The following is a 72,089-nucleotide window of genomic DNA, read 5'->3' as shown; positions in this document are numbered from 1 at the left end:
AATGTGGTTGAGAAAGCTGGCCCAGTGGTTACCTTTGGAGATAACAGCAAAGGTTTAACGGAGGGATATGGCTGTTTGCTAGCTGGAAATGTTATCATTGAAAATGTATATGTTGTGCAAGGACTTGAACACAATCTGCTTAGCATTAGTCAGTTCTGTGACAACGGCTACAATGTTTTATTCGACAAGCTGAAGTGTCAGATTTTGCACAAGAAAAGTGAAAAACCCTCCTTAATGGGAATCCAGAAAGGAAATATGTTCGTAGCTGACATGAACTCTGGAAGCAATCCTGAAGTCAATTGTTTCTATGCAAAGGCATCGTCAGATGAGAGTTGGCTATGGCACAAGAGACTTTCTCATCTAAATTTTAAAACAATGAATTCTCTTGTAAAAAGAGAATTGGTAAGAGGTCTGCCTCAGCTGGAATTCTCTCCAGAAGGACTATGTGAGGCTTGCCAGAAAGGAAAGTCAAAGAAAGCAAGTCACAGAGGCACTGACACATCTTCCATAACTGGTGTTCTGCAATTATTGCACATGGATTTATTTGGACCAGTTAATGTCCTTTCGATGTCAAAGAAGTGTTACTGTCTTGTGATAGTTGATGACTATTCCAAGTATACGTGGGTTTTATTTCTTCACTCTAAGGATGAAACACCACAAGTTGTGATTGATCATGTCAAGATGATTGAGTTAGATTCTAACGGCCCTATTAGAGCAATAAGGTCAGATAATGGAACAGAATTCAAGAATTCACTTCTCAATGAATTCTGTACAGACAAAGGGATTACCAGACAATTTTCAGCTCCTAGAACCCCTCAGCAAAATGGAGTGGTAAAAAGGAAGAATCGTACATTGATTGAAGCTGCAAGAACGATGTTAAGTGAATCAGGTCTTCCAATGTACTTTTGGGCTGAAGCTGTCAATACTGCATGTTATACTCAGAATCGAACTCTAATCAACAAAGACTTCATGAAAACTCCTTATGAGATTTTGAATGAACAGAAACCTTCTATCAAATACTTTCATGTATTTGGTGCCAGATGCTTCGTGCTCAAGGATGGAGATGATCGTCGTGGTAAGTTCGAGGCAAAGGCATATGAGGGTATTTTTGTTGGATATGGAAGAAGATCATACAGAGTGTATATCATTGATCAACACAAAGTAACTGAAAGTGTCAATGTTACATTTGATGACACTAAACTCCCTAGTATCCAAACTGAAGATCCTTCTGAGAAACTGAAGTTTGATGATATGTCAGATTCAGAATCAGAACATGGTCAAAAACCTGAGGTTGTTGCTGGTGAAGAACCTGTTAATCATGATGATACTCAAGGTAATAGTGATGGAAACTTTGACAACAATGGAGATACCACTGCTACTGACGGAGAATCTTCAAGTCAACATGGCAACAACTCAGGGGGAGATGCTGAAGGATCATCTAGTAGGACACAACATCACAATGAATTTCAAGGCGAATCATCAAGATCAAATCTTCCAAGACAGACTGTCTCGAATAAAGCTCACCCTTTTGAGTTGATTATTGGCGATCCAGATGTTGGAGTCAGAACTAGACGTGCTACTCAAAATGAGTGTCTGTTCTCAGGATTTCTTTCTGAGATGGAACCTAAGAAGATTGAAGAAGCACTAACTGATCCAGATTGAGTGATTTCTATGCAAGATGAGCTCAATCAGTTTGAAAGTCAACAAGTCTGGAAACTAGTACCTAGACCTACACACAAGAAAGCTGTTGGTACTAGGTGGGTATTCAGGAATAAACTAGATGAAGATGGTGTGGTTACAAGAAACAAGGAAAGACTGGTAGCAAAAGGGTATTCTCAAGCTGAAGGCATTGATTATGATGAAACATATGCTCCAGTGGCTAGACTTGAGGCCATCAGGATATTTCTGGCATTCGCAGCATTCTCAAACTTTAAAGTTTATCAAATGGATGTCAAGAGCGCCTTTCTGAATGGAAAGCTGGATGAAGAGGTATATGTAGAGCAACCTCCTGGTTTTGAAGATCCAAATCATTTGGATTTTGTCTTCTTTCTTTTCAAGGCTATCTATGGGCTAAAACAGTCTCCAAGAAAATGGTATGACACTCTCTCTGAATTTCTTATTGAAAATAGCTTTATTAGAGGTGTCATAGACAAAACTCTCTTTTCTAAAAAAACATAAGAATGATACTATATTAGTCCAAGTCTATGTGGATGATATAATATTTGGGTCTACTAATGATAATCTCTGTAAGAGATTTGCTAAGTTAATGCACAGCAAGTTTGAAATGAGCATGATGGGAGAGCTGAAGTTCTTTCTTGGATTACAAGTAAATCAAAGGTTAGATGGAACATTTATTTGTCAGTCCAAGTATCTCAAGGAACTCCTCAAAAAGTACAATCTAGAGGATTCTGCATCAGCAAGGACTCCATCAACTACAGCTGTCAAGCTTGGACCATGTGAAAACTCCATTACGGTAGATGTCACAAGCTACAGAGGTATGATTGGCTCGTTACTCTATCTTACTGCAAGTAGACCAGATATTATGTATGCTACATGCTTATGTGCAAGGTTCCAAGCGGATCCTAGAGATATTCATCTCGTTGCTGTTAAACGAATCTTAAGATATCTTAAGGGAACACCAAATCTAGGTATTTGGTACCCTAAAGAATCTGCCTTGTTGGATATACAGATTCAGATTACGCAGGAAGTGTTGTTGATAGGAAAAGCACCTCAGGAAGTTGTCAATTCCTGGGAAGCATGCTAGTCTCATGGTACAGCAAGAAACAGCAAACAGTTTCCAACTCAACGGCCGAGGCTGAATATATTGCTGCTGGAAGCTGCTGTGCTCAGATCTTGTGGATTAGGAACCAGCTACGGGACTATGGCTCTGTATTGAACAAAATTCCTATTTTATGTGACAATACAAGTGCAATAGCCATCACCAACAACCCTGTGCAGCACTCGAGGACAAAGCACATTGACATCAGGTATCATTTTATTAGAGAGCACGTCATGAATGGTACTGTTGAACTATTCTTTGTTCCAACAGAAGAACAAATAGCAGATATTTTCACTAAACCACTTGATGAATCCACATTTACCAGATTAGTTGGTAAATTGGGCATGTTGAATAGTTTTAGTGATTAATTTAGTTAATATCTGAGATCTGTTCTTGAATGAATTTACAAATGAATTTTTCATAAATGAAAAATTCATTTGCAAATTTGTTTTATCATTCTATCATATTTCCTGCTTATTTCTATGGAATTTTTATTATCTTATCTGTTTTATTTACTCGACTTGTTAACTTCAAATATCTCAGAATATTTTATTTTCTCTAAAAATATTTTTCTATGAATTTTATTTGCTAAAATTCAACAGAAATCTATTTTTGAAATAAAAATAATTAATTCCGAAATATTGTCTTTGTTTTTGTAAATATTTTCTGAATTTTTACTATTAATATAAGAATTTACTTCAGTTTTCCATATTTGTTAATATATTCTGTAAATAATATATATATTCTTTCTACTGGAATGACAATCGGCAAGACAATTAGAATTGTCTTGCTGAAAATCATTTCAGTACACATGTATATATAAATCTGTTAATACTTATTTTTTCTTATTCTAGAATGACAATCGGCAAGACAATTGAAATTGTCTTGCTGAAAGTCATTTTAGTAATAATGATTGGTTATTTTAAAATCAGATTAATTTTATAACTGGCAAGACAATCGGTATGACTATTGATTGTCATGCCAGTAATAAAATTAATATCAGAATTATATTGTTTTATTTTGTACTGGTATGACAATCGATATGACTATCAGATTGTCATACCAGTTATTTATTTTTATTTGTTTTGTTTTATTTGTTTTTTTTCTGTCTTTAAGCTGGTGTAACAATCGGTATGACAATCGGTATGACAATCCGATTGTCATACCAGTTATACTACTTAACATGTTTTTGTGTGTGTTTTTAGGTTCATCAGTTCATTTTCTTCAGTTTTTCAACAGTTTTTTTTCTCTCTTCTCTCTCTTCGATCAAAAACAATTTCAACTGCCTTTGATTCTCCTTTGCTCGAGTCTTTACTCATCAATCTAAATCATCACTCATGTGATATATACTTACATATATATACATACAGGAGTGCTGCCAAAAAATTTTCAAATTTTTTTTAATCATTGTGTTTGTTGATTTTGGATATTTTGATTTAAATTTTAATTTCTGTTTTGTGTCTTTTGGCTTTTCAAATCTGCGTTTGTGAGTTAAGAATTTTAACGAGATACATTTATGTCTAAATTTTTCGATTATAATTAATTTAATTCGAATTATTAAATTAATTTAATTAATTCGAATTTTCTTAATATTATTCTTAAAATTCTGAAAGTGTGTGTCTTATTATTATTTTAAATGGCTCTCAATTTCCAAATTGTCGCGCATAATCAGGTTGGTTATTTTAATCCGGAAAAATGTGATGTGGAAAAATTTAAGCCTTGGATTAGATTTTTAAATGACCATTCGATTGTTAGCTCTGCTATTAAATCAAATGTGATTTTAAATGTCGATCTGCTTAGACTGATTTGCACAACCTCTACTGTGGCCGATGATTCAAAATCTTTTTCATTCACCGTGGCAAACACACAGTATGTGGTTGATGAAACAGTAGTCAATCGGGCGTTAAATTTTCCATTGGACAATTTCTGTAATTTACCCTCTGAAAATGATATCACAAACTTTTTCCATGCTATTCACTATCAGGGGGTGATCAATTTAACCAAACTTTCAAAATCCAATTTGGTGTCTGAATGGGATATTTTCTTCGATACACTTTCTAAAGTGTTTGCCAACTGCACTAAATCCAACTTTCACAACATCACTTCCACTCTGCAGTATATTGGTCTTGCGGTTGTTTTCAATCAAATGATCAATTTTGGCAAACTACTTTTTCCCATTCTCTTGAGACGTCTCACTACTGCTTTACGTGATTATTCTACAAATCGTAGGGTATCATGTTACTATGCTCGTTTTCTCATGCTTATAGCAGATCATCTTCTCACACCTGAGCACAAAGCCCTTTTTGCTAACTCCGCAGTAACCGAACCCCCTCCGGTAAGCAAAAAGATTTACACCCGCCAAGACACAACCTTCAAATTCATGCAAGTTCCAGTACTTGTATCTGCTTTCACGGCCACCTATATTCCTTTACCTATTTTCAATCTTCCCGATCATGAACAGTAACCTCAACCTCCAGTGGTTCAAGCCACCCAGGCTCCTCCAACATCAGATGCTCTTCCATTACAGGTAGTAATTCCTCACCCTCACTCCACTCCTACTTCTGTTGAAAGACCCCCAGTGGTTGATAGGGCTGACCATGAAGTTGTAGAACCACAGCTTCAATCCCAGGTCATAGAGCCAAACACAGAGTCACATTCTATCTCAACCTCTCCCCCACTGTCTAAAATGTTACCCAGAAGATTAATAGGAAGTAGTGCATTGTTAAATGTGAGTGAACCCTCAGCTCTGCCTCCTCCAAAGAAAAGAAGAACTTATACTGAGGCATCTGAAAGCCCATCCTTGTCCTCCCAACAGGATATGGACTTTGAAATGGCCAATGAACAGTTACTAGAGACATTCTCTCAACAGGATGAATCTATTGAAATTCGCCATAGGGCCATGGCATCTTGTACTGAGTCAAGCACAATTCCATTACTCACAATGGAACCATACATACCCACAGATGATACTCAGGACACAGAGCGAGGAGCGCACATAGAGTCTGTTACAGTGCCTGCCATAGTTACGGCAGAAGAGCAGTCACATGCTTCTGAGGGAAAATCTGACTCTCAGCCACCCTTAATAGAGTCATTTTCTCCCCTCCCAGATCAAACACCTCTGGCTCCCTTAAGGGATTCTCCACTCGCAGATTTATCTGGAGAAAGTGGAGGGCAACTCGGTCAATCTATCCCTGAAGCAATTCAGACATCTATTTCACATAAATGATAGGTTTGACTGAGGATCGGGACTCGTGAATTCCCATTGCACCACCACTGACCTCTCTTGAAGAGGCTAGGGTGATTTTAACTGCAGGTACAGAAGAACAGCAACAGGAAGACTCCTCACGAGCAATTATATTGAGAAAAACACAAGCACGTGAGGTGAGTGAACCAAACACGAGTGAAATTCAGGTGAGAGCACACACAGACACAGATACTGTAAACCTGTTGGCTCAAATTGCTGCTCTAAAAGAAGAACTTGCTAAAAGCCAAGCTGAAGCTCAAGCATTCAAAGCATAAGTGGTTGAACGGTCTTCTTCTTCCACCTCTGTCAACAATCAGCTGGCACTCATAAGGAATGATATCTCAGATCTCAAGAACACTGTCACACCAAAGCTCAATTCCATTCAGGAAACTCCAACTTTATCATCTGATGACATTTCTAACTTCTGCTCTCTACATACAAGGATGACTTCTCTTGAAGATTTGGTGGAAATGAATCATTCACTGGATTCCTCTAGATTTCTGAAGATAGAGACAGGTATGGAACATCTGAATGAAGGGATGAAGCACCTGTACTACATGATCAAAAATTCTCACTGTCCCAATGAAGAACAAAGGACTTACTTTGAAGGGCCGTCTGGTGGAGGCTCAGGCTCGAGAGGTGATGGAGGTCATGGAGGATCTAAGGGAAAGTCAGTAGAGGATCCCTCAACTAAGGGGGAGAAGAAAGGGAGTAGTGGAAAGGGGAAAGAAAAAGATACCTCTGCCGGGGACAAAGGAAAGGCTGATGATGTCTATTACAGTGGAGAACAGGATGACTTTGATATTTTTGACATTCCCACTGAACCAGTCTTGGAAGATAAAGATGGTTTATTTGAAGCTGAAGAGGAAAGTGATTTTGGAGAATGGGAAGAGGAAGCTATAGTGGATCCTATCTTTGAGAAAGAGTTTCAGCAGCAGCAGTCAGAGATGAAAAGAAAAGAAGCTGAACTCAAAAAGGTCTCCCAGATCATTGACAATGAGGAAAGACATACAAAGAACAGAAACTCTTCAAAAGCAACGTCTTCATGACATTAAGGCTCAAGAAAGGAGAAGAGATGTCAGACTGAAGATTGGTGAAAAATGGGATGAAGCTAGAAGAGTACTTGATATGCCTCAGCTGAGCACTAACAATGATAGACAGTTCCTACATCTTCTTGACAAGCTGGAAATCTCAAATCCTAACAATGACATGTACATGAATGCTATCAAGACTGAAGTCTCAAGGATCACAGCTGCTTTTGATAGATCCCTAAATGAGATGAGCATTTTTGTATATTGTCAGAGTGAAGGATCTTTCAAGGTGTCACTTCATCTATTTGAGAATCGTTCTTTGTCAGAGAATTTGGGTTCTTCTCAACAAGGTAAAAAGAAGCTCATAATTGAATGAAGTTCTTCGAGAAAGGCTTAAAGAGTTTGCCAGCAGGGCTAGTCCTCAAGTGGTCAACAATCCTCATCAGGTGAGATTCTTTAAGTCTGATTGTCTTCAAATCTGTCAGCTAGATGCACAATCTCTTAAAGACTACTCAGCTAAGCATCTGGTCTGGATGGAACATCATTTAAGAACTGCTGGATACTCATCCATGTTGAAGACTCAAGCTGCTGATTTGATTCAAGCTTATTGTGAAAAGAATATTAAAAGGTACAATCACATCAAGAATAAGCTGAAGTCAGTTGGAGTTCAACCAGTCAGACCAACAAGCTTCACTTCAGAAAAGGATCGTGTCTTTGACAAAGAGTTGCTTCAAGATTTAGAAGAAGGTGAAGTCAGAAGAGAAGACAACTGAAATCAATTAGCTCAATACTCAATGTAATATGATTAGAGCTTTATGAATCAAGATAGTCTAATGTAGTTGTAAGTCATATGTCATAGACCTATTTGTATATTCGAGGATTCAACTCAACTCAAATAAGAATGTAATAAGTAAATAGTGGATCTACCATCAGAGAGATCTCGCAAAGTAATATATGTCAAAGGATTCAGAGACAAGGTTCATCTACAGACTTGAGGAATTAATTCACTGGAAGAAGTTCAAGAAATTGATCATGCCTCAGTGATATAAGTCAAGATCGTGGATTTAATCAAGTGACAGAGATCTCGTCAGAGTATCAATTAATTACAAGGAATTTAATCTGAAGAAAATCAAAGTGTCAGAGTCAAGACATGAAGAAACGTCACGGAAGTTAGTCACTCATGAACCAGACAGTACATCGAGTGTCAACGTTGAAGTGGTGGAATTGATTCATAATTTTCAGTGATTTTCAGAAGATTTGCAGAAGAATGGTTGCTGCTCAAGACTAGAATTAATTCTCTATTAATTAATTGAGTCATCTAATTTAATTAAGAAAATAAATTATATCTGCGAAGAATAATTTATTTATTAATTGAATTAATTGATTAATTAATTCTGAATTAATTCTAGGAATTTTAGGAATTTTCAGAAGTTTAATTGGATTAAATTTAAGCTTTAAATCAGCAAGACAATTGAAAATGAACTAGCATGACAATCAGGATTGTCATACCGATTGTCATGCTAGGCCATTTTAGATTGTCTCACCGAAAGTTACTCTAGGAGGGTGATTGTCTTGCTAGTTCATTCTGATTGTCTTGCTAGTTCATTCAGATTGTCTTGCTAGTTCATTCAATTGTCCTACCAAAAAGTCATACAAGCTTAAAGGATTGTCATTCCAATTCAATTAACTCAGCTGTTGATAAATAGAAGCAGAAGACTTTTCTTTAAAAACATAACTCAATCAGAAGACAAGAAAAAAGAGCAGCCGCCTCTGAAAAATATAACATCCTTCATCTGCTTTATTCAAGATCATAATTTCTAGATTGTAATGTTAAATCTAATCCACTAGAAATCTTTATCTTGTTCTTGTATATCAATCTAGCGGATTAAAATCCCTAGAACTTAATCTCAAATTGCGTTTAGCATTTGAATCTTTTTATTACAAAAATAGAAAAAGTTCATGTCGAATTTATTCTAGATTTGTGATAATTAATTTGAGATTAATACCTTGTAATCGATACAGTTGTTGTAACACATTTCAAGTTTAATAATATTTTTATTTAACTTGAATTTTGTTTCACATTTTTTATTCCGCATTTTATTCGATTATTTGGTAACGTTTGTATTCAACCCCCCTTCTACAAACACATTGGGACCCAACAATTGGTATCAGAGCCTTCTGATTAACGAACAAATCAAGATCCTAGACTTTTGTGATTTTTCAACTCCTTGAATTTTTATTTATTCAAAAATTCATAATGACTTCACATAAAGTTGGAACCGTTAAAATTCCACAATTTGATAAAGAGAATTATATCATGTGGAAGAAGAAGATGCTATTATTTTTACAAGTTGCAAATCCCAAATATTCAAACATGTTAAAGAAGGGTATAAAAACTCCGATGGTTATTGAACCGGAGGTAATAATAGATGGTGTGGTGACTACTGAAGCTAGAACCTATCCAAAAGAGCCTGAAGATTTTACTCCTGCTGAGAAGGAAGAAGCCTCCTTGGATGCCAGCCTTCAATTAATATTAATTGATTCCCTTGATCCCTTGATGAACAGACATGTGATGAACTGTAAAAATTCTAAACACATGTGGGAAACTATTGAGGTGATTAATGAAGGCACAGAGGAAGTTAGGGAGAACAAGTTGGAAATCCTAACCTCTGAATATGAACATTTCAAATCAAATCCAGGAGAAGGAATTACTGAAGTGTTTGAGAGGTACAATGCGTTGATCAACAACCTGAACATCAATGGAAAGTATTATTCAATCAGGGAGGTCAACAAAAAGTTCCTTTTAACACTGCCAGCTCATCTTGAACATAGAATCACTGCCATTAGAGAAGCTAGAGATCTGAGTGAGATTTCTTTGGACAGGCTCTATGGAGTGTTAAAAACCTATGAGTTGGAGCAGATTCAACAGAAGGAAGTCTACGGGAAGGATAGAATGGTCAGCACATCTACTGCACTTGTAGCTGAAGGTCAACAACAACAACAATCTCAACAGTTAGAAAGAATGGTACAGTTTTCCAAGGGTGAGGAAAATGAGTTAGTAGCAGAATATGATCCTCCTACTACAAATCAATCAAGTGATGATTTTTATTCCTTGGAAGAGCTGGAGCAATTGGAAGATGAATCAATGGCCCAAATTGTCAAGAGATTCTCCCATGTCAGATTCAGGAGGAATCCCAAGCTTAAGTACAAGTCCAACTACAACAAATTCCAGAAAGGTGGATCTTCATCCTCTAACACCAGCAGTGGTGGGTACAAAACAGGGATGGTTGATCGAAGCACCATTAGATGCTATAACTGCAATGAGTTGGGACACTTTGCCACAGAATGTAGGAAGCCAAAGCAAGTAAGAAAGAACTCTGAAAGGGCTTATCTGGCAAAGGGAAGAAGCTGGGATGATACTGACAGTGAAGATGAAGATGAAGGAAATCTTGCTCTTATGGCTATTGATGGAAAAGCTTCATCGTCAAGAATAGAGGTAAAACTTTCTGATGCTGAAATGGTTTATCATCTAAGAGGTAACTTAGATTGTGCACGTCGTGATAATGAACTGTTAAGTTTACAGATCACAGACCTTGAGAAAGAGGTCAATGAATTAAGACTTGTGCACATTAATCAAGACAAATTAAAAGAACATGTATCTTTTCTAGAGAATAGAGTTGACTGTTATAGAAAACTCGAAACTATTCTCAAAGACAAGATCACCGGTCTTGAGACTAAGGTTAGAGCCTACTTCAATTCTTGTTCGAAGGCTAAAGAGTTCTACAGTAAGCAAGCTGTTAATCAAACATCTGGAATAGGATATGATTACAATGCTGCTATTGGAGAATTAGGCATAAACTCCCCTCCTCATGTCTGTGCTAAAGGGAGGGAAGTACCACATGTGCTTAAGGGTGTTGATGAACCCCTCTATAAAGCATCAATTGCTGAACCATTTGATGCGACCTCTTCTGTTATTCAAGAAGAAATACGTGCTGAGGATCATGCTTATGAGAAGATTGTTTCCAAGTCAAGTGAGTCGAAAGTTCCAGTCAAAGTTGTGAAAGCAACTGAGACTAACTCAGACACACATGAGTTGGATAACAATAATGCCATGTCTACCATGCATAAATTGCCTGCTGTTAATCACTCTCATAAAGCATGTGGTGTTGCTAATTGTATGTCTTGTGCTTTTAATATGATGTATGCTTATTTTAATGGTAAGCATGTGTCTAATGATAAGACTACTCCTCGTCAGCATGTGAATAACAAGAAGCATGATAGGTCTAAGACTGCTAGTCCTTCTAAGGCTAGAAAGGAGACATTTGTGCCTAAGCTTAAACAGAAATTTGTTAACGCTGTTTACAAGGTCAAATGTTCAGTCATTGAGAAAGTTGAGGCAATTAAAATTAAAAATGTTGTTTTGCCTGACAAAGGACAGTTCTACAAGTATGCCGGGCCCAACCAAGTTTGGGTTCCGAAGAAGGTCTAATCCATTTGAAGTGCAGGGTAGTATACAGGTGTAACCGGTAGTGTGGATTCTTGACAGTGGATCATCAAGACATATGACCGGAGATAGAGCCCTGCTATCAAATGTGGATTGAGAAAGCTGGCCCCCTGATTGCCTTTGGAGATAACAGCAAAGGTGTATCTGAGGGATATGGCTGTTTGTAAGCTGGATATGTTATCAGTTAAATTTTTGCATATTGTGCTAGGTTATTATCAGGAAGCAGTATCCAACATATAGCACCAGTGACGAGACTTGGGAATATTACGACATATCAAGCACCTGCTGCACATTACACTTGGAATTGAACTCTAGTAAGATGTGTACAAGTGTACTCCTGTTTGGTTGGTATGAACTAGTATACTGCTCAAGCAATCGTCAAGGATATGGTATGGCACTCTAACTGCAGTTACAATTTTATATGAATAAGTAGAGTCGTCATATTTATAACTCTCTTATCACTAAGCACAATCATATTGTTTTATATGTGCAGTGGTATATTGATTATGCAACATAACAATTAGTATATAAAGTACTTGACAAGTATCGGTCAATGATATCTTGTTAACATTATGTTGCAGATATTTGTAAGCTTTTGACATGAATGAGAATTACTTAGACTTTACCCTAAGTGATCAATGTTTTATCAAAAACTCATTCATTTTGAAAAACAAAAATTAAACTTCTTTCTACATTAGTGATTTCTTATTTCATGTAAAATCTTTTGAAATCACTATTGTAAATCATTTTCTCTCTATTACCATATGTTCTGTGTTACAGGTTCAGTCTCCAATGACTTTCTTTCATTGACAGTCATGAGGTTGAAAACCCACAACGTCTATCCCAGACTGTAAAGACTAACACAAAAAAAAAACAGAACCAACCAACACTCTCTTACCACTAAATATAGTATGAATGAGCGTGAGGGAGATAGTGCCTAGTGCACCACATAAGGAAGGTTCTGTAGTCAACCCAGTGGCTCTGTCTCATACATAGATGAGTAGTATTTAAACCGAGACAACTGCTAGCCCCCATACATCTTCTCAAAAAGATGTAATGGCTGAAAAGGCACAAAAACAGTTACTAGATTCATTCTCTCAACAGGGTGAGTCTATTGAATTTTGCCTGTCGGCCAAGGTATCCGATGTAGTGTCACCACTTCAAACATAAACAATTCTTGATGCACAAGGAGAGGTTACACACACAAAGGATGAGTTGACGGAAACAAGAGTTTCGACCATTTTAAGGTCAGATTCGATTGTTCAAGGTTCGTTAGTGGACCAATTGCCTTTACAGGTGTTAGGAGAGGATACTGATCCAAAAGCCATATGTCAGTGGTCAGTGTCTACCTCCCCAGGCTTAAATCCCCTGGATGCATCTGCGGATAGTGGATCTGACATAGGTGCAGATCGGCAACTTGTTGACAATGATTCAGATATTACCTGATGAGTCACAAGGAAATGTCTTCACAGACATTAGAAGGGAACCTTGATCTTTATGCTAAATTCGTTGGATCATTGTTTACCTTCCCAGAATTCAAATCTGGAACCCTAAAAGGGAAACTAGCAACTTGTAGATTATGACTCAGATTCATCTGACGAGTTTAACAAGGATGGGGATTTGTGAACTCCCATTGCACCACCTGTGACCTCCTTAAAGGATGGCTAAGGTGATTTTCCTTGCAGGTACAGCTGATTTTTGGAGCTATGAGAAGAGTGATACACTTGTGAGAATGAGTGTAAACACGAGTGGAGAGAAGATTGAAACACATGTGAGGTACACTAAAACACAATCACACACTCACAGTGAGGAAGAAAGAGAAACTACTTGTTATTTCTTTTCCAACCAAGTGAAATATGAGAACTCCTTCAGACGACGGCATACATTCCTTCTTTAAGGGGGAGATAGAAGCTTAAGTAATAGTTTGGAGGATTCCTCAACTAAGGGGGAGAAATAGCAGGGAGTAAGAAAAAGATCCTACTTGTACACTACACCACACCATTGTTGTTTCTAACTACGGATCCTATTGTACGGGAGAGGTGGTAAACACAAGGTGATTTTCTGATAAGGGAAGAAGCTGTTAGGGGAGTACCATTGGTTTTTATCTGCGGATCCTATTGTACGGGAGAGGTGGTAAAACGAAGGTGATCTTCTTTAATCAGTTGATTCTCATAGGGGGAGAAGCAAGAGATATGGGCTTCTCAACAGGAAATGTGGTTGTACAAATGAAGATGGAACTACTTGAAGATATGTTCAGTCTAGAGGAACATCTACTTGGAATCTGGAAAATGTTAAATGTCATCCAGAACTTTTCTACTATTTACTTTGCATGTATGTTTATATCTTTTTCTTATTTGTTAGTTGAGTTATCCTCTAGGTATTTGTGTGTTATTGTCTAACAAACAAATAGGGGGAGATTGTAAGTCATATGTCATAGACCTATTTGTATATTCGAGGATTCAACTCAACTCAAATAAGAATGTAATAAGTAAATAGTGGATCTACCGTCAGAGAGATCTCGCAAAGTAATATCTGTCAAAGGATTCAGAGACAAGGTTCATCTACAGACTTGAGGAATTAATTCACTGGAAGAAGTTCAAGAAATTGATCATGCCTCAGTGATATAAGTCAAGATCGTGGATTTAATCAAGTGACAGAGATCTCGTCAGAGTATCAATTAATTACAAGGAATTTAATCTGAAGAAAATCAAAGTGTCAGAGTCAAGACATGAAGAAACGTCACGGAAGTTAGTCACTCATGAACCAGACAGTACATCGAGTGTCAACGTTGAAGTGGTGGAATTGATTCATAATTTTCAGTGATTTTCAGAAGATTTGCAGAAGAATGGTTGCTGCTCAAGACTAGAATTAATTCTCTATTAATTAATTGAGTCATCTAATTTAATTAAGAAAATAAATTATATCTGCGAAGAATAATTTATTTATTAATTGAATTAATTGATTAATTAATTCTGAATTAATTCTAGGAATTTTAGGAATTTTCAGAAGTTTAATTGGATTAAATTTAAGCTTTAAATCAGCAAGACAATTGAAAATGAACTAGCATGACAATCAGGATTGTCATACCGATTGTCATGCTAGGCCATTTTAGATTGTCTCACCGAAAGTTACTCTAGGAGGGTGATTGTCTTGCTAGTTCATTCTGATTGTCTTGCTAGTTCATTCAGATTGTCTTGCTAGTTCATTCAATTGTCCTACCGAAAGTCATACAAGCTTAAAGGATTGTCATTCCAATTCAATTAACTCAGCTGTTGATAAATAGAAGCAGAAGACTTTTCTTTAAAAACATAACTCAATCAGAAGACAAGAAAAAAGAGCAGCCGCCTCTGAAAAATATAACATCCTTCATCTGCTTTATTCAAGATCATAATTTCTAGATTGTAATGTTAAATCTAATCCACTAGAAATCTTTATCTTGTTCTTGTATATCAATCTAGCGGATTAAAATCCCTAGAACTTAATCTCAAATTGCGTTTAGCATTTGAATCTTTTTATTACAAAAATAGAAAAAGTTCATGTCGAATTTATTCTAGATTTGTGATAATTAATTTGAGATTAATACCTTGTAATCGATACAGTTGTTGTAACACATTTCAAGTTTAATAATATTTTTATTTAACTTGAATTTTGTTTCACATTTTTTATTCCGCATTTTATTCGATTATTTGGTAACGTTTGTATTCAACCCCCCTTCTACAAACACATTGGGACCCAACAGTAGTTATATGTTCAGGCTAGAGGAACATCTATCTTGTATTCACTTGTAAATTTCTTTTGGAATCTGGAAAATGTTAAATATAATCCAGAACTTTTCTGCTATTTACTTTGCATTTCTGTTTATATCTTTTTCTTATTTGTTAGTTGAGTTATCCTCTAGGTATTTGTTGTTATTGTCTAACAAGCAAATAGGGGGAGATTGAAAGGTATATGGCATAGCCTATTTGTATATTCGAGGATTTAACTCAACTCAAATAAGAATGTAATAAGTAAATAGTGGATCTATCGTCAGAGAGATCTCACAAAGTAACATCTGTCAAAGGGTTAAGGAACATTATTCATCTACAGACTTGAAGACTTAATTCACTGGAAGAAGCTCAAGAAATTGATCAAGCCTTAGTGATATAAATCAAGATTGTGGATTTAATCAAGTGACAGAGATCTCATCAGGGTATCAATTAATTACAAGGATTTAGTTTGAAGAAAATCAAGAGTATCAAGGTCAAGGCTTGAAGAAACGTCACGGAAGTTAGTCACTCATGAACCAGACAGTACATCGAGTGTCAACATTGAAGTGGTGGAATTGATTCATAATTGACAGTAATTTTCAGAAGATTTTCAGAAGAATGGTTGCTGCTCAAGATTAGTATTAATTCTCTATTAATTAATTAAGTCATATAATTTAATTAAGAAAATAAATTATATCTGCAAAGATTAATTTATTGATTAATTGAATTATTTGATTAATTAATTCAGAATTAATATTAAGGATTTTCAGAATTATTATTAGATTAAAATCTATTAATAATTCAGTAAGACAATTTGATTTAAACTACTATGACAATCGGTATGATAATTGATAGTCATACCGAAAGTCATGCTAGTTCATTCTGATTGTCTTGCTAGCTATTGGGATTGTCTTGCTAGTTCAAAAGGATAGTCTCACCGAAAGTCCTACCAGTTCAAATGGATTGTCATACCAGTTCATTTGATTGTCTTGCCGAAAGTCTTGCTGAGTAAACTAGATAGTTTTGTTTACTTAAACAACAAAACACAGCAGAAGTTATTCATGCAATTACTCAACACACAGAACACACAAGTCAAGAGAAAAAGAAGCAGAAAATAAAGGCAAAACATTTTCATTTTTCATCTGCTTTCTTCAAGATTAAATTTCTAGATTGTAAAGTTAAATCCAATCAACTAGAAATCTTTATCTTGTTCTTGTGTATCAATCTAGCGGATTAAAATCCCTAGAACTTAATCTCAAATCACATTTAGCATTTGATCTTTTAATTGCAAAAATAGAAAAAGTTCATGTCGAATTTATTCTAGATTTGTAATAATTGATTTGAGATTAATCCCTTGTAACCGATACCATAGTTGTAACACCTTTCAAGTTTAATAAAAGTTTATTTAACTTGAATTTTGTTTCATTTTTTTTTATTCCGCATTTTATTCGCTTAAACAGTATTGTTTGCATTCAACCCCCCTTCTACAAACAAATTGGGACCTAACAAAACATATTAGACATGACATCTCAAATATATCTAACAATGTCCCCCAACTTGTAAATTGTGCAAAACTATACAAGTTAATAGATTTGCTGATGTCAAAAACATTTAAGTTCAAATGCAATAAGAGTTTAATAAGACTATTAACTACAACTTACAGTCCTTGTAGCTTTACCAAATTCACTGGATCAATCTGAATCCATAATGATTCTTAACAAAATCTCTTACCAGCTTGTCTTCAGCTTTCCTCAGAAATTCAACTAACTGTGCTTTGACCTGCATCAGTTCTTCATCTTTATTATCACCAATTTGATAAATGGCTGTTCTGAGAGCTTGAATTGATGTTCTTTCAAGTCCATCACCAAGTCTGATAACTCTAGGATGTGAAGAGTTTTCATTATAACATAAGCATCTTCCTTTCAGAATAACTTCCACCTTAGCAGAATTCTTCAGCATAGGAATTTCTCTTCCATCATCTTCAGTAATCATTCGTATATACTGAGAAGTCTTTACACCAGAGATTCTAAATAGATCTCTTATAGCCTTCAAAATGTATTTTGACCATCTTCTTATAACATCAGATTTTACTTTCAGAAGATAGTGAATATGTTGAAGTTCTCTGACAGACTTCTTTAGCACATCAGTATCAGCTAGTCTGTAAGTTAATCCATCATAGAGAAATAAAATCAATTTCTCCTTTAGATTTTCCTTATTATGAGAATCTATCATAATTTGAGCAGACAACACTTTGTCAAGGTGCTTTTGTTTGATTTATTCATATGGTATGTCTGTCAACATGAAAGGATCTCTTAGAGTAACTTCTACTCCTGTTTGTATCTTTTCTTTATCAGAACCTAATCCAACTTTATCTCTAGGTTGCTTGGATATCAATACAAATATTGCAAGTTGATTCATCAAGAGATTGGATTTTGGTTCAACTGAAGTATCTTTCTTCCATAACAGCTTCTTCTTATCAGCAATTGTCATTTTTTCCAAATTAACTTGATCAGAATTTGTTGTTTCTTCTGTAACTTGTTGTTCTTTATTCTGAACAACTTGAGCAGTGTCAGAGGTTGTTTTAGATTCTTCAATTACCTTTCTTCTCTTTAGAATTTGAACAGTTTCATCTTCTATCAAATCATCATCATGCACTGTAGTTTGATAGACTGGAATGGAAGAACTAATCTTTTTCTCAATCTTTAAAGGTTCACCAACCTTTTCTTTTCCTTTTGATTTAGGATCAATCTCAGTTTGTGATCTAGTCTTGGACTTTGAAGTCTTAGAATTTGACTTTCCCTGATCACATTGCCTTTTTACTTAGGCCTTGGAGGTTTCTTTGCATCAGAAGCTTTAAACTTAAGATTTATCTTCTCAGCAGCAAATCTAGCTTCTTCCTCCTTGAGAGTTTCCAAATTTATTCCTGGATTTTGTTTCAGAAATAATCTTCTAGCTATCTCCTCATCAAGTATCTGGATTTTAGGATTTTTGTAATAAACAGTAGTCTGCTTCCCCTTTAGCTTTAGAGTTTGTAAAAACTTCTGAGAGTCTTTAGATCCTGACTAAATCAGAATATCAGAACTTGACATCAAACTTTGTTTATCAGAACTTGACTTCAGACTTTTAACATTCACAACATCAGAACTTCACTTGTTCTGTGTAGAAGATATTCCTTGAACTTTTCCTTGACCTCTACTCTTATCAGAGTTTCCTTGGTCATCACTTTTATCATCCTTTTTCTTCAGTATTTCAGTAGTTGAGCATATGGACTTAACTACCATCTCCCCCTTTTTGGCATCATAGAGAAGGAAGAGAGAAAGAAGAAGTTCAACTGAAGATTGGATTTCTTCCAATTGAGCTTTCTGAGAAACTTGGTTAGCCAGGACCTCATCAATTTGGGCATGTTGCTTTTCTTGAATCTTCTCAATGGCTTCAATTTTCTCAAGAGTAGGTCTGATATATCTATTCTTGTAACGCCCTCCAGACCCGGGGTATAAGTCTGGGGGTTACGAGCTAATCACCAAACCTGTACAAGCTTATTAATAAATAATAAAGAAATGAAACTAAACCCCTTAACCACTACCAGGACCTTTTTAGGTTGAAGTATGAAAACAAGAACCACTAACTACTTTTACTACAAACCAACATTTAAAATCACACAAACTTTCTTTATTACAAATCATTGTCTAATTCATTTTAAACCAAGTTCAGCTTTTATTCAAACACACACTATCTATCAACACTCCACCTGCTCAGGCAACTCAAAGCTTTCTTCCTGGATTGGGATCAACACCTTGGGTATAAGAGGATCCCGAGGCTTGACCCACTTCTTTACCACTCGTGTCCTGACGGGTTTCATATTCCTTCTTAACTGAAAACAATAAGGTGAATAACAACAAAAAGAAGTGAGCCAAAATTGCTCAACAAGTCTACAAAATATACACAATGTTTACGCAATATAACTGAATCCGTAACCCAAGTATATCTGCAAAGATATAACCTCATGAGAATAGAAAGAAGGCCATTACTAGCGAATGCAAACGAACTAAATTGGACTCAAGTTCGCAGCTATACCCTGCAGATCAACCAGGATATAGTGCAGATCTATATCTCACTATATAGATCCCGTCGGGCACCCAGGCACTACGACCCATCTCAAGGATCCGGTTATGTCCCGGTCCTTAGGATTAAGTAAACTTAATCCCCAAAAGTAGTATTATCCAGTCCCTAAAATAGCAACCGGAACAATCGGTATGCTTTGGTATATTCTAATTACCAGAATATATCAATAATTGTGAGTAATAATTGGAATATGAATATTGAATTCAAATGAAAAGAATAAATCAATGAGTGAAATGAAATATGAACAAGAGAATTAAAAGAGTGCAATTGTAATAATAATCTGAAAAGAATATCACTATTCTAAAAAATAGAATAGAGGAGAAACTTGCCTTCTGCGCGACTTACTGCAATTAAATCACTTCCGTCTATCCCCTACTTGACTTGCCTTGCTGGCTTAGCTTCTGTTAGCAAAATAGACTGATTCGGTCATCTTGTACTTTAATTTGCATCTTAAATTGACTTCATTTCGTTCCTATTATCTACCCATGCGTTTATAACTGACTCTTATATTACATATAAGCAAGTAAGACTCGATTAACCACATAATATACATAAGCACATAAGCACATAATCGTTTTTATAGTTAAAATAATTTTTAGAATCAAAATCGACTCGTTGATTGCTTCGTTGATCACCTTCTGCTTCATTTCCCATTTTTCCGGAATTTTTCGAACTCGTCTCAGCACGCATTTCGACTGGTAATCAAGCGATCAATAAAGTCAACTAATTTTGAGAAAAAATTAGGTCTTTATATTATTTTTAGTGAAATGAATTCATTTTTCTGAGTCAACAGGCTTTCGTTTCGCTCAAATCGGACTAACGGTTGAATTATTATCAATTAAACACTGATAATTTAATTTATTATTTAATATAAATAATTATTGCAAATTTTTAAATCCAAAATAATTTTTGAAATAATTATTTAAGAAAAATCAAAGTCAAAAATAATTTTTTTATAATTTTTGGAGTTAAAATTAAGAAGTTGTGATTTATTCAAAATTATGTGACTAATTATCGAAATATTTAATCACTTTTTAAATATTTAATAAACAAATAACTAATAAATAATTAATAGATAATTATTTACTAATTTAAAATAATTAATCCCTAATTATTAGGATTTATTACTATTTATTACACTTATTTATAAATTGATACACTATTTATCGAATAACTACGAATTACTCGAATTATAAACCAACTAAACGATTAATCACTCGTATAAATACAAGCTACGCACTATTCTCGAATACTACCGAACTAATATATTATTATTGAAACTTATACGATTCGTTAATCAATTATCGATATTTAACTATACGATACGAATAATTACTGCAATATTATTCGAATAACTATCGCTCGAATAATAATTCTAATTATCGAATCACTACTCGTATAGATACGAGTTATCCGTAATATTTACTAATTATCTGATCATTAATCGTATTATTTATTCCTTATTTATTAATTAATTACCTAACTATTAATTAATTACCTAATTATTACTTAATTAGATAACTAATAAATAATTAGATAAATAATTAAATAATTAATTAAATAATTAAATTCGAATATATAAATTAATAAATAATTCAGAAATTAATAACATTATTTTTCAAAATTCAAAACTGATTTTTATTTAATTTTTAGAATTACTAAAACTAATTTCTGATTTATATATAAATAAAATAATTAATTAAATTCCAGAAACATGAATCAGGAATTGGATTTGGAGTTTTAAGGATCAAAACCGGGCTGAATAAAAACCTAACCGGGTCGGGTCCGGTCGCTCAAGAACACCGGCGGCCAAACCCAGAATCCGGCGTCGGCGTCTTTTCCGGTGAGCCTCGTTTCCCCCTCCAAACAGCACGGTTTCGATCGGGAATTGCAGGGTTTCTCTTCCCCGTGACTGCAGAAAGACGACCCTGCCCCCAGTTGCCTTCCACCGTCCCTGCTTCGCCTTCTCCGGCCAACGCCGCCTCCATCGCCGGCGAATTCATCGAAAAAATGATTCTTGCTAGATCGTAAACTAAAATTCACAAAACCGGTGCCAAATCAAAGCTATAGAGTTCTAGAATCGAACCAAACAGTTAATAGCAATCAAAACATCTTCAATTTATCCAAAAACGAAATCAAAAATTACTAAAAACCATGAACTCGGGAAGCACCTTCCAGGGGTTATTCGAACCAATTAATCATGCCAAATCATTCCCAACATCAATATAAAGCTATACAAATCCTCAAAACATACAAACGATTCTTGAATCAAAAATCCCTAAATTAAACATAAACCCTAGAAAATCGAATTGAAAATAACATCAACAAAACACGAAATTAATGGTATGAATAGAAAGTAGAGATTGAGAGGATCATTTTGGTTACTCACATGAAGGATTTGGATGTCAGAAACACTATGAAATCGCTGCTTGAAGTCAAGAACTCAAGAACCCTAATTTCTGAATTTGGGAATAATTTGCAGAATTAATGAATGAATTAATAATAATTAGGGTATTTATAGTGTGAAAAATAATACCCCTAAATAAAATTAAGGGGCTAATTATACATTTAATAAAAATATTTGGCCGTAATTTTCATAATTTTTGTGAATTAAAATTTAATTTATAAATATTTTATATATACAATATATATGCCAAAAATTCCCAAAAATTGTGATTAATTCAAAAATACAAAGAAATGGTATAAATAAAAGTCCTATAATTTTATAAAAATAAAAATGTGATTTTTGTGGGGTTTTTAACACCCAATGGGGCCCGGAAAAGTCATTTTTCGTAAAAAGAGAAAATTTATATAAAATCTAGATGTTCAGAATAATGCGATTGTAAAAGCCGTTTGATGAAAAATGAGGCCCATTATTTTATTTGAAATACTGGCTTTAAAATCATTATTTGGGTCGTAAAACGTTTGAAATCAAACCTATGAATACGATATAAAATATCTGAAAAATACCTTAAAAATACAGAAATGATACAGAATACACATAGCACATAATAATTAGGGTTTAACAGATAATCACACATAAATGACATATTAATACACATATTTTATTATAAGTATGATATAATACAACGTAAATTTCCCGGTCGTTACATTCTCCCCCCCCCCTTAATAGGATTCTGTCCTCAGAATCTTCTACGAAAACAAATGAGGGTATTTCTCTAACATTTCACTTTCAAGTTCCCAGGTTGATTCTTCAACCATAGGATTTCTCCACAACACTCGCACTAAATATACAGACTTATTTCTCAACACTTTCTCCCGCCGATCTAAAATTCTTACCGGCTGTTCTACAAAAGACAAATCAGGTTGGATATCTATCGGTTCATACTCTATTAAATGCCTAGAATCAGGATTATATCGCTTAAGTATTGACACGTGAAACACATTGTGAATATGTTGCATATGAGGCGGTAAAGCTAATTCGTATGCAAGCTTTCCTACTCTCTTCAAAATTTTAAATGGTCTGACGTATCATGGCTTCAATTTACCCTTATTTCCAAATCTGGTCAACCCTTTCCATGGCGATATTTTGAGTAATACGTATTCTCCTTCCTGATAGTCCATATCCCTCCTTGCTTGGTCTGCATATTTGCATTGCCTGTTTTGTGCTGCATCGAGTCGTTTCCGAATAAGTTCAATCTTTTCTTTCGTCTGCTGAATTAATTCTGGACCCAAAATCTTACGTTCTCCAACTTCATCCTAGTGCACTGGTGATCTGCATTTTCTTCCATATAGTGCTTCATACGGTGGCATTCCAATGCTGGCATGATAGCTGTTATTATAAGAAGATTCCACTAGAGGTAGATGCTCATCCCAACTGCCTTCAAAATCGATCGCACAAACTCGTAGCATGTCTTCAATCGTTTGAATAGTTCTTTCACTTTGCCCATCGGTTTGCGGATGATAAGCGGTACTCATGTTTAATTTCGTTCCAAGGCATTCTTGAAATTGTCTCCAAAATCTTGAGTTGAAACGAGGATCTCGATCAGACACGATAGATATTGGAACTCCATGTCGCATCACAATTTCCTTGAGATACATGTGCACTAATTTGTCGAATTCCTTGGCCAATTCTTCGCATGAAGTTAACCGATTCAATCTTTCTTTTCTGCTTAGCGCATCCGCTACAACATTTGCTTTTCCTGGATGATAACTGATTGTGACATCGTAATCTTTAATCAATTCCAGCCATCGTCGTTGTCGCATGTTCAGTTCCTTTTGTGTAAAGATATACTTCAGACTTTTATGATCCGTGTAGATTTCGCATTTTTCACCGTAGAGATAATGTCTCCAAAGCTTCAATGCAAATACGATCGCTGCCAATTCCAGATCATGCATAGGATATTTCTTCTCATGAGGTTTAAGTTGTCTCGAAGCATATGCAATGACGTTACCTTGTTGCATCAATACACATCATAGCCCGCGATATGAAGCATCACTGTAAATGACGAAATTTCCTTGCTCGTCTGGCAATGCCAATACTGGTGCAGTCACCAACCGATTCTTCAACTCTTGAAAACTTTCTTCACATTTCTCATTCCATTCAAACTTTTCACTTTTTCGAGTTAACTTAGTCAGCGGCGTTGCTATTTTCGCAAAATCTTTGACAAATCTTCGATAATACCCTGCCAATCCCAAGAAACTTCGAACTTCTGTGGGTGTCTTCGGTCTTTCCCAATTCAACACAGCTTCAATCTTCGCTGGATCGACTTGGATGCCTTCTCTACTGATGATATGCCCTAGAAATTGTACTTCCCTTAACCAGAATTCATATTTCAAAAATTTTGCATATAGTTGCTCTTTCCTCAGAATTTCTAAAGCTATTCTTAAGTGTTCCGCATGTTCTTCTTCCGTCTTGGAATAAATCAAAATGTCATCAATGAATACAATCACGAATTTGTCCAAATATTTCTTGAATACCCTATTCATTAAATCCATGAATGTTGCTGGCGTGTTTGTCAACCCAAATGCCATTACTAAAAACTCGTAATACCCATATCTCGTACGAAACGCAGTCTTTGGAATATCTTCAGCTTTAATCTTCAATTGATGATAGCCTGATCGCAAATCTATCTTCGAAAACCATGCAGCTCCTTTTAGCTGATCGAACAAATCGTCGATTCTCGATAAAGGATACTTGTTCTTAATAGTGAGCTTATTCAATTCCCTATAGTCAATGCACAATCGCATGCTGCCGTCTTTCTTCTTCACAAATAACACTGGTACACCCCATGGGGATACACTAGGTCGTATAATGCCTCGGTCTAGAAGATCTTGCAGTTGCGTTGACAATTCCTTCATTTTGACTGGAGCCATTCGATACGGAGCTTTCAAAACTGGTTCTGTGCCTGGTGCTAGATCAATCGTGAACTCGATTTCTCGATCTGGCGGTAACACTGGAAGCTCGTCTGGAAAGACGTCCGGAAATTCACATACAACTGGAATGTCTTCTATTCTAGGACTTCCTTTTTTAGTATCTAACATGTAAGCTATGTACGCCTCACATCCTTGTCGAAGCAATCGTTTGGTCTGCACTACAGTGAGAAATTTATTCTGCTGCTTTTCGCCCTTAAATATTACTGTTGCATTTTTCGCAGTTCGCAATTCAACTTTCTTATTCGCGCAATCTATCTGAGCTTTATGACATGCTAACCAATCCATTCCCAAAATGATATCGAATTCTCCTAGCTTAAAAGGAATTAAATCTACAGAAAAATGATGTCCGGCTACTTCTACATCACACGCAGGACATACTCGATTTACTGGAACTTGGTCGTCATTCACTAATTTTATAATTAACGTCTCGCCCAACCATTCAATTTCGTAATGTAACTTATCAAGAAATTCTTCAGAAATAAATGAACGGGTAGCTCCAGAATCAATTAATACTTTTGAATCTACGGAGTTCACCAAAAGCGTACCTGCAATCACACTTGGACTCTGCACTGCTTCCTTCATTGTCATGTTAAAAGTCCTTGCTCTGGGTTGATTTGGCTGTGGTGGCGGAGGTAATGCCAATACTTTCAGAATACTGATTGCCATTGCTGGTCCTTTATAATTCCTAGCGATATGCCCTTTCTTTCCGCATTGATAGTAAGTGATTTCTGCTGTTTTTCCTGTCGGACATTCATTAGAGTAGTGCCCTTTCTGCTTGCATTTGAAACATGTCACATCTGCTTTAATACATACGCCAGTATGCTTGCGTCCACAAGTTTTGCAATACGGCACTGGAACCTTAACAATTCCCTGCTAGTTGGAGACTTGGAAACGATTACCTGCTTTTTGTGTACCCTGTCCTATCCTTTTGAAATTCAGATTTGCCCGGGCTTGTAATCCCGGCTTCCTGTTGGAACGGTCTTGGAAACTTCCCTGTCCTCTGTCTCGTTGAGATCTTTCACTTTCCCCTTCGATGATCAAAGCTTTCTGGACTACAGCAGTATATGTTATTAATTCAAAAACTGCAACTTGTCCGCATATCCATGGTCGTAATCCCTCTTGAAATCTCTGCACTCATTTCTCTTCAGTGTCAACCTGTTCCGGAACAAACCTAGCCAATTCATTAAATTTGGCTTCATACTCTGTCACAGACATACTTCCCTGCTTCAGCTCTAAAAACTTTATCTGCATCTGATTCCTTACGTAACGAGGAAAATGCTTTTCTAAAAATAATTCTTTGAACCTATCCCAAGCAATAACATCTTCACCCTCTAAAGCCTTCTTAGATTCCCACCAATAATTTGCTTCTCCCTTCAACAAGTAACTAGCAAAATCAGTTTTCTGGTCCTCACCTACCTTTACTAATACAAAGGCTTTCTCTATTTCTTTTAACCAGGTGGTAGCTTTGATAGGATCAGTAGACCCATCAAATTCTGGAGGTTTAACCGACTGAAACTGCTTAAAAGTAACAACAGGTTGAGGCTCAGGACGAGGTGGCTGTTGTAACATTTGTTGTTGTATCTGCTGTTGCTGATGCTGCATCTGCTGCTGCATCATTACCATCTGTTGTTGCATCAGATGGAACATTTGGTTCATGGTTTCATTAGTCTGGCCTTCAGAATTGTTGTTAGAGGTCTCAGCCCTAGTCTTTCTTTTTGGTGCCATCTTCTTCTGATAATAAAACAGGTGATATTTATTTGACAATTTAATAAACAATTGACAGTAGGTAAGGAAAACAATTTATCCTGTATTAATAACATGATATGTATAAAGAAAACAGTTGTTGAATATAAAAACTAGAAATGTAAGTAGTTAAATAAAATGGTTGTCCTGTTCATTCATTTTTTTTTCAACAGGAATTTATAGTATGAAAGACTGTAAATCCATAAAGTGAAAGTAAATGCTATAAACTGTAAAGACTGAAATTTAAATAAAAGAAATTTGAAAAGTTCAGTTTATATATATGACACCAGCCTCAGGTGTAAATGCTTGATACAAAAAGTCTCGCTCTGCTGGTAATCACCGCGGCTACAAGTCATACTACCACTATAGGTCAAAATCCTACTACAGGTTAAACTACTAGTACACACATACACACTACTCACTAGGTTATACTATGCTGCCTCTATATACATCTATACCCTGAAGTCACTGTCTCAACTGTCCCTATCTCAGAACCCAGGCGGAATACGCCTAAGCTCCTCTCTAAGTGCCTGGACCAAAGTCTGTGCCAAGCGGAATATCCGATAAAACTCTGCAAAAGAAGGAGGTCCATCCTGGGTCAAATCATCAAGCTCCCAAGTAGCGCTCATCAACACCGACTGCAGTCGCTGCCTCATATAGTAATCTGGCTGTAGGGCCGCTAACGGTCATCTGTCCCTCTGATCAAACAGATGCATAATCTCTCGACACTGTGCCCGCCAATACTCCATATCATCCCTCATAACTCTATACTCATGGTATGGTACCATATGCGGCTGAGCAACCTGACCTACTGACTCCTGGGAAGGAACCCTCGGAATACCTGCACCCGGCTGTGGTAAGCCTAGCTGTAGATCCACATCATGCTCTCCCATTCCCTCGACTGGAATCATCTGAACTATGTCTGGCTCTGGGGCATGCACTGGTATAGGAGGTAACAATGGTGGTGGTAACTCCTGCTCAATACCCGGTATAAACCGATGCTCAATAGGTAAAGGAACTATCGGCTCGAAGAACTCAAAAGGATCAAACATCTCTATGGGGTCATGAACTATCCCCTGAACTGGTGGTACCGGCTCCTGTGGCAATGGTGGTGGAGGTGGTAGAGGAGAAAACATATGCTCAGATACTGGAGGTATGACTGGTGCTGCTGGTCCAGTGACTGTCCTCTCGGAAGATGCAGAATAACCAGAAGATGCCATCTGATAATATACCAAAAAAAAGAAAAGGTCACTAAGCAATCCTAAGATTTTATACTTTCCTATTCTAATCTGACCTAAATCCTAACACTATCTTTCCTAATTTGACTATCCCTATCTTATGTGATCTCCCTATCCTATCTTAATCCTAATGTTCTTATTTTCAGCGACCAAACCTACAGCTCTGATGCCAAACTGTAACGCCCTCCAGACCCGGGGTATAAGTCTGGGGGTTACGAGCTAATCACCAAACCTGTACAAGCTTATTAATAAATAATAAAGAAATGAAACTAAACCCCTTAACCACTACCATGACCTTTTTAGGTTGAAGTATGAAAACAAGAACCACTAACTACTTTTATTACAAACCAATATTTAAAATCTCACAAACTTTCTTTATTACAAATCATTGTCTAATTCAGTTTAAACCAAGTTCAGCTTTTATTCAAACACACACTATTTATCAATACTCCACCTGCTCGGGCAACTCAAAGCTTTCTTCCTGGATTGGGATCAACACCTTGGGTATAAGAGGATCCTGAGGCTTGACCCGCTTCTTTACCACTCGTGTCCTGACGGGTTTCATATTCCTTCTTAACTGAAAATAATAAGGTGAATAACAACAAAAAGGAGTGAGCCAAAATTGCTCAACAAGTCTATAAAATATACACAATGTTTAAGCAATATAACTGAATCCGTAACCCAAGTATATCTGCAAAGATATAACCTCATGATAATAGAAAGAAGGCCATTACTGGTGAATGCAAACGAACTAAACTGGACTCAAGTTCGCAGCTATACCCTGCTGATCAGCCAGGATACAGTGCAGATCTATATCTCACTATTTAGATCCCGTCGGGCACCCAGGCACTACGGCCCATCTCAAGGATCCGGTTATGTCCCGGTCCTTAGGATTAAGTAAACTTAATCCCCAAAAGTAGTATTATCCAGTCCTTGGAATAGCAACCGGAACAATCGGTATGCTTTGGTATATTCTAATTACCAGAATATATCAATAATTGTGAGTAATAATTGGAATATGAATAATGAATTCAAATTAAAAGAATAAATCAAGGAGTGAAATGAAATATGAACAAGAGAATTAAAAGAGTGCAATTGTAATATTAATCTGAAAAGAATATCACTATTCTGAAAAATAGAATAGAGGAGAAACTTGCTTTCTGCGCGACTTACTGCAATTAAATCACTTCCGTCTATCCCCTACTTGACCTGCCTTGCTGGCTTAGCTTCTGTTAGCAAAATAGACTGATTCAGTCATCTTGTACTTTAATTTGCATCTTGAATTGACTTCATTTCGTTCCTATTATCTACCCATGCGTTTATAACTGACTCTTATATTACATATAAGCAAGTAAGACTCGATTAACCACATAATACACATAAGCACATAAGCACATAATCGTTTTTATAGTTAAAATAATTTTTAGAATCAAAATCGACTCGTTGATTGCTCCGTTGATCACCTTCTGCTTCATTTCCCATTTTTCCGGAATATTTCGAACTCGTCTCGGAACGCATTTCGACTGGTAATCAAGCGATCAATAAAGTCAACTAATTTCGAGAAGAAATTAGGTCTTTATATTATTTTTAGTGAAAAGAATTTATTTTTCTGAGTCAACAGGCTTTCGTTTCGCTCAAATCGGACTAACGGTTGAATTATTATCAATTAAACACTGATAATTTAATTTATTATTTAATATAAATAATTATTGCAAATTTTTAAATCCAAAATAATTTTTTTAAATAATTATTTAAGAAAAATCAAAGTCAAAAATAATTTTTTTTATAATTTTTGAAGTTAAAATGAAGAAGTTATGATTTATTGGAAATTATGTGACTAATTATCGAAATATTTAATCACTTTTTAAATATTTAATAAATAAATAACTAATAAATAATTAATAGATAATTATTTACTAATTTAAAATAATTAATCCCTAATTATTAGGATTTATTACTATTTATTACACTTATTTATAAATTATTAATACTTACTCGATCAGATCGATTATTCACAGATAATCAATCGATTTAATTAACTGATACACTATTTATCGAATAACTATGAATTACTCGAATTATAAACCAACTCAACGATTAATCACTCGTATAAATACAAGCTATGCACTATTCTCGAATACTACCGAACTAATATATTATTATTGAAACTTATACGATTCGTTAATCAATTATCGATATTTAACTATACGATACGAATAATTACTGCAATATTATTCGAATAACTATCGCTCGAATAATAATTCTAATTATCGAATCACTACTCGTATATATACGAGTTATCCATAATATTTACTAATTATCGGATCATTAATCGTATTATATATTCCTTATTTATTAATTAATTACCTAACTATTAATTAATTACCTAATTATTACTTAATTAGATAACTAATAAATAATTAGATAAATAATTAAATAATAAATTAAAAAATTAAATTCGAATATATAAATTAATAAATAATTCAGAAATTAATAACATTATTTTTCAAAATTCAAAACTGATTTTTATTTAATTTTTAGAATTACTAAAACTAATTTCTGATTTTTATATAAATAAAATAATTAATTAAATTCCAGAAACATGAATCAGGAATTGGATTTGGAGTTTTAAGGATCAAAACCGGGCTGAATAAAAACCCAACCGGGTCGGATCCGGGTCGCTCAAGAACACTGGCGGCCAAACCCAGAATCCGGCGTCGGCGTCTTTTCCGGCGAGCCTCGTTTCCCCCTCCAAAAAGCACGGTTTCGATCGGGAATTGCAGGGTTTCTCTTCCCCGTGACTGCAGAAAGACGACCCTGCCCCCAGTTGCCTTCCACCGTCCCTGCTTCGCCTTCTCCGGCCAACGCCGCCTCCATCGCCGGCGAATTCATCGGAAAAACGATTCTTGCTAAATCGTAAACTAAAATTCACAAAACCGGTGCCAAATCAAAGCTACAGAGTTCTAGAATCGAACCAAACAGTTAATAGCAATCAAAACATCTTCAATTTATCCAAAAATGAAATCAAAAATTACTAAAAACCATGAACGCGGGAAGCACCTTCCAGGGGTTATTCGAACCAATTAATCATGCCAAATCATTCCCAACATCAATATAAAGCTATACAAATCCTCAAAACATACAAACGATTCTTGAATCAAAAATCCCTAAATTAAACATAAATCCTAGAAAATCGAATTGAAAATAACATCAACAAAACACGGAATTAATGGTATGAATAGAAAGTAGAGATTGAGAGGATCATTTTGGTTATTCACATGAAGGATTTGGATGTCAGAAACACTATGAAATCGCTGCTTGAAGTCAAGAACTCAAGAACCCTAATTTCTGAATTTGGGAATAATTTGCAGAATTAATGAATTAATTAATAATAATTAGGGTATTTATAGTGTGAAAAATAATACCCCTAAATAAAATTAAGGGGCTAATTATACATTTAATAAAAATATTTGGCCCTAATTTTCATAATTTTTGGGTATTAAAATTTAATTTATAAATATTTTATATATACAATATATATGCCAAAAATTCCCAAAAATTGTGAATAATTCAAAAATACAAAGAAATGGTATAAATAAAAGTCCTATAATTTTATAAAAATAAAAATGTGATTTTTGTGGGGTTTTTAACACCCAATGGGGCCCGGAAAAGTCATTTTTCGTAAAAAGAGAAAATTTATAAAATATCTAGATGTTCAGAATAATGCGATTGTAAAAGCCGTTTGATGAAAAATTAGGCCCATCATTTTATTTGAAATACTGGCTTTAAAATCATTATTTGGGTCGTAAAACGTTTGAAATCAAACCTATGAATACGATATAAAACATCTGAAAAATACCTTAAAAATACAGAAATGATACATAATACACATAGCACATAACAATTAGGGTTTAACAGATAATCACACATAAATGACATATTAATACACATATTTTATTATAAGTATGATATAATACAACGTAAATTTCCCGGTCGTTACAATTCTTGTCAAGCTTAAGCTGTAGATCTAGCTTATCAGCATGTTCCTTTAGTGTATCAACCTTTTCATGAGTAGAATAATGTAGACCTTGAAGATGTTTGATAGATAGAGCAATGATCTTGAGTTGTGTCTTTAAATCAGCATTTGTGAGCAACTCATCAGCTTTAGAAATATGCTCTGTCAAAATGTTAGAACTTGGAATGAAATCAGTGTCATTCCACTTCCTAGTCCACTCCACACCTCTGTGAGTATCCTCCCAAGGAATAGGTGCTTCCTTTTCAACAAATTTCTTCACCAATTCTTCCTTACCTAGTATAGGAACTGGAGTCTCAGCAGAAATACTGTCTTCAGAACTTGAGGAAGACTCATTATGTTCTGATAGCACAACAGTGTGTGAAGCAACTGGAGATTCAGGAACAGCTTCATTTAAATTCTGAACATCAGAATTTATCTCCAGAGCTGGTGTGGTTGATGTAGATAGTATCTCAGCATTTAAAATTGGAAAATGAGTTGGAGATTGCTGAGCATCTGTAGATGGAGCTTCCAGATAAAGAACATTTGGTATATTCAAATTATGAATATCTATTTCAGAGTTTTCAGTTTGTTTTTTAGCATCATCTGTAGCTTTAATAGGTGAGACAGGAAGGGTTACAACTGTATCAATAGCTATAACGACACGTGTATTTTTGAATTATTTAAATAGGTAATTGTGGAAGTATTAAATAAATAAGATATGTGTAATGGTTTTGACCGCTATGTATTGTTTGATTATTATCTATGTGTGATTTATGATGTACCGGGTTGTCCGCGTGATTAATTATGGAGTCGTATTGAATTGTTTTCACTCTCGAAAGTGGATTTAGTGCAAATTTATTTGCATAAAAATTTGGAATGTCTTTAAAATTGTTTTTATGGTTTTATAATTACAAGAATTATTTTTGGGATTTTATAAAATTTAGAAATCAATATTTTATTAATTATTTATCTTTAAATAATTTTCTGATTGTGTTTATTTGTAAAATCCGTATTTAAATCCAGAATTCTTCAAAAATCAAAAAATTCATATTTTACTAAGTTTATAATATTTTGAGAAATTTTAATTTTTTTTGGAAATTTTCGGGATTAATTTCACCTGCGTGTTGTTTCGTTTAATTGTTAAAAAGCGGTTATAAATCGTATTTCAGAAATTATTTTAAAATTACAAAATTTATGTTTTTATAAACTTCGGGATATTTATAACATTTTAAAACTATTTTGAAAATTTCCGAGTTTATTTTTGGGCAACTTGATTCGTTAAATTGTGGATGTTGTAACATCCCAAATCCGGGGTCAAGATTTGGTGTCACAAAACAATCTTTACATAAAATAAAAGAATATTCAATTAACCCCCTTGAATCCGCATCGTTTACAGGTCATGGTATAAAACAAGAATTTAATCTTCTACAACTTACAATGACTAAAATACAAATGAGAATACCTTTGTCATAATGCTCTTGTCATATTCTTCTAACTTCTTCAACCTCTCGCAGCGGAGATTTCTCTAACTGTTGCTGTCTATCAAAGCTATTCACTTCTATACTTATCCGTTTCTGGAAGAAATAAGAATTTACAAAACAAAAGTGAGCCAAAAATGCCCGGCAAGTATATAATTTGAGTTTCAAGCATTAATATCAAAGGATAACTTCCGGTCAAAATCTTAAAACAATTTTAAACAATTCTATTTATTTGAATGAGTTGAGCGAATAAACGTTGGCTGTCACCAGCCTTTAACTATAAACCCAAAAGTGACAAGCGATTCTCCGATTCATCTCCTAAATCAGGGTTTTGTCCGGTTTTGGAATCATAAAACCTTTCGAGAGAGAGTGTCGTTAATGGCGATCAACAAAAAATTAGACTGGACACTAGTTCGCATCTATATCTTGCTGATCAGACAGGATATAATGCAGATCTATATCTCCATATATAGATCCAATCGGGTACCCAGGCACTACGGCCCATCTCGAGGCACCAATCATATCCCGGTCCTCAGGATTAAGATATACTTAATCCCCAAAACATCATCATTATCCAGCCCATAGAGTATTTGATATCAAATCATTTTGAATTCAAAATATCCCAATTCAGGATTCGCAAATAACCCGAAAGAATGGGTATTTGCTCAAAAGAGCAATCGAATTACAGGAACAAGAATAAAAGAATCATGCATAATCAGAGTAATTACAGTGAAATATAAAACATATAACTATTCTGAACTTAGAATAGGAACGAAGTAATATTTGCAGTATTTTAAAAGAAAAATCAGGAATACTTGCAGTATTTAAAAGAAAGTTCGGGAATACTTGCCTCAATAAGCTTTAATCGTTATTACTAGTTGACTTTGATTTGACTTGATCGTTCGGCTTTATCGTCAAACTACTATTCTATTCTTGATACGATCCCAACATTCAGGCCCATCAATTGGAACTTCGTTGATCTCAACGTCTAATCAATAGATCGTTCCTAGCCCGATGTCGATACTCGGGTTTTTCGTCTAGGACCTACAGGGTTGAAATACCCTAATTCAGATAACGGCTTAAGCTTAACATCAAATCGCTATCATATTCTACCCATACGATTTCATAACCGAACTCATATTTATATGTATTATTGAAATACACATAGCAATTATGGTTCACATCTTCGAAACTCGGTTCGCTATTTATTTTCGGAAAATACATATATTCGTCGTTTTGAAAAACAGGGCAATCGATTATTTGTAAATTACTTTGTCTCAATTGCACTTAAGTTCATATAATATAACTATATATGGTTATTCGATGTCTCCGATAATTATAGGTTACGTTTTCGTAATTTCAGAATTAATTTCCCGAAAATCGGGCAGCGTCTCCTTTGTTTATCGGCCTACCCGTAGAAATCAAATCGACGTCAAATCACAACAACAACCACAACACAATCCAATTACCAATCCCAACCACTGATATGAATTCAATTATTATTTACTATTATTCATATCTTATTTTTCATTTCGTTTCGAAATTAATTTCTCAACTAATTTTATTTATTTATAATTTAGGACTCAGAATTAATTCATCACAGTCCATTGTTGACTCGTTAAAAGTCATTGTCAACAGCGGCAAAATTTATTGGTACCCGATAAAATTCGGGTTTCCAAATAAATTCCACCGATTATTCAAAATGTTTTCCGCGCATAATATTCATATCACGAATATTATTCAAATTAATTACCCTGCAGAAAAATAAATTCATAAAATTAATATTATAATCAAGCCCACAGTCACACGCGCCATATGCGCAGAATTGAAAGGAACGAAACAACCAGCCGGACAATCAACCAGAAACAGGGACAACACAGCCGAAACATCGACCACGCACACACACTTAAACACACACACTGAAACACACACACACACACACACTTCGTAGCATATACACAGAGACACGCACACAAATATATATATAGCAACAGGGATAAGGCTGGGAAAATCACCGGAATTAAACCGGAGAAGCAGAATGTAACACCCCCAAATCCGGGGTCGGGGATCCGGGTTGTCACGAGTTCCATTTCCCTTAATAATACTTAATCTTAATAATCAACCAACTACTGCGTACTGTGACCCCACAATATACACACACACCACAAGTTATAGTCTCAGAGATGAATACCAAACAATAACACAAGTCATTTTATTCCACAATTATAAGTCATTACACCTCAAAAGGGTTTCTGAATAAATTTACATATTCTTTTCCATTATTACAATTCATAAATATACATAAGTCTGTTACATCAAAAGTTGAAAGCCTAGCCTATTGGTAGACCCTACCTCAGCTACAACGGCATCAACACCTACAAGAAACTGCGGAATGTTTCCTATCCGCTCGCAAATTGGGAGCTTGATCCTGTTCATCTTGTCTATCTGTTGTTGTGTGATGAAAGAAGAAAGCAAGGGTGAGCAACAAGCCCACCGAAATAATATGTATTATAATTAACAATATATGAGCATTCTCATAGTACTCATGAAAGTCTTGGTCAAGAAGAAATGGACCAAGTTTGTTATTTTAATGCGACGAAGTCGCAAAATATTCATTATACATATATACTTCTCAAATCTTTAAAATCCTCTAACATGTATAATATACACAGAGTTCCAGTTTATAACTATATAAAAATATGGTTGCAAGGTGATCTCATATATCTAACCTTGTCTCAACATTTTTGTGAAAATCTTTATCATGCATAAGATAATCATTAACCAGATATAAGTTGAAAAGATGAAGTTACAAGATACTCCAATATACTTATATCTTTTCCGGATACTACTTGAACTACCACCGTTCAAGGTATCATTAGTTTCAAAAGTTCATCACACAGATGAGACTACATGATAATACTTGAATAGATTCAATCTTTGAAATATTATTGAATGAAATGAAGTTACGAGATACTTCATTAAGTCCTGATATATATATATATATATCCATATATATCTCTCATACATTTCCTGAAAACCTCTATCATGTAAAGTATGAATAGAGTTGCAATATCCAATGAATTTGGAAAGAAAAGAATTTTGGCATAAACCCGATATCTTGCTGATCAGGCAAAGATACCAATAAGTAACCTTTTCTACTGTAGATGGATGAATTCCTCGCCGGTCATCACCCTGGCCGCATTAGGACCTCGCGCTAGACCGTTACCCGGCCACTCATGCGTGGATGGACTGTCACCCAGCCTCTTACACCTTCATAGACCGTACCCCGGCCTGTCGCTTATGCCGACTCAATTAGATGGACTTACTTCCGGAACGTTAGGCAAGCAATCAAATTATTTTCTCAAAACAGCAACCTCGTTGCGAATAAAAAATACACCACAGAGCCGGATCCCCAAGATTTTTGAGCGAATATTCAAGTCTCCTTCGAAAGGAAGATCTTAAATCTGAAAACGAGTTTTGGGATCCGCTCTAACTTTTAAAATTATTTTGAAGACTCGAAAACATTTTTAAGAATGTTTGGAGTAAAGCTGATTTAATGAAATAAATCAGTCCCGATATATTAGAAAATATCTGAATATTATTATTTAAATAATATTCCCATAAGGATAATCCTCATAAAAATAATTGAAGTAAAAGTTTTAAAACTTATACTTGAAATGAATAATAAATAACCAAAGATATACTTATACGAAAGTACGATCTTTATTTGAATAATCGAAAATAAGTTAGATTATCGAAACATTATTCTTTAATAAAATAAAGAATATTATTTAATAAATAAGCGGAGTCATAAGTCCTCAAATAAATATTCAAAATAATATTTATTAAATAAAATAAACGGAGTCTTAAGTCCTTGAATGAATATTCAAAATAATATTCATTAAATAAAGTAAGCGGAGTCATAAGTCCTCGAATGAATATTCAGAATAATATTCATTAAATAAAATAAAGTTATCGAATAAACATTATTCGATTAATAGTTTTGAAAACTATATCTATATATATATAAATAAATATATATATTATACTCGGGAACATCGACTCCCGGTTTAGAAAAATGTTCACCTTTGGGTCCCTGTTATGGATTAAAAACTAATATATATAATTGCTGTATTTAGTACTAAGGAACGTGAGCTTCAAGGCTCGTTTTGACTGCTCTTGTGTTTCGTGACTCAATCTGCCTTAACAAGATGCCTACGTACCTTGCTATTGCCAAGGATCAAGTCAAAAAACGTAGTTCTGATTTGTGGGGTGAGACCCCTTATATAGATGTGGGAGTCCTTGAATTGGACTTGGTATAGGAGACTTAGTGGTCAAGTCTCTGAATTAGGATAGACTTAGGAGTCCTAGGGAGTAGAAAGCTGATTCCTTATCCCATGAGGTTCCTTGGAGACCAATCTACAAGGATTTATATCCTCACTAGGACTTATCTTAATAGCTGTTTTTCTCCCTTATTTATTAATTACGAAATTAATAAATAATCAGGGTTTTTGGGCCTTCTTTGTTCCATCAGGCCTGATCTGGTCCATCAGGCCTGATCAACATGTTAACCTTTCTGGTCTGAATGTCATACATCTTCTTATTGGGCCTAGCAGCCCATACCTTGTACAATTAATGCAATATTTAATTATACAATCAGGATTTATTTATCCCTATCATTTGCCCCCCAACTTTTGGGAAACATTGATTAGGTTTCGCAGAAGTTAAGTCTATTCATTCCCTTACAGGGTTTCGTTTTTGCGTAAAGTGTGGAGCGACCTACACGTTTACAACGATTTATCTTTTCCTTTAATTCTAGGATTTTTCCTTAATTTCCTGGATTTTTCCCTAAATTTCTGGGATTTATCTTTTACTTCCTGGTTTTTTCCCTTAATTTCTGGGATTTATCCTTAATTTTCTGGATTTTTCCCTAATTTTCTGGGATTTATCTGGATTTTCCCTAATTTTCTGGGATTTATCCTTAATTTTCTGGATTTTCCCTAATTTTCTGGGATTTATCCTTAATTTTCTGGATTTTTCCCTAATTTTCTGGGATTTATCTGGATTTTCCCTAATTTTTTTAGGATTTATCCGGATTTTCCCTAATTTTCTGGGATTTATCCTTAATTTTCTGGATTTTTCCCTAATTTTCTGGGATTTATCTGGATTTTCCCTAATTTTCTGGGATTTATCCTTAATTTTCTTTTTCTCTTTTTTTTTTTAATACAGATTTCAACCAGGAATCCTATTCGACCAGGATCCTGGTCGAATTAACCTCCATTCAGCCCTGGTCGAAGGCTTTTCGAGGAGAAACCATTCGAGCAAGAATCCTGGTCGAATTTCGGCCAGAATTTTTTCTATAATTTTTTTTTAACTAGGAATTTTTCCCTTTCGGTCAGGACTCCTGCTTTTTGACCGAATAAACCATCTTTTGTTGCCCAGGTCGATGAAAATTCGGGCAGGGCTCGTTCGACCAGGATTTTCCCTTGGTTTCTAGTCGACAAGATTTTCAGGTATAGTGTTCTCGATCAGAATCCTGACCCTTTCGGTCAGGAATTAATATTTTGACCGAATTAAGCTTTCTCCCAGCCTTGGTCGACGCCCTTTCGACCACAACTCATTCGAGGAGAAATACAGCTCGTGCCTTGATCGAATTGGGTCAAGAATATGTTAATTTTTGTGAATGCATATATTTACTTTGGGCCATACGTCTGAGCTGGACTCTTTTGGGTCCTTGATTTGGGCCTGGATTTTCTTGGGCCAACTTCTTAGTGGGTCTTAATCCTGGGCCCATTTCTTGAATCTGGGTTTTGTTTGTCAACTAATTGGGCCCCCTTTTTTGGGCTGGTTTTATTGGGCTATCCTTTGGGCCCATTGCTTTCAACTGGACTTTGGCTCACAGGCCTATTTTAACCTTATTCCAACATGTTGGGCCTTATCCATGGGCCTTTCTGCCTGGGCTTTTGTATTCGTGAGCCCAAATTCCAAATTCTTCTAGGATTGTTCTGGATTCTTCCAGAATCTTAAAAAAAAAACTCAAGTTTTTTCTCTTGAATTTTCCAGGAATTTCCTGGATAATTCCAGAAGCTTCTTATTTTTGGGCCTGAATGGGCTTTTCTAGGCCCAATTTCCTCCTATATAAAGGTGGGGGGGAGTGTGTTCTCACTCACACTCTTCACTCTTCATTTCATTCATTTCTAAAATTCTCCAACTTCCTCCTCTCTCAACCTTCCTCCCCTAGTTTCCAGCCTCCTTCCTTTCAAAGTTTCCAGGCTTTTCCCAGCTTTACTAATGGCTGACAAGAGTTCCGAGAGGGCGGCCAAGATAGCCTCGGCTTCAAAATGAGGTAAGGATATCGAGATCCGTTCTTCGTATATGTCTTTAATCGATATGATTAACACTAGAGGGGATGAATATCCCTCTACTGCACATCTCGATTCTTTTAATCATTGTAATACTTGGCACAATATAGATTTCGATAAACTAAATACACGTTATAACGTCCTTCCTCCTCTTAGATTAGTTCCAGTCTCTGGTGGTGACCGTACTTGCCATTGGAGACCCGAAACTCTCTTTATTTACACAGATGCCCTTAATGCTGGGCTTAGGTTTCCTTTCCACCCTTTTAATCCTCATCTTTTAGCTGATTTACAAATCAACCCGTGTCAGCTTCCTCCAAACGCCTGGAGGAACATTTTATGTTTTATGGTCTGCTGCCTTAGGGAGGGCTTTCCTCTTTCTGTAGCTGTTTTTAGGAAGGTCTTTCAGTGCTATAATAGCTCTTCCAGTATTTGTGGTTGGGTCTATGTCAAGCAAGGGCCCAAAAGTAAACACATCTTTAACAGCGCCTCCATTCCTGATAACAACCAAAACTGGAGGAATAGTTTCGTTGGGTTACATTGGGAGAATGGTGATTGGGGCACACTCTTCCGATCTTCCTTCAGGAAGGTCAGTGATGGTAGCCTCAAATCCATTCACTTAACTCCTGAGGAAACTATTATTTATAATGGGCTTACTCAGGACAACGGCACTACTACCAATTGGTCTCTCTTAGAGGAGTTCTCCCTCATTCACGTGGGACTATCCTCTGTTTCTCAACAAGGTATTTTTCTTCCCTTATCATCTATATTTCATTTCATGCATTATTAACATCACTTATTTTGTTTTTTGCCTTGTTTTGCAGCTGCTAAGGAGATTAACGAGGACAATGTTCCTCCTGTTGAAGAGACTGCTAGGATGAAGAAAGCTCGGCTCGCAGGCCTAGACACCCGGGGAAAGGCGACAGAGCCTATCTTTTTGAGAAAGCACAAGGAGCCTATGGGGGAGGCTTCAACTGAAGGAGCTGAGGGCCATAATGCTCCTATCACTGCTGATGCCCCTGCTGCTGCTGCTACAGGCGCCTTTCAGCCTCTCTGGGGATTCCGCCGAGGGGATACCGTGGTTGGTTCCACGAAGCATGCTTGGGATTGGTCCTACCATAGCGTGACTCCCAAGGACTTTACTGACGTGGTGGCCACCCCTGACCTTGAGAGGATTAAGCTCATGGGAGCCCAGTCTCTGGCTTCGGTATGCCTTCTCTCTTTTGAACTTATCTTTCATTTTTGTAGCATTTTCTTGCCTTATACTTTGTTGATTGCTTTGTTTTAGTCTAACGCCTATTTTCAAGGCACTGTGAGGCAAGCCGAGTCATGGAAGTGGGCTTCTGACAATGCCGATAATGCCCTCAGGAGGCAACAGAAGAAGTATGCTACCCTGGAAAAGAAGCTCAAACACAAGGAGGAAGAACTCGGAGAGTCTAACGCCGAGCTGGTGGTACTTCGGGCGGAGAAGGATAAAGCTATGGACAACTATCTGGACTCGTAGGAGTTTGCCCAATCCATGAGGATTAGGAATGATTCAGTCTTTCCCGGGTTTTTTAGGACTGGTTGGGACACGGCCCTTGGGACCGTGAACGAGGCTTGTCCTGATATTAACCCGGCGGATTATGTCTGCCCTGATGACGAGGCTTTTCTACAGAGGTTTCGTACCCGAGTAGTTGTCTCGGATCATGTTCCTCAGGATCCACTCCTTCCTCCTCCCGAGTCTTCTTCCAGACCTGCTGAGGACGATAGCTCTTCCTCCTCCTCCGAGACGACAGAGACATCCAGCGAGAGCGGAGAGGATGATGATATGGATGCCGAGGGTACCTCAGCTCCTTAGAGCTTTTTCAGCCATACGTGGCTTGTCTTATTTTCGAGACTTTATTTATCGAACTTGTAATATATATCCGATCTATTTTATTTATCACCTTTTATGCTTGCATCCATGCATTTGGTTTTTACTTGTTAGGCCATAAACATACTTTGAAGAACTAATGAATTTCCATACATTGTCTGGGATTCGTCCCTTACACAAGTCTTAATAAACTTCAAAATAAAACTAGAACATATAAATCCTAAGCAAGCAAAGCTTCAAGGTGCTTTTCAACCTACTCGCCATCTTGACAAGTGAGAATCGTATCCAACTGCCCTACACATAGTAAACCTTCAGGTTTTGTGCATGCCAAGTTCTCGGGACTTCAAAATCATCCATAGTCTCTAGCTTGTAGGTTCCTCTACTTTGAACACTCTTGACTCTGTATGGCCCTTCCCAATTCGGGGCAAGCTTCCCTTTCTGTCCTACACCAGAAGCTTCTATCTTCCTCAAGACCAGGTCACCTTGTTTGAAAAATCTTTCTTTAACCCTTAGGTTGTAGTAGAATGAAGCCTTCTTCTGATACTCTACTATCTTTGCATGTGCCCCATCTCGCACTTCGTCGATTAAGTCCAGAGCTAACCTTTGTCCTTCCTCATTTTCCTCAGCATTGAAAGCCTGAATCCTTGGAGAGGAATGTGATATCTCCACGGGAATTACTGCCTCTGGCCCATATGCCAACATGAAGGGAGTTGCTCCGGTCGTGACCCTACAGGTAGTCCTATAGGCCCATAATATTGGAAGTATCTCATCCACCCAATTATTTCTTGACTTCTCAATCCTCTTTTTTAGTCCATCCAGGATTATTCGATTTGCTACCTCAGCTTGCCCATTTGCTTGTGGGTGAGCCACAGAGGTGAACCGTAACTGAATCTCATTTTCTTCACAGTACTTCTTGAATTCCTTGTTGTTGAATTGTGTTCCATTGTCGGTGACTAGGATATGGGGAATTCTATATCGGCACATAATATTTTCCCACAGGAATTGTGCAACCTGCTTAGTTGTGATCTTAGCCAAGGGTTTGGCTTCAATCCACTTGGTGAAATAATCAATCGCTACAATCAGAAACTTCCTTTGTGCCGTGGCAATGGGGAAAGGCCCTAAAATATCCATTCCCCACATAGCAAAGGGAATGGGCGAGTTGATAGAGGTCAGCATCTCGGGGGGTTGTCTAACAACAGGTGCATACTTCTGATAGCGGTCACACTTCTTCACATATTCTTTGGCATCAGCCATCATTTCTGGCCAATAAAAGCCTAAACGAGTTATCTTATGAGCCAAAGCCCTGCCCCCCAAGTGTTGTCCACAAATACCTTCATGCACTTCTTCAAGGGCCAAGCGGGCCTCATCAGGCCTGAGACACCTTAAATAAGGAACCACGAAAGATCTTTTGTACAAAATCCCATCTATCAAAGAGTACCTTAGTGCCCGAACAGTTAAATTCCGTGCTTCAGTTGCATCGCTTGGCAACCAACTGGTTTGAATATGAGCCTTAATGGGATCAATCCATGACGTCCCCAGGCCTATAGGACCCACAAGCTTAACATTTATGCTTCGTGTCTTCAAAACACGGAAGTACACACTTCCTGAACTTTCTTCTATCTTGGATGAAGCAAACTTTTATAATGCATCTGCCTTAGCATTTTCCTCCCTTGGAATGTGCTCAACATGGCATTCATTAAATTGGGTCATCACAGCTCTTACTAGGCGGACATACTTAGCCATTGTATCATCCCTTGCCTCAAATTCTCCCTTTACCTGGGATATGATCAGCTTCAAGTCTCCACGAACCCTTAAGTTTTTGACTCTAAGTGTTCCAGCTAGGCCGAGACCAGCTATCAGAGCTTCATATTCTGCCTCATTATTTATGGTTGGGAAGTCTAGCTTCATGGCATACTCAATCAAGAACCCGTCAGGGCTTTGTAAAACCAATCCTGCTCCACTGGAGTTTGTTTTTGATGCTCCATCAAAATAGAGAACCCAATATTCTTTCTCCTTATCATCCTTCTTTTTGTCCCCATTATCGACTCCCTTGTCTTGAGGTATGGTATCTTCCTTCCCCCCGACTTCTTGGTTGGGTATGGTACATTCCACCACGAAGTCAGCTAGTGCCTGGGCTTTTATTGCCGTACGTGGCTTATACTTGAGATCGAACTCTCCCAGCTTTATTGCCCACTTAATCAATCTCCCACTTGCCTTGGGACTGTGAATGATATTTCTCAGGGGCTGATTTGTTAGCACCTCAATCTGATGAGCCTGAAAATAAGGACGCAGCTTTCTCGAAGCCATTACCAAGGCTAAAGCGAATTTCTCAATAGTTGAATAATTCAACTCAGCACCATGCAGAATTTTGCTGATATAGTATACGGGTTTCTGGACTTTCAGTTCCTCCTTAACCAACACTGTGCTCAAGGCACTTTCTGAAACAGCCAACTACAAGAATAAAACTTCACTCAGAACTGGCTTGGCCTACAATGTGGCCTGGGCCATATACTTCTTTAACTCTTCGAATGCCTTCTGGTTTTCCTCATTCCATACAAAGTCCTTGATGTTCTTAAGTGACTTGAAGAATGATAGGCACTTGTCTCCTGACTTGGAGATGAATCGTCCCAGTGCAACAACTCTTCCTGTGAGCTTCTGAACATCCTTGACAGTTTTTGGTGGTTCCATATCCAGGATTGCCTTTATTTTATCAGGGTTAGCCTCAATTCCTCTCTTTGAGACCATCAATCCCAAGAATTTTCCAGATCCTACTCCGAAAGCACACTTCGTAGGATTCAACATCATCTTGTGGTACCTCAGGACCTCAAAAGCTTCCCTCAAATGGGTTATATGATCAGTCTTTACTAGACTCTTGACTAACATGTCATCTACATAGACTTCCATAGTCTTTCCAATAAGGTCCTTAAAAATTTTATTTACCAACCTTTGATAGGTGGCTCCTGCATTCTTAAGACCAAATGCCATAACAAGATAACAATAAACACTAAAGTCAGTGATGAATGATACCTTTGGAATGTCATCCTTATACATTTTGATCTGGTTGTATCCGCTAAATCCATCCATGAAACTCAGCATCTCATGCCCAGCAGTGGCATCAATTAAAGTATCAATCCTTGGCAACGGAAAACAGTCTTTAGGGCATGCATCATTCAGATCAGTGAAGTCTATACACATCCTCCACTTTCCATTAGCCTTCTTCACCATTACAAGATTTGCTAACCACTCCGGAAATTGAATCTCCTCAATGAAACCAGCCTCTAAGAGTTTTTCTACTTCCTATTTTATAGCCTCTTGTCTTTCCGGGGCAAAATTTCTTTTCTTTTGTTTCACTGTCTTACAGCTTGGATCCACGTTTAACTTGTGAGTAATCAACTCCGGGTCTATGCCTGGCATATCAGCTGCTGACCATGCAAACACATCACTATTTTCTTCCAAAAATTTCACCAACTTCCCTTTAAGGGGCTCCTCTAATGTGGCTCCAATGAAAGTCATCTTCTCAGGATTTTTGGGGTCTAAAGGAACCGAAACCAAGTCTTCTACCGGCTTTCCTCTCTTTTCGTCATTTTCTCGGACATCCATATCTTCAATAGGAAGAACCTGCCCCCCGACTCCATCTGCCCTCAACGAGGCCACATAACAGCTTCTAGCCATTTTTTGATCTCCTCTCTCTTCTCCAATCCCGTTTCGGGTGGGAAACTTCATAACTGAATGGTAGGAAGAGGGGATTGCCTTGAAGGCATGTATCCATGTTCTCCCCATGATAAAATTATAAGTTGAACTAGCCTTTACCACCACGAAATCCAACATCTGCGTTGCTTGCCTTGGTTCCGTACCTATGGTGGTTGGCAATTTGATTATCCCTTCCACAAGACATTCTACTCCAGCAAATCCATATATCGGCATGTCGGTTGGTGTCAACTGGGAGTCGTTATACCCCATCCTTAGAAAGGCGTCGTGGAGCAAGATATCCACAGAAGCACCATTATCCACAAGGACCCTCTTAACCGGGCTATTTCCTATTATCGGTGTTATGACCAACGGGTCGTCATGAGGAAACTTTACACCCTCTAGGTCGGAATCATCAAAAGCCAATGTTACTTCTGTCCTGGCCCTCTTCGGGGCTTCTCCAACAATATGCATAACCTCTCTAGTATATGCCTTTCTGGAATTTTTGGACAATCCAGCAGCAGTTGGACCTCCAAAGATCGTGTTTATCAAAGGCCCTCGAGGTCGCGGCCCTCCAAAAATTGCATTTATAACCGGCCCTCTAGGTTGGGGATTCCGCCCCTGATCGTCTTGGTCCCTCCTACGATCTTCAAAGTTCTTCCTTCCATTATTATTCCTGTCCCCTCCTTCTCCAGTATACTTGTTCAATCTTCCTTTTCGAATCAAAAACTCAATTTCGTCTTTCAATTGCCTACACTCATCGGTGTCATGGCCAACATCTTTGTGAAATCTGCAATACTTGCTCTTATCTAGTTTGGCGGGATCAGCCTTCAAGGGCTTAGGCCAGCGAATATTCCTATCTTTCTCAATCTCCATCAAAATTTGGCTTCTAGGAGCATTCAGCTTAGCATATTCAGTGAACTTTTGCCCAGGTCCTCCCTTCTTGGGGGTTGAATCAGAATTTTGTTCGGTTCTAGGATACTTGTCCTTTGCAATATATTCTAAATCAATTTTCTGCTTCTTGTTTCCAGTGGGCTCATTACTTACTACGGTCTTCCTCATACTTTCTTCAACCTTGATATACTTCCATGCCCTCTCTTGGAGCTGCAACATGCTTTTAGGGGGATGTTTGGCCAAGGACATCTTGAAAAACTCATCCCTAGTTCCTTGTTGCAGTGCTATCAGGGCTACCTTATCATCAAGGTCCGGGACTTTTAAAGCCTCCTTTGTGAAACGATTCAGGTAATCTCTCAAAGATTCCTTAGCTCCATGCACAATACTCATAAGAGATGCGAAACTTTTCTCATGAACTCTTCCACTGATGAATTGCTTAATAAAAGCCTGGCTTAATTCTCTAAACGACCCAATAGAGTTTGGGGGCAAGCGACTGTACCATCTTTGAGCCATACCCGACAGGGTTTGAGGGAAGGCCCGACACTTTATAGCATCATTCACGGGTTGCAACAGCAGTGCATTAGAGAATGTCCTAACATGATTAGCGGGGTCTCCCGTGCCATCATAGGCTTTGATAGTGGGCATCTTGAATTTCCTTGAGATATGGGCATTCATTATCTCTTCAATGGAGGGCGGAGTTGGATCATCAGGATCTCCAAGGGGAAGGAGATTGCTTGGATCAGTTCTTGGGACAACAGCCCTTCTCCGTACCGGACCATCCAGGTCTATGATAGGAGGAGGATTTCTCCCCTAGGAGGTATCTGGGGTCTGATGGCCTGGTGAGCCTCCAAGTCACGCCTCAGCCTTTGGATCTCGGCTTCATGAGCCCTGATCCTTTCTTGCACTTCTTGGGGATTCGCCCCTTGGGTGCTTTGAGGGCGTTGCCTTCCATCGGCCATCGGCTCTTTGCCAGGATGCCTCCTTCTTGGGGCCACTTCATCATCCGAAGATTCGGAGTCTCTCTCAGTACAAGGACCGGAAAATTCCCGATCCTCGGGATAAGAGCCAAACCTCGTATATAGGGGGCGATTGCCCTCGTGCTTCACTTCGCCCAGCATGTCCACTTCCTCCAACCTCGGGGTAAAGGGGCATCCCATAAGGGGGGTTAGTAGTAACAACAGTTGAATATTCATACCCGACGGGTCAAGAAGTCACAGGTACATGTACTTGTTGAACTTGAGGATTCGTACCTTGAATAGCCGGGGGAGTCGTCCCTTGTGGCTGAGGTTGAGTTGCCCCTACCTGGGCTTCCCCTTGAGTAGATGCATAAGTTGAGTGGGGAGGAATCTCCACGGTTGACGAAATCACCTGGGTTGTCCCTGATGGTGTTCCTTCCTCCAGAGCTCTAATTGTTCTCCGTGTTCTCGCCATGGTTGTTGTTGTGCCTTCCCACAGATGGCGCCAAATGTTATGGATTAAAAACTAATATATATAATTGCTGTATTTAATACTAAGGAACGTGAGCTTCAAGGCTCGTTTTGACTGTTCCTGTGTTTCGTGACTCAATCTGCCTTAACAAGATGCCTACGTACCTTGCTGATTGCCAAGGATCAAGTCAAAAAACGTAGTTTTGATTTGTGGAGTGAGACCCCTTATATAGATGTGGGAGTCCTTGAATTGGACTTGGTATAGGAGACTTGGTAGTCAAGTCTCTGAATTAGGATAGACTTAGGAGTCCTAGGGAGTAGAAAGCTGATTCCTTATCCCATGAGGTTCCTTGGAGACCAATCTACAAGGATTTATATCCTCACTAGGACTTATCTTAATAGCTGTTTTTCTCCCTTATTTATTAATTACGAAATGAATAAATAATCAGGGTTTTTGGGCCTTCTTTGTTCCATCAGGCCTGATCTGGTCCATCAGGCCTGATCAACATGTTAACCTTTCTGGTCTGAATGTCATACATCTTCTTATTGGGCCTAGCAGCCCATACCTTGTACAATTAATGCAATATTTAATTATACAATCAGGATTTATTTATCCCTATCAGTCCCCTATACTAAGGGTATACGCAACTACTGCTTATCTCTAGCATAGGTATTAGGCAACTTATAAGCATTTGAATCAACAATTAGATATCAAGATTACGAAATAGGCATGCATATATATCATATCAACATGTTCCAATATATCGCAAGATTTGCTAATAACAATAATGCACTTATCACAAGATAATGCATATACATATATTCATCACAACAACAGTATAACGAGTAGAAAACTTGCCTGAGTGTTCTGGGGTAGACTTAAGCTTAGAGTGGGTCCGGTAACCTATGAACAACAACATAAGCCGGAATTAAACCACGGTCGCTTAAGAAACTAGACTTTAACCATTTAGAGCCCTAACGTTCGCTTTCGCGCTTAATGATTCACTTAAGTCGCTCGAGTTCCCTCGGCTTTACCATTTTTAATAAATTAACCATTAAGAGTTTTAAGGCGATTCTTTCGCGAGTACCTTACCAACTACCTAATCCACTTAACATAATTATTTCATACCCCAATTAGTCATTTAAAGTCCTTAATCAAGGTTTCAAAGTAAGGCGATGGGTAATGGTTCAGTCGCGAAGCGCCGATACTTAAAACGGTCGTTTCTCCTAAACCGTCATCGGATTCAAACGAACCACATATCAAAATGAAGCTCGTAACATGAACTATCTAATCATGGTAATGGTCAGAACCTAACAGTGAGTTCATGGGTCCTGATTTTAAGAACAAAAACAGTCTAAAGCAAATCGGGCATTATGACAGCTATGTTTACGCGATTACCAAATTTTATCCTACTCCAAATCAATCCACAATCAACCACAATTCAACCATACAACCAAACTCCATCCATACATTACTAAAACAGCCCCAACACCTCAAGTTCTCCAATTTATATTATTCTCAAACATGAACTAAAACTATTCTTAAGTTCATTAACTAATAACCAAGATTTACAACTCCAAAAACATCACAAAACCAACTAATCTCTACATATTCAATCACCATGCTTCTCATGAACTATCCTACTCATAATAAGCTCTTAATATTCAATAACAATGTTAGGTTAAGAGATTATACCTTCCTTGGTGAGTAAGAGTAACTAAGGAGCTTGGAATTACCCTTGAAAGTCCTTACCAAAGCTTAATCTAACCAAAAACACAAGATCAAACAATTTAAATTTCTTGAAAACACTATTCACTCTCTTCTTAAATGATTTATTGAAAGAGATTGTGAAGGAATTTGGAGCTTAAACTCCTAGGATAGCCATAAATAATCATAAGGAACCTTGGATAATTACCTTGCAATTTAACAATGGATCTTGGATTTTGAAATTTTCCTCTTTGAAAAACAAGAAAAGCCGAGAGCTTCTCTTGAATAATGAGAGTCAACTTTGTTTTTGTGTTTTTTGATTTGTTTGGCTTGGTTGATCCACTTTTGTTTTGATTTATTACCTTTTAACCATGGTGAATTTTGTGTGGTTTATAATCAACCAACCTTCCTTCCTTTTTGGTCATGCTTAGGTCATCATTCTTATGTCATCTTCCCATGCTTGTCCTCTTCTTATTGGTTTGATGACATCATCCTCACTAACCTCTTTGATTAGCTCCTAATTACTTGGCTAATGACCACTGATCTGTTATACGGTTCGCTTAACTTTCGTTTTCGTTTATCGTTTGAGGGATCATACCCGGGATCTTATTACTTGGGTTCCCTTAACCTTTCTCAATACATTATATTCCTTTTATGATCCTTTCTTATGATCCTTTCTTATAATCCTTGAATTTAAATCCTTTTTATCCTGTTCCCTTATACTCAATTCTTTCGGTATCTGGTGGATTTTCGGGAAAAATCAAAGTGTTCGAATTTGGATTCTGACGATCTTTACATACACTTATTTACTTTATGGAGTACTAATACGATCTTAGAATTTCCATAACAGTACTCCTATATAGCGTGTTCTGATAATTTTCCTTAATCAGCATCATCAGCAAAAGTTAATATTCATCCGTGTTCAAAAAAAAATTTCCAAAAATTGGGGTTATTACACAGAAGGCAAGGCGGCGCCGTGAACCGGCCGGAAATTGAAGAAAATAAACGGGGAAAAGACCGAACAAGAAAGGAACGGGAGAGGAGGGATTGAGAGATTATCTGAGAGATTTCAGAGAGAGAGACCCGAGAGAAACCCGAAAAAAAAGGAAGAAAGGGGTGCAGGGGAATGAATTTGGGGGTTTGGGGATTCTGTTTTTGTATTTGCTATTTTTTTGGTTTTTTGTTTTTTTTCCTTATTGTTTTGTTTCCTTTACTCTATTTTATTCTCAATATTATTCTGTTTTATACCGCAATTATCGATGGCAACAAATAATTTATGAGTAACGATAACCCGAAACGTTATTCGAATATATTTAAAAATTCTCGAGATAATTAAAACTAATCATCATAAACGTTTTATATTTTTAAAAAAAATCATTTTTGAAACACGCATCCGAACCATATTTTATAATTTTAACGAATACCTGTGCAGTCAAATAAAAGCCAGAAAATTTCCGAAATAGTTTTTAAAATTCTCGAAATATTCTCAACTTAATAAAATATGAATTTCATTATTTTTGAAGAATTCTAGAATTAAATATTGATTTTACACTCATATACAATCAGAAAATCATTTAAAGATAAATAATTGATAATGTATTGATTTATGAATTTTACAAACTATTAAAAATAAATATTAAAATTTTAAAAGCATAGAAATAATTTTTTTGAAACAATTTTAACATTTATGAGAATAGATATTCAATAAAATTACTTTAAAATGAATTAAATTCGTACAGCTCGGTAATTAATTATAAAATTAATCTTCGCATCCAACAAATCACAATCAATTTATGATACAACAACACATAGCCGACATACCCATCACATATTTTATTTATTGAATAATTCAATAATTACACTCACATATCGGATCCGAAAATAGGTTACTTAGCCGCTAAGTAACTAAAAAGACGATACGATTTGAATACCAAATTTGGATAATTATCAAAACAAAGCTTCCTATAAAATACTTTATACGAAATTAAAGTAATAATGTCTCGCCTTTTGAGGATACGAATTTTTATCGGACTATAAAATGATTTGCGTATCGAAAATTTCACACCGGGACTCGTACAGGTCAAACCGTACCCCGGATTGAAAAAGTCAAAACACGGAAAGTGTTCAGAATTATCAGATTAGGTTAGGAAGGAGTTTTCGGAAGAGTTTCGGGTTGTAAAAATGCAAAAACGGTTAAAGTGGGATGATTTCTGATTCTAAAAAGTAATTTTATGATTATGTAAGAATAATCATTATTAATTCTATAAATCCTTATAAAATCATATAATAATTCAAAAATTACCAGAAAAATACCAAAATTATCTAGATTTAATTCTGGATAATTGGAAATTAAAATATCTCAATTTTATCAGAAATAAACATCCAAATATTATTATCCATCATCAAATAATTCACCAAAATTCACATAAAAATCACATAATAATTATTTATTGATAAAAATAATTACATAATATTTCCCAGACGTTACATCCTTCCCCCTTAAAAGGATTATGTCCTCAGAATCATGCTAAGGAATAGAACATGATGTTTTTCGAGTATCTTACTTAAAATTTCTCGGAACTCATCACTTTAATCACCATTCAACGGTCCCCTACCATCATTAAATTTGTCAGTTGCTCATGCAACCCTTAACTCAATCTTTACTTCATACATTTGGAGCTAAATCACTCTTCAAGGTCATACACACATGAAGCCTTATGAACTCGTTATACCTACGTCAACAAGACCAACTCATTCACAATCGTTCTATCTATCTCATTGTCTCAAAGGACTAACTTAATTCACATTAATCTTCTTTCCTGTTTAATTCCAATAATTCATGCTCACGACTGCCTTCCATTTTCACTGTTTGTTCTACTTTGTTCTTCACGTTCCCTTCTGTTCGTTTAGTCTGACCTATGATCATTTTCAATCATATTCGAGAATCTTTAATCGATCTCTTGCATTTTCTATCCGTCTGCGCTCGATATCCTTAGCTCATGACATCTGATGCTTCGGAATGTTGTACCTCTATTCAAAAACTAAAAAGGAAAATCCTGGCAATTGCATCTACTCATCACTTGGTAGCATACTTCTATTTCTTTTCAATCACTATCAAGTAGATTCATCGAGCGAGAATCTCTTACTATCTGAAAGAAAGTACATTAATTTGGAACGGAATGAATTAGAACTTTATTCAAAACCTGGTCTCTTGGTACTAATAGTCATTTTGTCGTCATATCAAATTAGATATCAATACGAACTTCGATGCTCACATTGTCCCATACTGAAGTCAACATCAATCATCTGCATTAATACCACCTTTGATATCCAACAACAAAGTAAGTATCAGCATAACCCAGAAGACGGATCAAAACCTATTCTTCAATTTCTAACTTTTCCAATTCTGTAAACCATTTCCCAACAATCTTAATGGTATTCACTTTTTTCTTTCTATTCCAAACATCTGTCCCTAAATGGACCTTTCTTGTTTGGTATTTACCCACACACTAGAGCTCATAGTCAATTATAACCAGAATTCATATCTTTGAAGCTGAGAATGCAGCTGCTATTTTCCAACTCTTCGCAAGCATATCTTCAGGCGTTCAACTTGGTCTTCCTTAGTCCTTGAACTAGCGCGGATGTTATCAATAAATACAATCACACTATCCCAATACTCCTGGTACATTGTGTTCACTTAACCTTCAAACTTACAATTCCTGATAATCGACGCGTAACCTCATACCTCTATTTCTTTTTTTCCCATGACCACTTTTGTCCACAGCGCAAAATACTCTTTATTTCTTTATTCTTTCATTCCACATTTCTGAAGTTTTCCTTCACTTATTATTTCATCCCTATTGAGTTATACGATACAGGGCTTGTGACACCAGCTTGACTCTATGCAGAATCCGACGAGAAATTCTTACCTCATTCCCCGAGGTAACCTTGGCAAATCATTCGCTCGAACCTCTGGGACTTCACTTTAATTTTAAAGAATTCCGACATGAGATTCATTGCAACGTTCTACTCTAGCAGTTCGCCATCAATACCTTTATTTAATCATCCCTATTTACACGCATTTTTGGAACGAATTCCTATCTCCAACTATCGACGTTTCACCTCATTCTCCTAACAGTTCTGGCACAACCGACGTTCCCAACTTGCTTATATCCTGGAACATTTTATAAAATTTCGTTATCATCCTTTTGATTTCACTTCTTTTCTTCATTAGTTCTTCATTCTCATTATTCATTATCTCTTTTAAACATAAGAAATTTCTTTTTCTTGATGATACTAATATGTTCATTATTAGATAGATCATTTATGGAGTTAACACTGGAATAAAGACTTTTATTTATAATATTTAAATTCTTATTAACAGAATTATTAGAATTTATCAGTAGCTATATTCTTAACCTCGCTTAAATCATCATTGATCGCATATTTGGCTTTCTCCAACTGATCAACATTTCTTTTTCTCGAGTTCACATGCGGACTTCATCAGTCTCTGTCTTACATCGGATACTTGTATTTGCGAGTTTCCCAAAACTTCACAGCAACTTCCATCCAACCGTCATTCGACATGGATATACATTCAAGTCCTTCTTGGAACGTGATCACAAATGATAAAATCTCTTTGCTTTATCTTGAACCTTCAGTTCTTGAAAAATATTCCTCTAACTAGCATGAACCAATAACTTTCTATTCCTTTTGTCTATTGCAAGGGGCGTATTCGTGTAGGTACAGTCTCGCACATGTCTGCAGTAATATCACGCTAATTTTACTAAAATTTTGATTTCTGCTAACGCCATCACTTCCTCCAAATTGCTAATCGCTTTGATTTCGGATCTAAAAATCATGTCATAATTTGACTTAATCTAATTGGAATCGACCTCCATTTAACTAATCATTAGTTGGTAAAGTTAATCAATTAACTCTTTTAATTGATCAATTAAACCAAGTGAAGACTAGCTAACTGGAATCAAAGACCAATTACTCGGTTTGATCATAACATTCTTTCTCAAGAACCGAGATTGCAATCGTTTGGAGTACTGATGAAAATGACAATATACTTCTTTATTCTTGAACGTAGGGTAATTTCTGAAAATTTGGGCAACACTTCCCCTATAACATTGACTACCAGTCGGACTCAAGCCCACACCATCATTCAATCAAAGAATTCACAATTATACCCATCCACTTTTATCAACCAAATTCATCCATTTTTCCACAATTCAAACTGTAACATTTTGATCAGCACCTGTACTATTAACTGGTATATCATCTATCTTTTGAATTGAACGAAGGTCTTGAACCAACAAGGATTAATATACTTTTCTCAGTTCTTTCAGAATATTACAAAATGTCATTAATGAATTTATCCCATTGTTTTTCAAGGATTTTATTTCGCGATTCTTTTAACTTATTTCTTGTCATTACCAATGGTGTACAGTTACTTTTAAGAATTATGCCGCATCCTTCAATGAACCACACCATTCCTTCATCTCCACTTATGTTCCCGTATCAAACTTTCGTCACTGACCCGGGTATGAGCATTAAATTCTCCATCACTTATTTACGCAAGTTAGAGAACTTTACAACTTCTTGAAGAATATGTTCGAAGTTCGATTACATTTAAGATTCCTTCCATCTTGAATTTTCACGACAAATATCTTCCCACGACAATGGGATGTTTTACATAGTAATTGCATGTCTGAGTCATTGTTCAGAATTTCCTTGATCTTTGATCGTCGTCCCGATACTCATTTGCTCCGTTTGATGCACACCACTTTACTTCCTTATTTTTTGTAATTAATTTATTCGTTACGATTCACTAATGATTTATTTCTTATCGAAATCTTCTGATTTAAAGTGCATCGTGTTAACGTAATCTACCGTACTGATGAGATCCCTGTAACAAGAACAACTGTCTAACTTGATATCTTCGCCTTTTCCATATCTGTTGGTGTATCCATTTTTCCTTGCTCGCGGATGTCCACCATTTATCGATTTACAGTCATATCTATGTTCGTTGTAGGCTTCCACGTACCATACTATTTCGTTTCTTTTCAAATTGTCAACGAACAGACTCTACGCAAGAGGAGAGTGTGTGGATAGGATTTTGAATGAAAAGAACTGGATAAGGAATAACAATGCAACAAATAGTTGGAAGAATCTGTAAGTCAATAAATTGAAGGAAGAAGAATGAGTGAAGATTTAGATGTGAATGAGACAACCATATTCATACTCAAGATGGCCAGTCTTTCATACTATATGGCATACAACACATGATTAGGTGGCGTCTCATCCGACTCTTTGTCATTTACAGAAAGCGTCATATCATAACACTGTTGTCTCCATCAGAAATCAAGGATTTGAGAAGAGGAACAATTCAGAAGAAATACAGGAAATTTTCTCTCATTTTCATCTCCTACTATTTATCAACAGAAGAGCTCATACGTAATCACGGATCAAGATAAACATATGTTGTCGTATTAGAGGAAAGAATGTTAGTCCTGATCACCTTCCACGCCTCACCTACATCTGCCTGTGCGAATACAGGTTCACGATTCAAGTCACATCATTGCTTCGAAATGCTGTCTGGAAATGCCTTCACAAAAACTGCTTCAATAATTTGATCTCAATCGCGCCCTTCCAAAATTTGTAATCACTGCTTCAGATTCCATTTATCCCACATAAAATAACCATCGATCACGCAACGCCTCAATTTCGTCGATAAAATATGATTCTTCTTCCACCATCTAGAAGATTCTGCCATCTCCTCTCATCATCCTCCGTTCATTCGAATCACGAATCTCGTTAAATTTTAATAATTTTATAAATTGGGTAAATAATATTTTAACATGTTGATTCAATTATTGATATTATTAAACTAAATTTACCTTTGACTTTTATGGAAAATATTAAACTTTCTTCTTACTAGTGGTCTACTTGGTCCTTCGAATTAACAACACTGGGTCTATATCCATTCTTCTTTTTAGGTCATTTTCTGTTTATAATAACAAGAACTTAAGTAGTAATTTCGACAAACAATTTATAAAACTCATTTCATGCCAAAAATCTTCTGAAAGTTGATTAAGAAAATCTTTTCTGAAATCTCATTTTAAAATTTTGGAAATCAAATATTTGGTCGTCATTACTATATAAGTTACTTGCTATTTTCCTGATTTACTAACGAAATGTCTAATTAAAAGAATGTCCATATAAGGGTCTCTCCACTTTGGTACCTCTTCTACTTTTCCTCGGATTCTGCTCGCACTTATTAGTCGACGAAACTTCATTTACCGTCGTATATCATTTTATTCGCAATTCTACCGCAATGCTGACATTTAGTACTGTCTCTGACATTCTTGTCGTCGTCTTTGACGTTATGCTCGCAATCACGCATGTGATTCGATGTTCCGTTTGTAGATAAGGGCACACCTTCTTGCTTGTCTTACCTATACCTAGTAAGGTAGATATCATTCCTCGCGTAGCTCCCGATAAGTAATAAGAATCTTCTCGCAATGGGGTGCCTTCGAAACGTGCAACGTTGGTTCTTCATTAGCTTCCATCAACTGGTTGCCTCCGATGTAGAACTCGTCCTAATACCTAAGTTAAATCGTACTAATACTCACCTAGCTTCCCTTACACAAGTCCTCACCAGAATCAATCACATTTTCTTCAAAACCACATGAAAAGTAGGGTATCATACCCATTCTCCGTCGATCCTTTGATTCCTAATTATTGTAGGATCAATAATGTTGCGATATTTGCCTAACACTTTCCTTAAAGATCTTGGTTTACCAATTCCATATCGGACCTGCTAACCCTAATTCGCACTCAACTTAACTTAACACGAGTATGCCTAGGGTCTTTCCTATCTCAAATGGCCTATTATTCCTATCTTACGCTCGCCTATTCTTATTTCAGTGACCAATAACCTGTAGCTCTGATGCCAACTTGTAACATCCCAAATCCGGGGTCAAGATTTGGTGTCACAAAGCAATCTTTACATAAAATAAAAGAATATTCAATTAACCCCCTTGAATCCGGATCGTTTACAAGTTATGGTATGAAACAAGAATTTAATCTTCTACAACTTACAATGACTAAAATACAAATGAGAATACGTTTTTCCTAATGCTCTTGTCATATTCTTCTAACTTCTTCAACCTCTCGCAGCGGAGATTTCTCTAACTCTTGATGTCTATCAAAGCTATTCACTTCTATCCTTATCTGTTTCTGAAAGAAATAAGAATTTAGAAAGCAAAATTGAGCCAAAAATGTCCAGCAAGTATATAATTTGAGTTTCAAGTATTAATATCAAAGGAAAACTTCCGGACAAAATCTTAAAACAACTTTAAACAATTCTATTTATTTGAATGAGTTGAGCGAATAAACGTTGGCTGTCACCAGCCTTTAACTATAAACCCAAAAGTGACAAGCGATTCCCCGATTCATCTCCTGAATCAGGGTTTTGTCCGGTTTTGGAATCATAAAACCTTTCAAGAGAGAGTGATGTTAATGGTGATCAACAACAAATTAGACTAGACACTAGTTCGCATCTATATCCTGCTGATCAGTCAGGATATAATGCAGATCTATATCTCCATATATTGATCCAATCGGGTACCCAGGCACTACGGCCCATCTCGAGGCACCAGTCATATCCCGGTCCTCACGATTAAGACATACTTAATCCCCAAAACATCATCATTATCCAGCCCATGGAGTATTTTGATATCAAATCATTTTGAATTCAAAATATCCCAATTCAGGATTCGCAAATAACCCGAAAGAATGGGTATTTGCTCAAAAGAGAAATCGAATTACAGGAACAAGAATAAAAGAATCATGCATAATCAGAGTAATTGCAGTGAAATATAAAAAAGTTAACTATTCTGAACTTAGAATAGGAATGAAGAAATATTTACAGTATTTTAAAAGAAAAATCAGGAATACTTGCAGTATTTAAAAGAAAGTTCGGGAATACTTGCCTCAATAAGCTTTAATCGTTATTACTAGTTGACTTTGATTCGACTTGATCATTCGGCTTTATCGTCAAACTACTATTCCATTCTGGATACGATCCCAACATTCAGGCCCTTCAATTGGAACTTTGTTGATCTCAACTTCTAATCACTAGATAGTTCCTAGCACGATGTCGATACTCGGGTTTTCCGTCTAGGACCTACAGGGTTGAGATACCCTAATTCAGATAATCGCTTAAGCTTAACATCAAATCGCTATCATATTCTACCCATACGATTTCATAACTGAACTCATATTTATATGTATTATTGAAATACAAATAGCAATTATGGTTCACATCTTCGAAACTCGGTTCGGTATTTATTTTCGGAAAATACATATATTCGTCGTTTTGAAAAATAGGCCAATCGATTATTTGTATATTATTTTGTCTCAATTACACTTAAGTTCATATAATATAACTATATATGGTTATTCGACGTCTCCGATAATTATAGGTCACGTTTCCGTAATTTCGGAATTAATTTCCCAAAAATCGGGCAACGTCTCCTTTGTTTATAGGCCTACCCGTCGAAATCAAAACAACGTCAAATCACAACAACAACCACAACACAATCCAATTACCAATCCCAACCACCGACATGAATCCAATTATTATTTACTATTATTCGTATCTTATTTTTCATTTCGTTTCGAAATTAATTTCTCAACTAATTTTATTTATTTATAATTTAGGACTCAGAATTAATTCATCACGGTCCACTGTTGTAACACCCCCAAATCCGGGGTCGAGGATCCGGGTTGTCACGAGTTCCATTTCCCTTAATAACACCCAATCTTATTAAACAATCAAGTACTCTGTACTGTGACCCCACAATATACACACACACACACCATAAGTTATAGTCTCAAAGATGAATTCCCAAAAATAATCACAAGTCACTTTATTCCACAATTATCTGTCAATACACCTTAAAAGGTTTTCTGAATAAATTTACATTTTCTTTGCCATTATTAGAATTCATAAATATACATAAATCTGGTACATCAAAAGTTGAAAGCCTAGCCTATTGGTAGCTCCTACCTCAGCTATAGCGACATCAACGCCTATAGGAAACTGCGGAACGTTTCCTATCCGCTCGCGAATCGGGAGCTTGGTCCTGTTCATCTTGTCTATCTGATGTTGTGTGATGAAAGAAGAAAGCAAGGGTGAGCAGCAAGCCCACCAAAATAATATGTATAATGATTAACAATATATGAGCCTTCTCATAGTACTCATGAAAGTCTTGGTCAAAAGAAATGAACCAAGTTGATATCTTAATGCGATGAAGTCGCAAAATATTCAGTATATATATACATATATACTTTTCAAAATATTGGAAGTCCTCTTCCATGCATAATACACACAGAGTTTCAATGTATAACTGTATAAAAATATCGTTGCAAGGTGATCTCATATATCTAACCTTGTCTCAACATTTTTCTGAAAACCTTTGTCATGCATAAGATAATCATTTACTAGATATAAGTTTAAAATGGTGAAGTTACAAGATACTCCAATATACTTATATCTTTTCCAAATACTACTTGAACTACCACCGTTCAAGTTATAATTAGTTTCAAAAGTTTATCACATAGATGAGACTACAAGACCAGATTTGAATAGATTAAATCTTTTAAAATATCATCAAAATAAAATGAAGTTACGAGATACTTCATTTGATGCAAACATCATTTTGAAAACTTGACCCTGCCAACACTCAACAATCGCCCAACCGTAGCCTTTCTATCGAAGTGCTCTGGGTAGTGTTGCAGAAATATCCAATTAGATGATGAACTCATTACGGGAGTTTGCCGTGCCAGGAAGACCACTTACGATGATCAGTCGTAGTAGTGCAACCCCACCATTTTCTACATGTAGAGGAGAACCTGTCGGATTTACTTGTCAACCGAACACTGAACTCCTAAGGAATGGACCGCCTTAGCGGAACTTCCAGGCCATTTGGGCCAATATAATAAGTTTGGGCCGGTGCCACTCGACCACTTACGCCACTCCTAGTTCAGATGAAATCCACGACTCTGAAACGTAAAGCTCGTTCCCCCTTTCCCCAAGTAGAAACTTGTTGATACGGCTCCACCAAGAAGTCGTATCTAGTTGGAAAGGAAAACTCACCGATATTTCCCAGGCGATGCATGTTAATGGATTAACTTGTTCCAAGAATTTTACTTCCCGAGTGTTGGGTAAGTAATCAAAAACTCTTTTATCAAGACAATAACCTTGTTGCGAATATAAAACACACCACAGAGCCGGATCCCTCAGGTTTTGAGCGAGTATTTAAATCCCTTTTTTTTAAAAGGAAGATCTTAAATATAAAAATGAGTTTAGGGATCCGCTCTAACTTTTGAAAATCAATTTAAAGACTTGAAAACACTTTAAAGAGTGTTTGGAATGATGCTGATTTAATGAAGTAAATCAGTCTCAATATAAAAGAAATAACTGAATATTATTATTTAAATAATATTCCCATAAAGAATAATCTTTATAAAATAATTGAAGTAGAAGTTTTAAAACTCTTACTTGAATGAAAATTAAATAATCAAAGATATACTTTATACAAAAGTACTATCTTTATTTGAATAATCGAAAATAAGTTTGATTATCGAAACATTATTCTTTATTAAATTAAAGAATATTATTAAATAATAAGCGGAGTCATAATACCTCGAATGAATATTATAAATAATATTCATTAAATAAAATAACTGAGTCATACATCCTCAAATGAATATTCAAGTAATATTCAATAAATAATATAAAGGAGTCATAAGTCCTCGAATAAATATTCAAGATAATATTCATTAATAAAATAAAGTTATCGAATAAACCTTATTCGATTAATAGTTTTTGAAAACTATAACCATATATATATATATAAATATATATATATATAAAATCAACTCGGGATCCTCGACTCCCGGTTTTAGAAAATGTTTTCACCTTTGGGTCCCTATACTAAGGGTATATGCAAATTACCGCTATTCTCTAGCATAGGTATTATCAACTGAACCAACAGATATATATGGCAAGAATACAAAACAGGCATGCATATGTACCATATCACATGCTACAATATATCGCAAGAATTTGCTAATATAACCATCATGCATCTATTACAAGATAATGCATATACATATATACATCACAACAACAGTATAACGGGTAGAAAACTTGCCTGAGCGACTGAGGGTTACGAATGGCTCGGGACGAGTCTGGTAACCTATAAACAACAAGTAAGTTGGAATTAAACCAAAGTCACTTGTAAATCTATACTCTAACCAACTCAGACTCTAACGCTCATTTTGCGCTTACTGATTCTCTTAAGTCACTCGAGTACCCTCAGCTCCACCATTTTTAATAATTTAACCATTACGAGTTTTAAGGCGATTCCTTCGCGAGCGTCTTACCAACTGCCTAACATACTTAACATAATTGTTTCATACATTAATTAACCCTTTAAGGTCTTTAACCTATGTTTCAAAGTAAGGCAAGGGGTAATGGTTCGGTCGCGAAACGCCGTTACTTAAAACTGTCGTTTCTCCCAAACCGTACATCGGAATCAAACGAACTACATATCAAAACGAAGCTCGTAACATGAACTATCTAAACATGGAAATGGTCAAAACCTAGCAGTGAGTTCAAGGGTTCTGATGTTAAGAACAAAAAAATAGTCTATGGTAAATCGGGCATTACGACGGCTATGTTTACGCGATTTCCCAAATTTATACCATTCCAAATCCACCACAATTCAACCCCAATTCACAACCCAATCAAAACTCCATCCAAACTACATCATAACAGCCCCAACACTCAACATTAAAAATTTATACTTATTCCCCACATGAACTAAAAGCTTTACTTAGGTTCTTTAACTAATTATCAAGATTTACAACTCCAAAAATACCACCAAACCAACTAATCTCTACAAACTAAACCAAACTTTAAACAAACAAGCATCATGCTTCACATATACTATATCAAACATATTCATTCCTAATTACTCAAAACTAAAGCTAGGGTTTGGAGTTTATACCTTCCTTGGAGAGTGGAGAATCAAGAGAATGGCTTGGAATCACCCTTAAAGTCCTTATCCAAGCTTAATCTAAACAAAACTTCAAGAACACAAATTTTAGTTCTTGAAAAACACTATTCACCATCTTCTTCCATGATTTATAGAAAAAGATTGGCTTGGAATTAGAAGCTTAAACTTATAGGAAGTATGTAACTATCCATGGGGAAGCTTAGATAAATACCTTGCTAAATAGTAAGTGGTGGAGCTTGGATCTTCATTTTTTAAGAAAAGAAGCCGAGAGCTTCATGAAGAAATGGAGGAGTTTTTGTGTTTTGTTTGGTGAAAAATGAAATGTTTGCTTGGTTGGTTGAATTTTGAGTTGTTTTAGGTTAATTACTTAATTAACCTTGATTTTGTGTGGTTATAATTCAACCACACTTCCTTCCCTTCTATATCATGCTTATGTCATCATGTGGTGTCATCCTTCCCTCTTTGTTCTCTTCCCATTGGTTGGATGACATCATCCCCTCTAATCTCTTTGATTAACTTCCTAATTGTTTGCCTAATGACCGCTGATCTGTTATACGGTTCGCTTAACTTTCGTTTTCGTTTATCGTTTGAGGGATCATACCCGGGATCTTATTACTTAGGTTCCCTTAACCTTTCTCAATATATTATATTCCTTTTATGATCCTCTCTTATAATCCTTTAATTTAAATCCTTCTTATCTTGTTACCTTATACTCAATTCTTTTCGTATCTAGTGGATTTCCGGGAAAAGTCAAAGTATTCGGAATTGGATTCTGACGATCTTTACATACACTTATATACCATATAGAGTACTAATAAAATCTCAGAATATCCATAACAGAATCCCTACATAGTGGGGCATGAAAAGTTTTCTCATTCAGCAAAAACACTATTCATAAGGATTTCAAAAATTTCCAAAAATTGGGGTTATTACAACTGTTGACTCGTTAAAAGTCATTATCAACAGCGGCAAAATTTATTGGTACCCGATAAAATTCGGGTTTCCAAATAAATTCCACCGATTATTCAAAATGTTTTCCGCACATAATATTCATATCACGAATATTATTCAAATTAATTACCCTGCAGAAAAATAAATTCATAAAATTAATATTATAATCAAGCCCACAGTCACACGCGCCATACGCGCAGAAACGAAAGGAACGAAACAACCGGCCGGACAATCAACTGGAAATAGGGACAACACAGCCGAAACATCGGCCACACACACACACCGAAACATACACACACACACTTCGTAGCATATAAACAGAGACACGCACACAAATATATATATAAAGCAACAGGGATAAGGCTGGGAAAATCACCGGAATTAAACCGGAGAAGCAGAAGGCAAGGCGGCACCGTGAACCGGCCGGAAAATGAAGAAAATAAACGGGGAAAAGACCGAACAAGAAAGGAACGGGAGAGGAGGGATTGAGAGATTATCCGAGAGATTGCAGAGAGAGAGACCCGAGAGAAACCCGAAAAAAAAGAGGAAGAAAGGGGTGCACGGGAATGAATTTGAGGGTTTGGGGATTCTGTTTTTGTATTTACTGTTTTTTTTTCCTTTTTGTTTTGTTTCCTTTACTCTATTTTATTCTCAATATTATTCTGTTTTGTACCACAATTATCGATGGCAACAAATAATTTATGAGTAACGATAACCCGAAACGTTATTCGAATATATTTAAAAAATCTCGAGATAATTAAAACTAATCATCATAAACGTTTTATATTTTAAAAAAAAATCATTTTTGAAACACGCATCCGACCCATATTTTATAATTTTAACGAATACCTGTGTAGTCAAATAAAAGCCAGAAAATTTCCGAAATAGTTTTTAAAAATTCTCAAAATATTCTCAACTTAATAAAATATGAATTTCATAATTTTTGAAAAATTCTAGAATTAAATATTGATTTTACACTCATATACAATCAGAAAATCATTTAAAGATAAATAATTGATAATGTATTGATTTATGAATTTTACAAACTATTAAAAATAAATATTGAAATTTTAAAAGCATAAAAATAATTTTTTTGAATTTTTTTTACATTTATGAGAATAGATATTCAATAAAATTACTTTAAAATGAATTAAATTCGTATAGCTCTGTAATTAATTATAAAATTAATCTTTGCATCCAACAAATCACAAACAATTTATGATACAACAACACATAGCCGACAGACCCATCACATATTTTATTTATTGAATAATTCAATAATTACACTCACATATCGGATCCGGAAATAGGTTATTTAGCCGCTAAGTAACTAAAAAGACGATACGATTTTAATACCAAATTTGAATAATTATCAATATAAAGCTTCTTATAAAATACTTTATACGAAATTAAAGTAATAATGTCTCGCCTTTTGAGGATACGAATTTTTATCAGACTATAAAATGATTTGCGTATCAAAAATTTCACACCGGGACTCGTACAGGTCAAACCGTACCCCGGATTGAAAAAGTCAAAACACGGAAAGTGTTCAGAATTATCAGATTAGGTTATGAAGGAGTTTTGGGAAGAGTTTCGGGTTGTAAAAACGCAAAAACAGTTGAAGTGGGATGATTTCTGATTTTAAAAAGTAATTTTATAATTATGTAAGAATAATCATTATTAATTCTATAAATCCTTATAAAATCATATAATAATCCGAAAATTACCAGAAAAATACCAAAATTATCTAGATTTAATTCTGGATAATTGAAAATTAAAATATCTCAATTTTATCAGAAATAAACATCCAAATATTATTATCCATCATCAAATAATTCACCAAAATTCACATAAAAATGACATAATAATTATTTGTTGATAAAAATAATTACATAATATTTCCCAGACGTTACAGATGTGGATCAAAAAATCAGGCGTGCGGGACACGTGTTTGTGTTAGGTCCCGAATTATCGTAGAAGGGGGGGTTGAATACGATAATCACTAAATTAAAAATTCTTTCGGATCTTTAGCGGATAAAATATTTAGTGCTTGGTTAGTGTTTCGAGTTCTTGAGAGGAATAGTGTTTGGAACGATAAAAATGAGGAACACAAGATATTCGGGGAAATATATTCGTATATAAATCCTCGAGGGTGTTGCTACACTCCGGTAAATAAATTAACCGGCTACAATCTAAGAACAACAAAGTTCCTAGCTACTACAAAGATTTACAAATCAAATCCTATACAATAATCTAGCTTTTGTTTGTACTAGGATTTAATTACCGTGTAACGATTATAATGCCCCTAAGAATATACAAGAATTAAATCGGGCATTATAACGTTACTCCGGTGAGAAGTTAAACGGATATTCAAGTAGCTTGAACTCCTCTATAAATCTCCGCTTCTTATTTTATCAGCTCTCTTTTTGTTGGAGAAGATGATAAACAGTTCTAATTCGGATCTGCTGCAAAGTGTAGACTTTATACACAATAAAATTGTGTGGCTGAGAATTGATTACTTCTGTGGCGACCAAACATTCCTGTGGCGACAAGAGCTTTTCTTATCTCTGTGGCGACAGGGGTACAGGAGGGAGGCCTGTGGCGACAGGTAATCACAGGTGCATATACTTAGAAATTATAAACCAAAACTCATGACCTGTATGGCGACCAGGGGTAAACCAAAACAAGTCACCCCTGGTTTTCTTTATTTGATTTGTTTTGTTTTCCTTTTTCCTTTTTTATTTTTTATTTTCCTTTTTCATTTTTCTTTTTGATTTTCTTTCATTTTTCTTTTTTTGTTTTCTTTTCTATTTTCTATTTCTATTTTCTTTTCTTTTTCTTTTTCTTTTTTTTTTCTTTTTCTTTTCTTTCTTTTTTTTGTTTTCTTTTCTTTTAGTTTAAATTATAATTAAATTAATATATAAAATAAACTTAAATATAACTTATATAAATAAACTAATTTAGATTTATAAAATAAACTTATTTAAAGTTTATAAGATAAATCATTTTAAGTTTATTAAATAAATTATATTAAAGTCCACTAAATAAATTTATTTAATTTAACAATTAAACTTTGAGCTTCGCCAGTCCCCTGAGCTGTTTAGCTGTATACCCCGCGCACTTCTTCTCGTACTTTAACAGATAAACGTTAAATCCAAGTACGTTTCTCAACTTAACAATCCTTCTATAAATAATACCCAGATTCCTTTCACGAGCTGTTGACGCCTAGTGCAACTGGTCTGGTTCACAGACGACTAACCCCGATTCAAGTCTTCATATTATAGCCTTGATTACATTGTTAAGCTTGCCTCAACTTTATTGCTTCAGACACTGACTGTCAATAAACAACTGTACTCTCACTGGAATCCTTTATGGTACTTTAGAAAACGTCTTCATTAACCTCTGCCTATACTCTGTCTTCAATTCTTCAGATTCCTATGCTTCGAACACTGTCTATCTTCAATCAATGCTAATACACTGAAATCTTCCGGTATCACTTGTATACTGAATCTTCAACCTTTCTGAAACCCTGAAAGTCTTTAACCTTTGTTCTTCACTGAGGCATGATCATATTAATGAACTTCTTTCAGTGACCTGTAGACAGACTTCAGGCTTTCTTCTAATCTTCTGATTCTTTGTATTTGCCTTGTCTTCATTCTTCCTGATTTCTTGTGTAGACGTAGTATTATTAACCTGTCCTGTTCTAGTGTTGTTATTGTGTTGAGTTATCATGTAACTGTTCATACAGCTATGCAGTCTCACCAACAATCTCCCCCTATTTGATTGTTAAACTTAACAAACAAATTAAATAGAGAGGATAACTCAACTAACAACTAGAAAAAGTAATGTACCAGGACTTGTAAATAATGCTACTGGTTTTCTGGATCAAATACTGCATTTCCAGATTTCCTGAGTAACTGAAATGAAAGATGCTTGTTCCTTTAGCACTGAACTGATCTTCAAGTAGTTTCATCTTCATTTCCTTGGTTCTTCAAATATCTGCCAGATAATACTTCTCAGTCTTGAAGTAGTCATCAACAGCTTCTTTTGTACAACCACATTTCCTGTTGAGAAGCGCATATATCTCTTGCTTCTCCCCTATGAGAATCAACTGCTTAAAGGAGATCACATTCGTCTACCACCTCTCCCGTACAATAGGATCCGCAGATAAGAATTAATGGTACTCCCCTTTTGGAAAACAGCTTCTCCCCTTATGAAGAATAATGATGAACCAAACCACTTCTTCTGATGTTGTGTGATGTACATGTGCTTTACCTTTTTCGATCTTCCCTGCTATTTCTCCCCCTTAGTTGAGGAGTCCTCCAAACTATTATATAAGCTTTTATCTCCCCCTTAGAGAAGGAATGTATGGCGTTGTTTGAAGGAGTTCTCATATTTAACTTGGTTGGAAAAGAAATAATAAGTTAGAGTCTGATCAACCATGTCCCTTTAAATGCTGCAAGAATGACTTCACTGTTGATCATCATGTTCACCAATCTTCCCAACTCCTTATACCTCCCCAATGTGAGATCACCAATTGTTACCAATTGTTAGCTCCCAAAGGTCTCGAAGTATTCTAATCTAATATGTAAATGTTAGGTCCCTAAGAGTTAGGTTCCAATCATAAACAAATTCGAGACCCGAAGTATCAAGAACCATATTTAAGGATAGGGAATGGGATATGGTATTTCTCTTCCTACCTCACTGTGAGTGTGTGATTCTGTTTCGTGTACCTCACAAGTATTTCACTCTTCTCTCCACTCGTGTTTACACTCATTCTCACAAGTGTATCACTCCTCTCATAGCTCCAAAATCCAGTTGTATCTGCAAGGAAAATCACCTTAGCCATCCTTAAGGAGGTCACATGTGGTGCAATGGGAGTTCGCAAATCCCCATCCTTGTTAGACTCGTCAGATGAATCCGAGTCATAATCTACAATTTGCTAGTTTCCCTTTTAGGGTTCCAGATTTGAACTCTGGGAAGGTAAACAATGATCCAAAGAATTTAGCATAAAGATCAAAGTTCCCTTCTAATATCTGTGAATACATTTCCTTGTGACTCATCAGGTAATATCTGAATCATTGTCAACAAGTTGCCGATCTGCACCTATGTCAGATCCACTATCTGCAGATGCATCCAGGTTTATTAGTCCTGGGGAGGTAGACACTGACCACTGACATATGGCTATTGGATCAGTATCCTCTCCTAACACCTGTAAAGGCAATTGGTCCATTAAAGAACCTTTGAACAATCGAATCTGACCGTAAAATGGTCGAAACTCTTATTTCCGTCAACTCATCCTTTGTGTGTGTAACCTATCCTTGTGCATCAAGAATTGTTTATGTTTGAGGTGGTGACACTACATCGGATGCCCTGGCCGACAGGCGGATTTCAATAGACACACCCTGTTGAGAGGATGAATCTAGTAACTGTTTTAGTGCCTTTTCAGCCATTACATCTTTTTAAGAAGATGAATGGGAGCTAGCAGTTGTCTCAGTTTTGATATATTTCAACTTTGTAGGAGACAAGGCTGTTGGGTTGATTTCAGAACCTTCCTTATATGGTGCACAAAGGCACTTTCTCCCTCACGCTCATTCATACTTCATTTTAGTAGTAAGAGAGTGTTGGTTGGTTCTGTTTCTGTGTTTGTCTTTACATTCTGGGATAGAAGTGGTGGGTTTTCAACCTCATGACTATCAATGAAAGAATGCCATTGGAGGCTGAACCTGTATCACAGAGCATATGGCAATATAGAGATAAAATGCACTTAAGATCTATAATGAATGAAAATTATGCATTTAATCTTTTGAGAGAAATGATGTATAATAGTTATTTCAAAAAGATTTAAATGAAATAGGAAATCACCAATGTAGAAAGAAGTTTGATTTTCTCCTAAAATAGTTCGAGTGCACAAGTCTGTTTTTATGCCTAAAAAGATAAATGATTTGATAAGGCACAGACTGATGACCTATCAGTATTAAGAAGAGAAAGAAAGATTTTGTCTTTCAATTTGAATGAGTTTTTGTAAAAGCATTGATCACTTAGGGTAAAGTCTGAGCAATTCTCATTCATATCAAAAGCTCCATAATCTATCTTTATAAAATTATAATCAACAACATTGTGTATTGATAAATAATCTTAATAAGACTGACTATGCTGCTAATTTCAAATTATAGTGAATCTTTCAAATATAGCAACGTATATAAATTCACTAGAACTTAAAATCTCACAAATATCTGCAACAAAATATTAACAATATATCATTGACTGATACTTGTCAAGTACTTTAGATACCAATAATTATGTTACATCCTATTTTAAATATTAAAATAAGATATCAATGAATTAAATACCAATTATCTGTCAAAAAGATATCAGCATTCAATTTCATATATCGTACAATTGTTAACTTCTAACAACTGTAATATCTCAAACAATATTGGTTCGATAAATAAAGCAACATTAACCAACATTGACTTGTTTGCAATCTTAGAAAAATATTCTAAGTTCTATATACTTTGATCCATTGAGTATTGCATCTATTATCAATGTGATTAGGAGTTTGCAAATAATTATAAAAATTATTCTAAGTGGACAACATATGGTTACTTCTAATAAAGCAATCAAACATTTTAACCATAGTTGTACTTAAGAAAAATTTCCACACTTTCTATATTAGTATAAGTGACCGAAGATAAGCATTGATTACTTAGAGGAGTTCTAAGTAAGTCACAAATGCTAATACTTCACAATTAGTTCATACTTGAACTCTTAACTGAATATTATTGACTGATATAAGTCAAGAATTTACACACAACTAATCATGCTACAATCATATTCTGATTTCAGTGATATTTTGAGATATGAGCATTGCTAAATTCACTAAAACCAAAATCTCATAATTAACTTATAACACACAAGTTATAATCAATATACTAGATATCAATTGTTGACAAATTTAGTTATAATCAATCATGCTGCTTATTTATTTTAAGTTAGTTTGAATTATGGAGCAAATAAACTCATTGAATTGCTTCAATTTCCGTAATCCAAACTACCCAAAATAAACATTAAATAAATAAATACTAAATATCTATGAGTTAGATACTAGCACTTAGATATTTTCATAATTATCCTTGAATAATCACTAATAGGATATATGGCTTATATACATGGCAATCACTTTCTGGATAATTTGTAATTTTAGAAATACTTTCTAAGCATAAAAAATATTGAGAGTTTTATACACATGACTTAGAAAATACCTCAATTTTCAATATTAGTGATTTTAGAAATAAACATTGATTACTTAGAACAAAAATTCTAAATAATATCACTAATACTTAAAGGTATCACAATTATTCGTACAAGATACAAATAACTATGTTGCATATAATTTTAATATAATTTAAATTATGAGACTAATATGGAATGGAATTTTCTATAGTCATAATTTAAATCAATTAAAATAATATTCAAACTTAATGATATAATACTTAACTACCACAAATGTATATGACATTGTAATCATGATAATCAAGATAGTAGCACTAAGTACGAGGTACTGGATTACTGATAAATTCACAAGTCCTTTAAATATTGAAGATTTAATACTTGTGAACTTATATTAAGAATTCCTTACAAATGGGATTTCCAACTAATATGCAATGAATGATATCCCACACTTATAAACCAGTCTTGAAAAATTAACTTTATCGAGTGATTTAATAATTGTTTCTGTCAGTAACTCTTTAACTAAAAGACATGCTCTCGAATTAAATGATACCTGCTATGAAGGTGCCTTGTCATAGAGTGTTCACAGAGTTGTTGGATTTGAGGTTGTTTCTTATCATAACAAGAAATCGATCTTCTTCCATAAAGTTGACAGCTTCCTGAGATGCTTCTCCTGTCACTCTTAGGTTGACAGCTTCAGAGATGCTTCTCTTGTCTTTCTTACAACCTGCGTAACCTGTATCTATATAGCCAAACATGTTAAGCATAATATCTTTAGGGTACTTTACTCCAAGAGTTGATAGTCCCTTAAGATATCTGATAATCTTGTGTGGCGCCCCAAAACCCGGGGTCAGGAGTCTCTGAAGCCATGCTATCTAAACTCCCACAACTCACACTACAATATGTAAATACTCACGCTTCATGACCCCAAACTGTGGCGCCCTCCAAACCCGGGTCTGAAGTTTGGGGTCCACAGCACATACACCATATATGAACATGTATAAGAAATATTATTTATAATGACCCTACTTCACAAAACCACGGATCGCAACTGTTTAAAGTATGAAAACAAGCCACAACCTTAATTTATTACATCATACCAAATCCCGACTGAATTAACTTATAATTGATAATAAAGTTTTTGTTACAATCGTACTATCGTTCCACTACATGAAGCTCCTGCTAACTCGATTTACTTCAAACTGGAACCTTAGCCCGCACTTTGGACTGAGGCACTTCTCTATCATCCATATCATTTTTAACTGTAAAATATATAAAAGAATAGCAAGAATGAGCTAACTAGCTCAACAAGTCATAATAGTGATAACTGAGGTCAAACAATGATCAAATGAAATGATTCAAAGGAATCAAGTTTCTTTTTTTAACTAATCATTAGAATTGGATATTCCTTTTGAATTTTAAAAACCAAGGTTAGGCTGCTGATCAGTCACGCACTAACCCCGAGCAAGCACACAACACTGCTCTAATTACTGGATCCAAGGCACACATTGGCCTAAATTGACCATTGGTATGGTCTGACCACGAATCTGGTCCACATATATAAAAACTATCCAATCCTAA

This window comes from Apium graveolens, chromosome 2 (assembly GCF_009905375.1).
Source record: "Apium graveolens cultivar Ventura chromosome 2, ASM990537v1, whole genome shotgun sequence".
Lineage (NCBI taxonomy): Eukaryota > Viridiplantae > Streptophyta > Magnoliopsida > Apiales > Apiaceae > Apium > Apium graveolens.
Note: the sequence above shows the minus strand (reverse complement) of the source record.